Genomic DNA, 72,089 nt, shown 5'->3' on the forward strand with positions numbered 1-72,089 from the left:
ATGTGTAGGCATGGTTCCAAAGTGAATGTGCAGGCATGGATTCATAATTTATGAATGTCCGTGATTTCGGACGGGAATATGTAGGCATGGTTCCAAAGTGAATGTGCAGGCATAAATTCATAATTTATGAATGTCCGAAATTATGAATGTAATGAAAATTCATAATCTCATAACAGAAAATTCATAATCGCATAACAGAAAATTCATAATCTCATAACTGAAAATTCATAATCTCATAACTGAAAATTCATAATCTCATAACAGAAAATTCATAATCGCATAACAGAAAATTCATAATCTCATAACTGAAAATTCATAATCTCATAACTGAAAATTCATAATCTCATAACTGAAAATTCATAATCTCATGGTTCCAAAGTGAATGTGTAGGCATGGTTCCAAAGTGAATGTGCAGGCATGGATTCATAATTTATGAATGTCCGTGATTTCGGACGGGAATGTGTAGGCATGGTTCTAAAGTAAATGTGCAGGCATGAATTCATAATTTATGAATGTCCGAAATCTTTGTTCATCTCAAATTAAAGTGAAACCGCAAAATGTGAAATAAAGAAGAAAAGTCACGCAATTAATTAAGGAAAAAAAAAAAGATAACGATATACTAACACCGTTGGAACCGTGTTCACCATGAATGGTGAACACGGTTCCATGGCATAACGTCTGTTAACCAATAGGCTTGGCTGAGTAAACCTTGCCTTCTTCAAAAATGGGCCAGTTTTTCTGGACTTCTTCCTTTGAGATATTAGCATGGTATATATGTTCCCTATAGTCAATGAAACTAATTTTAGTTGAAAAAAGAGACGGTGTAAATCATAAAACATAGTGTAAACAAATTGAGAAGTGATTTTTACCTCTTCATTGTGAAATATACCTTCTTTACTTTTCATGATTTCTCCACCACATTCTTTAGTTTCCATAATTTCTCCTCCACATTCTTTACATTTCGTGATTTCTCCTCCATGCTCCTCCGGTACTTCATACGTCGTCTGTGGACTGATCGCCTTAACAAATACATATTGTGAAGGATTTTTTTTTCTTTGCAGAGTATTTCGTATTATAAAGTAGCTGAGGTTGAAATAGTTGATCTCAATCTACCTTTTTATATAGAGGTAGAATTTGATCAGGACTGATCCTACAGAAACGAAGAATCCTTCATTGGAACAATAAGAATAATTATTATGTTGTTTCAATTCAAAATCCTTTGTTTTAAATTTTATTTAGATCAAGTTTGAATTTGTAATAGATAATGCTAATTACACTGAACTCGTTCTCCAAGAGTTTTCGAATAAAGCGTGAGTGCAATCTTTATTGCTCGGTACTTTCAACCTCATTTAATAACAGAATCTTGAGCAATGCAATTATATCTTGGAAAGTGAAATTCCAAAAAGAACTTGTAAATCAGATTAAAAAAAAAAATTAATCTAAATGTTAAAGCTAAAGGATCAAAACGCCGTAGTTTTACATGGGCGGGAAATTGAAGACATTTGATTGCCTGAAATCTTATGACTTTAATATATAGTAAGAAGTAAGATAAGATAAGATAAGATTATTATTATTATTATTATTATTATTATTATTATTATTATTATTATTATTATTATTATTATTATTATTATTATTATTATTATTATTATTATTATTTTGTATAAGGGTATTCATGTCTTTAAAACCTATTCCATTTATATTCCTTTAACCAACCAAACACTGGAATACAATTACTAAAGTCTATTCCGTCGGCCAACCAAATAACAGAATACAATTCCTATTCTATTCCTTACCTATTCCATTCCCTGTGGAATAGCATTTCTATTCCTTCCAAATTCATTCCGTGAACCAAACATGTTGTAATTGTCTAATTACTCATTACTAATTTGATGTAAGATGTAAGAATGTAAATGTAGTTCCAGACTTCTAGTAAGAATGTAAGATGGATGTAGTTCCAGTAACTATTAACTAAGTAACAAACTAAACTAAGTAACAAACTAATTACTAAATGTAGTTCCTGTAATTATTTGACCAAGAATGTAAGATGCTTATGTAGTTCCAGTAACTAAGTAACTAACTAATTACTAAATGTAGTTCAAGTAATTAGTAGACTGTAAATGTAGACAGTAGAATATAAGGGTCCGTTTGGAAAGCATGAAAATGACTTCTGGAAAATGTTTTTTGAAAAATGAGTCATTTTTCGGAAAACGTTTTCCTTTCTCGTGTTTGGCTGCACAACAGAAAAATGTTTTTGTGTGTTTGGCTCATTTTATGGAAAATAATGTAGAATTGTATAATTAAACATTTTATATAATTAATTATTTTATTTAAAATATATTAAATTTACAATAACATTATAAATAATAATATTTATTTTTAACTCAAATAATATTATTTATTAAAAAATTAAAAAAAATACGGAAACCAGAGAGTAAAACTCTCTGGTTTCTGCCCAGTACTTACTCTCTGGTTTCCGGCCAGAAACCAGAGAGCCGAAAATCAAAGAAAAGCTCTCTGGTTTCTAGCCGGAAACCAGAGATGATTGCTATTTGGTGTCCGCCATAGTCCCGGCCGCGAGGCACAGCGCGTCAGGTGCGAACGCCGCCGACGTCGATCTGTTCACCGCCTTCACAATCACCATGGCTCACCGATCAATCCAACAACGAAGACGTCCTCCCTCGTGTGTAGAGATTGCGAAATGGATCTAGGGTTGGGTTTGAGAATTGGGGGAATTCACAGTGTTGTCTTTCGTTATTGACAAAAAGTTTACAGTAAACTTTTTGTTCTTTACACTGGTTCTTGCTTTCGAATTTGATAATGATTTATGAGACTACATATTTGTCGCTTTCTGGGCTAGTCAAACGTGTTTCTCCGGTCAACCTGAAAGCCGCTTCTCGACGAGACTTCTCCGATCAAAACGTCCGATGGTCGTGATTGGCAGTCTGCCATCCGGTGGTTTTTGGGGTGGTGTCTTTGATGGTTTGTGCTCCGGCGGTGCCCTTTTCCGACTGCTCAGATGTTGTTGTAGACAGAGACGAAGGTGGTTGTTGTTGTAGACAGACGAAGGCGGTTGACAGAGACGAAGGTGGTTGTTGTTGTAGACAGACGAAGGCGGTTGTTGTTGTACGCCAAAGAAGCCTTCCGGAAAATGACTTCCCCCCAAAAAAAAGGGGAAGTCATTTTCTGGAAAGTTGAGCTCATTTTCCACTGATCATGCCTCATTTTCCTTTGACTTCTCATTTTTCAGCCTAACCAAACACAAAAAACTCGAAAAATAATTTCCAGAAATCATTTTCCGGGTTTTCAAACACACCCTAAATGTAGTTCCACTGTTCCAGTAAGAATGTAAGATGCTTATGTTGATTTACTTATGTTATTTGTTGATAATTGATTACTTGATTAGTAATTAGTCCAATAAGATGCTTAGGTTGAAAACGATATTTTGAAAAAAGATATTTTTGATCAATTTTCAAATGAAGCAGTTCTACAACGATTTCAAAATATGAGAGAGCGTAGAAGAATATTATCCTGTAGTTCATCATAAATTTTGTAATGTAATTTATAATGTATTTTGTATTCTAACAATCTTATTTGTATTTGAACCTTGTATTTGAACATTTTTGAATATATTTTCCCTTTACTTCTTCGCCCCCACTAAAGAAAAATTCTGGCTCCACCAGTGCTTCTAATCCTTCAATCCGCAAAGAGATTTTCAGTGAAGATTTGGTAATGATTAAATATAAAATCATTATATGATTATTAGTAATTTTGCAAACCAAGTATATCTTTATTTATTAAAACCAACCTCTAAATGTCTCCATTTTGAGCAAATCAAACAAACCAAGAAAGAAAATTTTCTGAACAAATTGCACTTTTGGTCCTGTGAGTATTAGGATACTGACAATTTGAGTATGTGACTTTCAAAACTCCCAATTTAAACCTTTAACTATGCAAAAATTGGCAGATTTAGTCCTCCTGGCCAAATTGCCGGCCAATTTTGGCCGGAAAAACATAAATTGGTTCGAATTTATTTGTGTTGAGGGCAAAATCGTCATTTCACTCCCTTCTTCTTCATTCTCCCTTTCTTCTTCGTTCTTCTTCTTCTTTTTCTTCTTCGTTCTTCTTCTTCTTCTTCTTTCTTTCTTCTTCTTTGCTGCTTCTTTAATCTATTACTTGTAGCTTTTTTTTTATCATTAATAATTTATTTTGAATTTCTAAATTGTTAAAGAATATATTAATCATTTCGCAAAATTTTCTTAAATTTCCTTCATGAAATAATCTTCATATATAAATCACTATATCCACACGCTTATGAAGATGCCTTCCGAGCTTCTAAGAACGGACAGGGCGTCGCCGACAGTGGTGGAGACGGAGAGGGACCTCAGCGGCGGCTTGCCCAGGCAGAGCTCGGAAAGTTCATGAGCCAACAATATATGTTTATGTATTTATTGATTACATATATGTTTTTATGTACAACCGTATTATTTTTATGTATTTAGGAGAATGAAAAATAGGTGATTGTTGGATTTACCAAATTTGGTTTGAGAGAAATTTAGATGATATTTTTTATTATTAAATTAATTAATCATGGCTCATGCATTGTATTGGGTCGGTAAAAAAGCAGCAAAGAAGAAGAAAGAAAGAAGAAGAAGAACGAAGAAGAAATGGAGAATGAAGAAGAAGGGAGTGAAATGATGATTTTGCCCTCAACACAAATAAATTCGAACCAATTTATGTTTCTCCGGCCAAAATTGGCCGGCAATTTGGCCCGGAGGACCAAATCTGTCAATTTTTGCATAGTTAAAAGTTTAAATTGGGAATTTTGAAAGTCACGTACTTAAATTGTCAGTACCCTAATACTCACAGGACCAAAAGTGCAATTTGTTCAAATTTTCTTTATGCCAATTTTAGGGCTCATAATATTTCACCGATATTTATTTATTTTTTGCCCATGATTTCCGGCCAATATTTGGAGATTTGGAGCTCTAATCCTATAAGCCACTGCCAGTGGTCACAAACGTGTTCACACTGAAATGGCGGCCGCGGCTCTGTCGCCAGCCACCACTTCCCTCCGCCTAAAACCCTTCTCTGCCGTCCGCCTCCTCTCTCTCTACCACAAAACCACCAAAACCGCGGCAGTCCCTAATAGCTACCTCTACTTCTTGCCGAAGCCTCCAACACATTCCGTCTGCCTCCGCCGCAGCTTCTGCTCTGTAGTTTGCTCCGCTGTTTCGTCTGGCGAAGCTGTCCAAAGGCCTTTATCAGGGGACTTCGGGACAAAGGAAGTTGAAGAAAGCAGGAAAATCGGGGAATTCCGGAGAAGATTGAGAATCGCAGACATAAAAGGAGGGCCTGATGAGGGTTTGGATCGATTAGGTGAGACTTTAGTGGTTCGAGGTTGGGTTCGGACTTTGCGAGTACAGAGCAGCGTTACATTTATAGAGGTATTCATATATTATATTGATTTTGCAAATGTTGCTCTGATAGTTTTTAACTTCAATGCTTTTTTCCCCTCTGCCATTGGAAATTGAAGTTTGCGTTATTGCTTATTTGCTTTGTTCAGGTTAATGATGGGTCGTGTCTTTCGAATATGCAATGTGTTATGAGCCAGGATGCTGAGGGTTATGATCAGGTAGTAAGAATATGCAATATTTATATTTTCTTTGGTTCCTTGAGAATAAGGAGCTTTAAAGAGTTTTGGGTCTAAACCGGGGGAGATTAGATGAGATGAGACGAGACAAGACAATTGGATTTTGAAAGTGCAATTTTAGAGTAACATTATAGTTGTAGGTTCTTTGGTCTGTCAGTAGCAAATGAATAAATTATAGAGAAGGTAATATTTTTCTTTAATTATTTTCATAATTTAACTCCTGCCCTTCAAAACACTGTTTCTGAGTTTCATGAGTTAAAATGGGGAAAAGGCAAAAAAGAAATGCAGGAATTTGGCCTTCTTATCCTTTATTAAAGATTAAAGATATCATGTCCTTTTCCTGATTCAATTATGCCCTCTGCCTACAGGATTTAGTGTCTCTGGAAACTTTTGGTTTTCTGCGATTTTACAAAACTAAAGAATTTCCTGTAATGAATATAATTGCTAAAGCATGCCTCTTTCCCTTTGAATATTTCATGGAACATTTTCCCTAATTGGAAAATGATAAAAGGTACTGAGTTTTCAACTGCACTTTATTTCTTTAACTTTTTTTGTGGGTACTTTTTAGGGGGTTGGGGATTGAACATGCAACTTCCTACCTAGAGTCCCAGGCAGATGCTCTTAGGCCATGAGGTCTTTCACTTCAATTGCTCTTTATGTATGCTTATTTTCAAATTTTTACTGGATCTTCGTTTTCCTTTTGAAGGTAACTGATAGCTGAATTAAACATAAAGTTTGGAGCTTTAGAGATAGTGGAATGATCTTAGGATTATTTTGGATAAGAATTTTCTTTAGCACAGTTCATTTGCCTTGTAAATCAATGATATATATATATATATATATATATATATATATATATATATATATATATATATATATATATATATAATATGAAAGAGAAGTCTTAGATGAAAAATAAGGTTTAATCTCAACCATTGATTCAGTCCAGATCAACGTTCAAAATGAAGCAATTTAAAAAAAAAACGCGGTGGCATTATTATCATTAAAGAATATAAGAAAAGATATGGTGGATGCATGTGCATGGTAAAAGTAATGGAAAAGATAATGGAAGTTATAACAGTAAGGTTATTTTTGTCCAAAAAATTGTATAGTACAACTCTAAACGCACAATGTACAAAATAGTTAGCACTAAAAACATGGAAATAAATTAGGGATATAACTTTGATTGAGACTTATTATGTTTATATATATACATATATATATATATATATATATATATATATATATATATATATAATTTTAAACCAATTTCTTTTCCTTTACTATGTCAGAAGCTTGCAATTTTTGTTATTCAGTCACCCTAAGCATTGGTGTTGCTTAATAGGTGGAGAATGGTTTGATTATAACAGGGGCATCAGTATGGATACAAGGCACTATAGCGAGCAGCCAAGGATCAAAACAGAAAATAGAACTGAAAGTTGTGAAGCTCGTACTGGTAATCAACTCATTCTTGCTCTCCTTAAATGTAAAATTTATACAATAATTGTTAGAGAAATAGGGTATTCGTTGAGAGGATCTCTCTTAGCCTTAATTTTAGGTATTTGAAACCTATGGCTAGGATTAGTTCTTGTCTAATATAAATAGCTCTGTACTCCCTTGTACATTGACACACTGAACATACAGAAATATACAAGATAGTTTATTGTTTAACATGGTATCAGAGCCTTGAGGTGACGGGGTAGTGGGTGTTGGTAGGAAAGAGGAGGCGACGCCGGCGGGAGAGGCGGAGCGGCCACCGGAGTCCTCACACGCCGCCACGAGCCGGCGCAGTCCTAGGGTTCCGACGCCACGCGCCGGTGCGTGGGCAGTTCTCCGGCGTCTTCTCTGGTCGCTGCCAGTACCATTGGCTCCAAATGTTAGTTACTTTCATCTCAATTGACAATGCTAGTTCTGACCATATGTGTTGGTGTGCTATTTTTTAATTTTATTTTCAGACATGCTTTGTAGTGACTTTTAAATGATGTGAAGTACATTCCATAGTAGAAAAAGGAATACATGATCATTACATTTTATCTAAAAACCGAACACATACAAAGAGGAAGCATTATGTTACGAAAGTGAAGAGAGAGAGTTTCTAATGTGCTGTCATATATTATATCAAACTCTCATAGGAATAAAAAAATACAAAGCCCTATAAATAGGAGCTAGAAGACTACGAATAGGAAACAAGTTTCCATATACCCTACCTTCTTAAATCCCTAAGACTGCCTAATCTATAGGGATTCTATATATCAAATATATATTCTATATTCCATAACACTCCCCCTCAACTTGGAGCATATATTTTAATAATGCCCAACTTGTTACACAAATGAGTGATAACCCAAAATAACTAAATAACAAATAACTCAAGTCCATTTAGGACACTCCTTTGACCGAACAAGCTTGAGATTGGATACTCATACTCCCCCTCCAACGAAAGCTTCGAACGCCACGAATCCCACGAACAATGGGTGAACACAAAGTGACCGAACAAGCTTGAAATTGGATACTCCCCCTGAAATGAAAGCTGTGAACGCCACCAATACCTACGGACAGTTGGGTGAACTCAATGTGGTAGACCGAACAAGCTTGGGATTGGACCATCCCTGACCAGGAAGCTTGGACGCCACCAATACCCCAACTCCGGGTGAACAGAAAGTGGACCGAACAAGCTTGAACACACAAAGTAAAGAAGACAAACTCCAAACTGGAGGACACAAATTCTTTACTAGCAAAAAGGAAGTATCTTGACTAACAAAAGGGAAGTATGCTCCAAATGACGAGCATAAAAAAGGAGAGACAACACCAAAACGAAAGAGCACCAACACAAGATAGGACCAAAACAAGACAAACTGACCGTAGAACAAAAGTCAATGGTCCAAACTAAGTCCAGAACCATGACAAACAGACTTAGGCGACCCAGGAACAAGTTGACCAAAACGTTTTTCAATCGTTGGAGGAGCCTCACGCGCTGGCGGCACGTGAGGCTCACAAGCTAGTCAAAACGTGACGACAACGGAGCGGAAAAAAAATAAATTATCGTAAAGGCTCTGATACCATGTTACGAAAGTGAAGAGAGAGAGTTTCTAATGTGCTGTCATATATTATATCAAACTCTCATAGGAATAAAAAATACAAAGCCCTATAAATAGGAGCTAGAAGACTACGAATAGGAAACAAGTTTCCATATACCCTACCTTCCTAAATCCCTAAGACTGCCTAATCTATAGGGATTCTATATATCAAATATATATTCTATATTCCATAACGTGTTGAAATTGAGGGATTGATAGGTCTGGCGGGTGGAGAATAACCACCACCCGCCAGTTAGGCGGAAGCAAAATATGTGAGAACCAAAGAACAAGAGAATAAAGAGAATATATTATAATGAAAGATTACAATAGATTGTCTCTCTTAATGTCTGTTCTATACTTCAATGGACCTCTATATATACTAAACTAGATACTAAATTACTCCTAATAGGAATAGGAAACTACTAATAAGAATAGGAAACTAAGACAACTTTCCTAATATTCAACACTCCTCCTCAAGCTGGAACATCTGAAGTTCCAAGCTTGGATTAAAACAAGCACTCTACCTCACTCAAAATTACAAGTGAAAATTAAATGCAACTAGAGGATAACAATGCGAGATGGCTTCGGAGGGACATTGCAACCCTTGGGAATGAACACGCCAGGGGCAAAGCTTGTCACGAACATCCTTGGGAATGGAGGCACCAAGGGAAAACACGAACACCATCACAGCAACATAAGCACTCTAGGATGGATGACTTCAAAAGAAATTGCACTATGTCTGACCCTTGGGAATGAAGACGAAGGCACTAAGAACGGAGCTGAACACAATCCTTGGGAATAAAGACGAAGACACCAAGGACAAAGCTAAACACGATCTTGGGAATGAACACACCGAGGACGGAATTGAACACAAACCTCAGGAATGAAGATGAACACACCAAGGATAGAGTTAAACATGAACAACCTCCCGATAACACAAGATAGCGGTAGAGGTGAAAAGGGAGCAAATAATAGCAAAGGATGCAATAGAGCCCATAGTAATGAAGACAAAATAGCAAAGGATAACACACCGATTGTAGATAGTCACACTCCCCCTTACTTGAAACATGAGAAATAATCAAAGGTCTTTATAACAGTGCTGAAATTGAAGGTCATGGGATAAGGCATACCGGAGATAAGGAAACAAACACGGTTATACCAAAACACAAACACCATGGGGAGAAGTTCAGCAACAAATCCAAAAAAGAACCTTCAAATTTCACCAAAAAGTCCAAAAATGGCAAGAGATTCTCCCTCAAGGGATGTTTGACTGACGTTGACCATTGACCGGCGAAGTTGACTGGCCGTTGACCGGCCACAGACGGAAGATCGGGAAACACAGGTAGATGCGTCTCCTCGGGACGAATCCAATGGTGGCAACGAAGTCTCGAACGGAGATCGGAGCAGAGAGATCTGGCCGGAAAACGATAGCAGATCTCGGCGGCGGTGGTGGCGCGTGCGACGGCGAATGGCGACCGGATTTCTGCTGCAGGCTTGTGACGCCGTTCCGGTGATGCCTGGGGTGTCGGTTGAGAGAAAAACCTCCAGGAAGACGTCGGAATCTAAGAATCAGCTGCGGCGGCAGTTTTGGCTCCGGTGGCGGCAGCGGCTGTGACGGCGGCGGAAGGCTAAGGTTTATATTAGGGTTTTAATATTTGAAGAAAAATAGCCCTAGGAAAGTAGGCTCTGATACCATGTTGAAATTGAGGGATTGATAGGTCTGGCGGGTGGAGAATAACCACCACCCGCCAGTTAGGCGGAAGCAAAATATGTGAGAACCAAAGAACAAGAGAATAAAGAGAATATATTATAATGAAAGATTACAATAGATTGTCTCTCTTAATGTCTGTTCTATACTTCAATGGACCTCTATATATACTAAACTAGATACTAAATTACTCCTAATAGGAATAGGAAACTACTAATAAGAATAGGAAACTAAGACAACTTTCCTAATATTCAACACATTACAAAAGAGATAAGGTGCTCTACAAAGAACATTTTTCAATGACGTATGTTTAGTAAAATTGCTTGAACAGATTCCAAAACATGCAAAGAAGATGGGAGAACACAATCATGAACCGGGGCTTCCAATTATCTTTTGGTTTCTAAATTATCAATTGTCAAAATGATATCGTAGAAAATAAAGTAACCTGGTTCCAAGGTAACAGGCATCCTAGCATATTAACTCATGTCCTTTGGAGTACCAAATTTTATGTGGTGTAGCATTCTACTAAAAAAATACATATCAAGACAGTAGTTATGCAAAAACTAAAATCATATCTTAATGTCTTATCTGAAGAATTAAAGATTAAATCATTAAAGCTCAAAGATTTACCCATTATTCCATTCCATGCATATTTCTGAACAAAGTCCTAATGTACTTCAAGGATTCTTTTGAGTGATGAGATGGGGTAGGTAGTCATTTTTGCTGATAGAAGAATTTGAAGAAATTGTATGGAAGTATTGAACTAGGAAGTATGCTGCTTCATTTTTATTGGCCAATATGCAATGTTGGCTAATCTAGTAATCTGGTACTTTGTATTCTAGGGATCGAGTTGGTACCATGCTTTATATCCATCATTATCTTCTTCAATGCTCATATTTTTGTTGCCATTGGCTTTTTTTTTTTTAGTTCTTCATGACTTTGCTTTTCCTGATAAATTTTCAGGTTGGTAAAAGTGATCCTTCCTTCCCAATTCAGAAGAAGCGAGTCAGCAGAGAATTTTTGAGAACCAAAGCACATCTTCGTCCTAGAACAAATACTTTTAGTGCGGTATGACTTGATTCTTACATTGTACCTGTGTTTTATTTCAAGTTTTTTAGGCATCATGATTAAGGCTCCATAAATGATTCAATGCTTGCTTTAGCTAAAGGGCTCAAAATCTAGTGATACTAGTACTTAAAATTGTGCATGCCATATCTGCCTAAAGCTTACATGTTTATATTTGAATATTTGATATAGCCTTCAAGGTCTGGCAAACTTCACTTATATTCATATTCATGTATGCTTGCCTTTTTTAACCTTTAGGTTCACCAATTTGCAATCTTAATTTCTGAGTTGTTTCTTAGGTTGCAAGGGTGAGGAACGCTTTGGCCTTTGCTACACACAAGTTTTTCCAAGAAAATGGTTTTGTTTGGGTCTCAAGTCCTATTGTCACTGCCTCTGATTGTGAAGGTGCTGGCGAACAATTTTGTGTGACAACCTTGGTATGTGGTTTCTCAATTTTCTATATTTTCGCTCTGGAGGAAGATTTTATTTATCTGATGGTCATAAGTCATAACCCTACATAATTTCTCTCTTTTAAATCTTATTGGTTTTTTTCTTTTTTTGGTCTGCTGTGTTTGATCTTTTGATGATGTATGTATTAATGCTCATGTAAGGGCTTGTTTCCCTAACAGATTCCAAACTCTAAAGAACCTACAAATTCTCCAGTGAACGAAATCCCAAAAACTGAATCTGGTTCTGTTGACTGGTCTCAAGTAAGTATAAGAATTGCAAGTGAATTTTGATTCCTTCACCCCTTCCTCTATAAAGTTGAAAGGTCAGTTGGATGTTAGTAGTAGATTTTTATCATGAAATATGCTTTTAGTAAAATAGCTTTGCATCTTTATATTACAGGACTTTTTTGGGAAACCAGCCTTCTTAACAGTTTCTGGACAACTCAATGCTGAAACATATGCTACTGCCCTTAATGATGTATATTCTCTTATCTATTCTTTATTTATTTATGTTTTTGTTTTTTTGGATTTTTTTTTTTTTTTTTCTTGTGGTCTAATAGCTCTTTGAGTATCCGTATCTGTTTCAATCTGGATGCCATTTGTTTTACATTTAAAGTTTCATTGAATTATTTGGTTTGTGCACAGGTCTACACATTTGGTCCTACATTCAGAGCAGAAAATTCTAACACTTCCAGACACTTGGCAGAATTTTGGGTATATTTTGTTTTTCACTTTGGAGATTGTTTCTTCAAAAAGCTAACACCCCTAAATATTATTGTACAAGATGATTGAACCAGAACTTGCTTTTGCTGATTTAGAAGATGACATGTCCTGTGCAGCTGCCTATCTCCAGTATGTAGTATGTCACTATTCAGATCTTTTGTGTTTAGTTGTAATTTCCTGTGTATATATTAACATAAACATAAATTTCTCCTTTCTAAACTTTATTTCTATTAATATATTATTATTCTTATTCATGAAAGGTACAATATATTCTGGATAATTGCAAAGAAGACATGGAATTCTTCAATACTTGGATTGAGAAAGGAATCATCAAACGATTAAGTGTATGAGTTTTAGCCTTGTCAACCATTAGTATTAATTTGTCTAAACATTGTTTACAATTGAGCCCTGTATCCTTTTGCATTGTTTCAACATTTTCTCCGTAATGTTGCTTATATATTTAATATTTGCATACACCCCAAGTGATTTTTCTTTCAAGATCAATTCTGTGGCCAACAGGATGTTGTTGAGAAAAAAGTTGTGCAGTTGACTTATACTGATGCAATTGAACTACTGCTGAAAACAAAAAAGAAATTTGAATTCCCAGTAAGCATCTTCTTCACTTTGTCACTTTATTGTGTATCCCTTGCATATCTTTTGAATGGGAATTGATATTATAACCTCAGTCTATTTCTAATTTTGGGGTTCTTACTGGAAATCTCTCTGCATCATTAATGTAAAAATATGATCTAACAATTACCCTAAATATATGTTCGATGACTGATTATGAGTTGCTAAGGTTGTACAACTTTGTTTCCTAATCTATTACTAGTATGGTTATTGAGGGTGTTTTGGTGCGGATTTTGTAGGTTAACTGGGGATGTGATTTGCAAAGTGAGCATGAACGTTATATCACTGAGGAAGCTTTTGGTGGATGCCCTGTCATAATAAGAGATTATCCAAAGGCATTAATTTGAAGTGATATTACATTTACTATATATCTAAATTATGAAGTGGTGCCGGATAACATTCATTGAAGATCGATCTTCCCATGAAAAGTGCAGGATATCAAGGCATTTTACATGCGGGAGAATGATGATGGAAAGACTGTTGCAGCAATGGATATGTTGGTTCCTCGGGTATGCATGCTGTATATTATCCTTATCCATATTGTGTGTGCGCTTATTATTATAACTGTAAAATAGAATGTCTGTCTCCCTTTGACCTTTCTGTTCCAAATAAAATATATATTGCTAGGTAGAGGAGTTTATTTCTTTCTCATTTACCAATAACATATTATTATTATTATTATTATTATTATTATTATTATTATTATTGAAATAATAACAATTTGGATATGAAATCCTTTATTTGCGTGCTAAACATTGAGCACAACTATATGCCTGCTCACTCAACATTGTAAAATAAGATGGGTACTGTTTTAGATGTCCAAATTGGATTTTTACAATCTAATAGTAATATGCATGCATGCATGCATAAACACTCAACCTTCTTTTTTGGTTGTAACAATACTTTATTCTATTGCACGTACTGCTTCCTTTCAGGTGGGTGAACTTATCGGTGGAAGCCAGAGAGAGGAACGGCTTGAGTATCTGGAAAAACGCTTAGATGACTTAAATCTGAATAAAGAAAGCTACTGGTGGTATCTTGATCTACGGCGCTATGGCTCAGGTTTTTAACATTACCACTATCATACTAGCCAATACATACTTGTCTGTGCCATTTTGTTAATCTGCTGCTTCACGTGCCAGTTCCTCACGCTGGATTTGGACTAGGCTTTGAGAGGCTTGTGCAGTTTGCAACGGGAATAGATAATATTCGGGATGCAATACCTTTCCCTAGGACACCTGGCTCAGCTGAGTTTTGATCGAGATGCATCACTATAGTGTTCACAATATCATCTGATGTGCATGATTTTAAAGGACAGCCAAAAATTCATACATGGACCAGTTGGCTGAAGGGAGCAAAATACAGTTTCAATTTTGTTTGGTATCAATTCAATTATTGTATTCCACATGCTTCTGCAAACCAAATGTAATATTTTTGATGAAAAATGTATTACTTTTACATCAAAATGTAAAAGTATTACATTTTCTCATATAAGTAATAAATATTTTATTCATAATTTAGTATTACATTTATTAATGTAAGTATTAAATTTCATCTTTGATCTGAACCGTCTCACGGACAAGGATATATGAGGCGGTCTCACACAAGTTTTTGCTTTTATTTATATATATTTTGGCTTAGGGTGATTATGTTTCGGTATGAAATTCATCCGTTTTCATGGCTTATAAATGATTTATACTTAATTATACAATCTATACTATATATAAAAATAAAGTCATCCATTTTAAATTCATGGACAAATGAAAATCAAATGAAGGTGATCACTTCATGGACAAATGAAAATTCTGGGCGAAAGTTTTGGGTATGTATGTCCAAACAATGGAGCAAGTTTCAGACTTTAGTACCTGAATCTTCTTTGAATTCATATTTATTTTTCAATTTTTGTAATATTAATTGAGGTTCGTATTTGATTTGATTTGAATTGTAGAGTAGAGGATGTAGGTTCATAGAATGGTTTGACCCTCCTATGTGTAATAGGTCAAAGAAGATCATTCTAGGGCTGCTTAAAAGGTTGGGACTATTGAGATTGGTTTGACCCTCCTATGTGTAATAGGTCAAAGAAGATCATTCTAGGGCTGCTTAAAAGGTTGAATAAACAAGATGAAGAGTTGAAGGCAATGCATTTGAGGCTGAGATTGGTTGGGACTGTTGCTAGAACAATGGAGAAATCTTGGTTTAAGAGCAGAGTATTTAAAGTTCTAGTTTTGGTAATTATTGTTGTTGTTAGTGTTAGGTTCTTCAGCAGTAGTGGCATGAATGTAGCATCTAATTGTAAACCCAAAAATCTTGATGCAGTAGTGTAAGGTTGTGAAGTGTATGTTAATGTATGTACTGGGAGCTATTGTTAAATGCAATCCTTGGCTCTTTTTGTGTTCAGATTTAATGGCATTGCCTTATGTTTGTACTCAAAATTCATCAATAAGCATTACACAGATTGCTGAAAACCATCATGGTGTTTGTACTCAAAATGGCATACACAGACCAGTGCTGTTAATTTAAACCATAAACCAGACTATTTATAACCATAAACCATAAACTAGTGCTGCAAATTATAAACAAGACCATTTATAACCATAAATCATACACATAAACCATAAACCAGTGCTGCAAAAGACCATATTGTAATTATATTGGTTGCAAATTTTAACCATTAACATCTTAAACCAAGGCTGCATTGTTTGACAAAAAGAGGAAGCCTGATTTACCATTACATTCAGTCAGAGTTTAACAACAAAAAAACCATTACATAAACAGAGCAATAATTCACTCAATACTAATTGGATCCTTGTCAGTGTTGCCGAACTTCATTACTTTTGAAGACCTGGTAGAATACTTCCTTTTAACTGAAAGTTTAACTCTGAACTTCTTCTTTTTTGGGTGGATGTAGTCAGTTATAGGTCCCTTACCATGCTTAAGCCAAATTGCACAAACATCATGCTCACATGGAATACCAGTGAGGTCCCACTTTCTACATGAACAGGTTCTTCTTTGCAAATCCACCCTGTGTTGTGGATCATACATATCTTCAATCTCAAATAGAATGGTGTCACATTGATATCCTGTATACCCAGATGTTTTTTTCTCAATAACCTTCACCTTTTCCACAATCCCAGGACAAATACTATCAGTCCATGTACTCCTTTTTTCCCTACTGGTAAACAGCTTGGTAATGAGCTGTTTTCTGATCAATTCAAGGCATAAAATGATGGGTTGTTTTCTTGCATCAATAATCACATAATTATAACTTTCACATATGTTGTTCACCAACATATCACATTGAGAAATAGTTGTGAAGTGTGCTCTACTCCATTCTGTTGGACTTGTCAGAAAGCCAGGCATATGCATCCTCATCCAACTGTCTTAACTTTCTAAGGGCAGTTGTATACTTGGGCACAGTAGTTGCTCTTGCCACTCCCATAATGCATCCTTCAAAGCTTTTCCCCTCTCGCGCGCGGGGGTGCAAATCAAATCCCCAAACTGAGACTGAAAAGGCTTAATTCAAGCCTAAACTCGTGTATGTCGGCACCTGTGGGTACGAATGTCGTCCGAAAATTGGCAGGCCTTGCGGGCTATGTTATGCTGTCAACTCGTCCGAATTATTTTTCCAACGAGCTACTGGTCTAGTCTACAGACTTGTATCGCCGGTACACGTTTACCGTGTTGGGAGGATTAATTCAGCTGTTACGGAATTAATTCCATGTTAATTTCAATTTTGAATTCTAGAATTAATCTCTATATTCAATGGTTAGTTTTGAAGGATTTGAACATGAGTTTAAATGCCAAGAATGAATTCTATTTACATCACCTTCTCCTATATAAGAAGTAGTAGAGCTGTAGATTTTAAAAAAAACAAGAAAAATACACAACGAAATATATTTTTCAACTCTCAAAACTCTCTGCTTCTACTCATTTCTTAGCATACTGTGTTCTAAGCTTTGCTCTTGTTTGCCCTTGGGTGCTCAAACGTTGAACCGTACACGTTTTTATCCTAAGAAGCCTAGGCTACAACGCTCCTATCACTTGTGGAAGGTAGCAAATAAGGTTTTAAGGAAAGAGTGGTCGCTCGACTCGTGCTAAAAATCTACATCCGAAACACGAGCCATACTCATCCCTTCACCCTTTCTTTTCTGAAATTTCTATAAAATAATTAACCTTATTTTGTAGGATTATTATTGAGTTTTACGAACGTGAAATATCCAACAAATATAATATAGATTTTTAGTGGTCGAAATAATCTAGTTGATGGGGTCGTTAATTGATAAATAAAATATATTCCTAGCACTGTACATATAATTGATAAATTAAGACCACAAGAGTGTCATTTCACATGTTGAAATTAATAATAAAAATAATCCAGAAATTTCTACAACCATCTAGTTGTCTTTTCACAAGGTAATAATTGTCTACAAATTTTTTCGTGTTCATCGAGGAAGTTGACAAAATTGTTCAGATGATCAAGGTCCATGTGCCAATCTTTAAAATATAGATTTATAAACTCTGTTTGACAGAATTTATTTAGGGGCTTATAGTTTATTTTAAGTTATTAATAATTAAATTTTTATTATTTTAATATAAAAGAAAAATGATATATTTGTTGTAACCCATTAGCTCAAACGATCAAAGGAATTGTAGAAAGAAGAAGTATGAGATAAGTCAAGAGAGAAAGTAAGAGGCAAGACCATCTCATTCATCTGTATTCCATACAACCATAACACATCTATATATAATATACAAATGTAACGGAAGACATAATGAAGACATAAATACATGAACCATTACAATTGTTATATAATCTATAATAATGTCCACATAATGATTATATTTATAACACTCTCCCTTGGACATTATTTGTCCATGACCTTGCCTCGTTAAAAACTTGCTAGGAAAACCGTGTGGAAAAAACCTAGACAAGAAAAGAGTACAATAGAAAATATATTCATGCCTCATTAAAAACTTCACTAGGAAAACCACGTGGGAAAAACCTAGTTGAAGAAAAGAGTACATAATATATGTAAAACATATATTGTATTGGTCACCTCATTAAAAAACCTTAACATAAGAAAATCCTGTGGGAAAAACTTTTGTTAAGGGAAAAAGAGTACACCATAAGCCTTCAGGGCATAATCTGCATAATCTTCAGAATTTTGGAGTTTGTTCATTTATTAACCAATTATTTTGCAACTTTTTCTCATTGTCATTACTATATCATACTCATGCCTCGTTAAAAACCACACTAGAAAATCCATTGGGAAAAACCTAGTGAGAAAAGAGTACATGGTATGTATATGCTGCAAAAAGTATACCTATTAGTCTTTTTAAGACACATGATTGACTCGAGTGAATGTACTTCTCGTCTCCCCCTGAAGATAACAATCTTCAAGTTCTAAATAGCTTAAATATAATAATTTTTCTTTACCTACACATATCAATCTTATGGATATTTTGTAGGTATACATTTGCTAACTTGTCACTGGAGCAAACCTTCTGAACAAATATTTTATTACTCTTCTGGAGTTCATGTGGATCAAGGTATTTTATATCATGAAAAACTATATACGTTTTTATCTGTAACAAGTATGATGACTTCATGCCAAAAAGCATCAATACGAGTATTTGTACCTTGATTTACTATTCGTTATCTTATCTCATAACTTAACATCATCAAGCTCTTTACATATTTCATTGATGTGTACACCATAAATATTGACTGAGATAATAAATAAGTCCATTATCAACTCTTTATTGAGCACATAATGGTACATACTATTCCTTCTATATGAGGATAATAACTCCATTCGCAACTCTTTAAAGAGTAAATAATGACACTTAAATAAATTCTCATTTCGGGAATTATACATGCATTAGGGATTTTTCAAGATAAACTAGAGGATATATTTACGATATTTTCAAGAGGAAACAATATTTAAGTTTCCTAATCACATATAACATTACTAGGCATGTTTATGATAATATATTTTCATACTTTGTTATGGGGGAGAAAATACCTTTAGTCAATTTATTGACTATAAGAAAGATCATAGTTAGTAATTTACTAACTTTTATACTTCTTATTTTGTGATTTTCATTAATCACATTTTGAGAAAATCCATCAAGGATTTTAAATATAAGTAACAAGTTACCCATATAAATATGTGATAACTATAACTATTAACTACATATCTAATTTATTTACTGCTAGTTTTATTGAATAGCGGAATATAAAGCCATGACTAATATTGGGTCTCTGCGAAAATCCTCAACTCGCCTTTTATTAACGAGTTTTGATTTGTATGCCTTAATTGCTCTTTTCTATCAAAACAGTTAGCACGCTGCAGACGTTATGCTACTGTTTTCATTTCTGGATCCAGATTTAAGTATTTATGAGCAATAGGGGCAAAAAAAATGTTGTCGACAACTATAACAGCTTTGTAAATATCTTTTATACACATGGCAATTTTGTATCAACCAGATATATGGCATTTCCCAAGATTATTTGAATTTGGTTGTTCCGCTTCCCCAGTATTTTAGTTGTTTGGTGCACCTACAATTTTACTGGGAGTTTTCGCCTTCTAGACGAATATCTTCAGGATAAAATTTCTATATTTCTGGAGTGACGAAATCTCTATACTAGATCTAGTTTTGTAAATTTTTAAACCTATATATGCTTCTAGCATAATGGTAGAGATGTTTAGTCCTAGTTGGGGATTTCAACTCTTAAAATATTTTCTATGGACTTAGTCACTCAGGATTTCTAGCAGATAATTTGTTCAATGTCTGAACTTCTGGTTCTATAAGGCTAGTACATGAGTTTAAAGATTTTTATCAATTTCTCGGTATTTAATTAATTAAAAATTTTGAATCTCCCCCTAATGTCAAGAAAAGATCTCATAATGCAACCATCACTGTTGATTTCTCATGATGGGATATAGCTAGAAAGGTTGCATACTAAAAAAAATGAACGCAGATAGGGAAATGCATCCTGTACTAGCGTATGTGATATGTAGTGGATCAACATATTGGTTTTTCAATTTTGAAGGTCCCCAAAAAAATATTTCCTCCAAAAATGCTTAATTTACTTTCCAAAAAAAAATGTCATAAATAATATGAGCAAAAATATGACCTGCATGCATGGAGCTAACATCTCGTAGTATGTTGATGAAATTAGACACCAAACATTCAAAAAAATCTTGTCGAATTTTCACTTCTGGTGAAGCCACAACTCTCATAATATAATCCCGCTCCATATCATTGTTAAAATGTGAGCAAAGCTAAGAGCATTGTACAATGCCCGGGCAGTAGTAAGCCTAACAAATTTTATGCAAATAAATTTAACAAGTCATAGTAGCATTTAATCACATGCAATCTAAGGTTTAGCAACGACAGGTGCACCTTAACAGAACTATCTCACTGTTTTATGATTTAAAGCTCAATAATACTATGCCTTTAAAAATATTTGTCTTAAAAGTTTGCTTCACGTTGTAGCATTCATGGCCTATAGCAAATATTTGTTATCAACAAGAGAAAACAACAAATCCTCTTTGTTTTATGGTTCACATAGCTACAAAGCAAATTTGAACAAATAGAAGTTCTCAAATTCTGAGCACATTATGAACAAATGAAACTGTGTTGCCAACATCATAATTTGCTATCCCAAAAACCAATTAGGCATTCAAATACCAAGTCTGATGCAATGTGAGTATTGCTATCATCATGCAAATATATGTGTATATTCTCAAATAATCAACTTCTCAAGGTGCTCAAATAATTCAAGATACTGAAATTGATAGCAAATTTCAGGAACTTTGACCCAAATTGCAGAATTTTCTGGGGGGAAACGGTAACACATTTTGGCAAAAAATTTTTGAGATATGAAGTTCAACAAATCTAGAATGTACATAGAAATTTTCATGCCAATCAAAAGTCTGGAAGTATTTTTCCAAAAAATTTCCAACACTGCGCCAAGCAGAAAAATAACTGGCAAGACACTGCCAGAACTTTACAGAATTTTTCTGGAACAACCAAAGCATATTTTTTAGAAAATCTTTTTAAAGATATCAAATATCATAAGTGTAGGTTCTCCAGGAAAAAATTCATGCCAAAAGGAATTCAACAAGTATTTTTCACCAATTTAGTTTTCAAACTGCGTCTATCAGAATTTTCAGGCATGCCTCAAAAATTTATGCAAATAAATTTAACATTCAACAGGCATGGAAGCTATTGAAACTTGTCAACTTGAGCAGTACGACATATAATTAACTTTTGAATTAACATTATTCAATCTATCGCAACTGTGAAAAAAATTGATGAGCCAGACCTCCACTAAGCAAATCAGCATGCAACATTATTTAATGGAACAATGACTTACTTGGGAACTTGATGAGTACCTCTATTGGAATTGACAACTAAGTATACCAATAGTTGTCTCCACACGTGATAGATTAATTCCCATTTCAGTACTTTGATAATTTCTAAGAGGAAGATAGATCGACATTTTGACTAACCTTCTTCTTGACACATCACCTAGAGACCCAATGTGGTCATGAGTTCACTCGCACCTTTTACAAATAGCTGTAGCAACCCCAAGCCAAAAATAATATATTTCCAACAGGGAGGTATGTATTCCACATCCTCTCAAATAACCAATAAATCCAATAGGCTCAACCATAAAGAATATCGCAGTCTACTAAACCCAAATAAATACACAAACTACTATCTGAGGTTTGCATTTTGGGGGTTAGATTCAAGAGACAACCTATGACTATGGAGATAATATCAAACTTGAGCATCTCAGTTGGTTAGAGCATCGTGCTGATAACGTGTTGTAACCTATTAGCTCAAACGATCAAAGGAATTGTAGAAAGAAGAAGTATGAGATAAGTCAAGAGAGAAAGTAAGAGGCAAGACCATCTCATTCATCTGTATTCCATACAACCATAACACATCTATATATAATATACAAATGTAACGGAAGACATAATGAAGACATAAATACATGAACCATTACAACTGTTATATAATCTATAATAATGTCCACATAATGATTATATTTATAACAATATTTAATTAGTCCATAAATTATATACATATTAACAATTCAATCCTGACATTAGGTTTTCGTCTCAACTTGACAAAATAAAAAAAAAAAATCCCATATTATTGGAAGGACAAAATAAAAAATTCACATCTTATTCTCTTTATATTGAAATCACTTTTACAATATTATTTTTTACTTCCCAACCTCCTATTCCATGATTCTTCAACTCTAAAAACATTTCAATAACCTTAGTATAACTTGTTAGGTTCTTTATACGAGACTCAGGTTTCTAACAAATCATAGGACCAACTCAATGAATACAGTAATAATAGAGGGGCTGATTCAAAATTTGGATATACTCAATGACCAAAATGCAATTATCCTTATATAAATTCATGTCAGATCTCTCTTCCTTCTTAACTTTATTCTCTTTTCTTTTCATTTCCTTTAATATATATATATATATATATATATATATATATATATATATATATATATATATATATATATATATAGAATTAGGTTCTGGTGCGGTTAAGGTGCCCAGGTACGGTTGTGCGGTTTAGTTTGGGCCATTCATCTCGCTTAAATCAACATCCAGGATTTTCAAATGTTTTTTAAAACAAAACGCGGTGGTAATTTTGTAATTTTTGCATCTATGTAAAATTAAGGTAAGCGGATCTGTGATTAATGTGCATCAGTTTTGTATATAAGATGCGTGAGGTTTGTGCGTAAGGTGCGTGAGATTTGTGCGTAAGGTGCGTGAGTTTTGTGCTTAATGTGCGTGAGGTTGTGCTTAACGTGAGTAATTGTTAAAACTTAAAGTGTGGACTTTTGTGCTTAAGGTGCGTGAGATTTATTTTTAATGTGAGTGGAGTTTGTGCTTAATGTGCGTAGGGTTTGTGCTTAATGTATGTGAGGTTAGTGATTAATGTCAGTAGTTGTTGAAACTTAAGGTCTGTGAGTTAATACTTAAAGTGTGTGGGGTTTGTGCTTAATGTGCGTGGGTTTTGTACTTAATGTGCGTGAGTTTGTGCTTAATGTCAGTAGTTGTTGAAACTTAAAGTCTCTGAGTTAATATTTAAAGTGCGTGGGTTTTGTGCTTAATGTGCGTGAGGTTGTGCTTAATGTGTGTGGGTTTTGTACTTAATGTGCGTGAGTTTGTGCTTAAGATCTAACACTTAAGGTTCGTGTTTCTATCACTTAAGGTGCGCCATTTTTAGCTTATGCTTCTTTCTTCCAGACACGCGCGCGTTTTTTTTTTTTTTTTAAATTTTTATTGATTTGAGCCGTTGATCTAAATTTGATCAACGGCTCAGATCTAACTGCACAACCGCACGAGAAACTATACCCGCACCTAAACCATTCCCTATATATATATATATGTTTTCAAATTTTATAGATGAAAACAAATAAGGTCACTCACTACAATATATATCAACAATCTAGGTTTTACACTTTACAAGTTTAAATTCAAAATAAGATCCAAGTAACTAATACAAATCCTCTTTTAGAAATACCTTCAAATGTTCTCTCCTAATGGCAAATTGTTGAAGTGGGAAAGAAAAGAACCATATAAGTTTGGATTTCAATTCTTATGCAAATCAAAAGAAAGATCATTCCTGTAGTTTGTGATTAAAATTATCCCTACCCAACAAATACACTTCCATCACTGTCAATACAATTTTCACGAGTAATAACAACGAGCGTTCAACAGTTATCAACAGTGATTATCACACTGCAAAAAACGCCATCTTCGGCATAGCAGACAGAATTCCCTCACTGTATATATAATCTAACAATAACCCCTTTGGTTGAACACAGAAATTTTGCAAGAAAATAATATCTCAAACTTCCTCTGCTGGTTGAAATTGTCAACCCCGAGAGCAAAACTATACTTCTATTATCTTCATAGGCCATATATCAACTCTGGTATAGCAGGATAGTCAGTTCCACTTTCAACCGTGCATAAAATACATGAGAAACCTACAAGCAAAAGAAATAACTAGCACTCATCTTTACCACTTGAGCAAATGAAACTAAGAATACCTTGGTTATTCACTGTATATGATAACTCATTATCTTGGACACAATTATTAGAAAATTTGAAGAATCTACGTTGGAATGGAGCAACACTTGCTTTTCAGTTCTTAGAATGATAGATACACTTGCTTGCAGTCCTTTAGCTGTAAATTCTCAGTCCAATTGAAGCATCCCCGTTAAATTAGTAGAAGAAATCAATTCATGCATTTCTATTGTCCCCTAAGTTTGATTACTATAGAAATTTGCAGAAAACTAATATGGTTCTTTGGTTCCAAATCACCTAGTTAATGGATTAGAAATCCCTCAACTATTTCTTTCTGGATATGTTTGGATAAACAATTCCACCAGCTACTTCTGCATGCTATTTTTTGTCTAATATTTAGGGTTGGGCAAAGCCCCAATTTTCTAGTACCAAAACAAGGGAGTGACGGGGTTCATTAGTACAATCCCCCCCAATCCACGAACCAATCAAGACATCTTATAGTGGACACTGAAATAATAGAAATCTCTTAAACACACTGGATTTTAATTCCACGTTTTCAGTAATTCCACTGAGGGGAAATTTTGAGTAATACACAAATTGTAGATCAAAAAATAGATGCTTACCTAAAAATATAGTATATCAAAAAGAAGGAAAGCACAAACCATCCAGCAAGCTTGCATGTTTTCCGATTTGATTTCTTCTCAAACACCTAACAAAGTAAATTGATTATCAAAGTCCAATTTGGCAACCAAAATTTACACAAACTAGTACACACACAAACATATATAATTGATAAGTACACAAACTAGTACATATCTAATGAAACAAAAAAGAATAAGCTATTCTAGTTTCCATACCATCTTGAAGCGATCCATGGTCCTTGACATGACTCCTCTTGATGAATCCATCCCATTCCCCTAATTTATATTGATAGGTAAAGTCAATCAACAATAAGATATATTTTTCAATACAAAGCCCACACTTCTGCTGTCATCATACCATTTTGTCTAGCATTCGGTTATGACTTTCCACCTCCTCATGTATGTCTCCTGTTAGCTGTAAATAAATATGCAAGGACAAACTGCATTCAGAACTGTCATTAAATATATAGCATGGTGAATTTAAAGCACATATAATTAACCTTTAAGATGATAAATAAAAAATTCACAAGAAAAGATATGAATATTACTAATGAAGCACTCTGAACAGCACACAACTTTGTTTGTACAGAACTTCCATAATATGCATATGAACTTTATAAGGATAAAATAAAATACAAGAGAAGTGTATCAACTTTATTCATGAAGCTCTCTAAATGTCATGCATATTCGTAGTAATCTGTATATAGAAATTGCATGACGATGAAAATACTTGTTGTATCAATAGTTCATGGCTAAAAGCTCAGGGTTATGGTAAAAAAAATTAAAATTAAAAAATCACCAATTAGATAATGTGTTGTGATAGTAGGAGCCAAAATCACCTCATGCACCATTAGTCAGTGCTCCTAGTTTTACATATTCTTCTATCAGCCCTTAGAATAGCTTTTACAATATGACAACATGAGACAAGCATACAAAGTTAAGAGATTATTCTGGCTCAATGCTTGGAGTTTTACAATTCACTGTAGTACCTCACCCTGGAGTATCAACTTAGCAACTCCAGGAGGACATTGCCACTAGGACACCAGTAACAACTATACGCCTCTTAACATATTTGCATTTCAGTCATTGTTAAGTACAAGGGCACAGTCAGAACTATTTTCTTTCACTGTAATTATCTAAATTCAGAAAGAAACTATATCTTTAAGCCATCTGTCTGAAAAACTAGGACATCATATCTAAAGGGTCTACGTAGCATTTTGATCCTGATCCAGTAATTTGTCTAACTTCATAAGGATGAAATAAAATGCCTAAAAGTGGATGGCACAAGACCTTGAAAAATAAAAAATGGCACTGTTCACCCAACATGAACATCAAGGTAATTGAAACATTAATCAGTTAGCATATAGGAACTATTTCACCGCCAAAGAAATTCACGCCCATCCTTACCTCAAGGATATAACTTCAAACCCCTCTACTACAGATGTAGCAAAAAGTTAAGCAATGAACACATATTAAATCATGTTTAAAAAATTACAATATAGTAAATTAAAGTTTGCCTATCAAAAGTTTCAAACTAATGCTATATGCCTTTTAAGTTTTGATTTTTGGATTTATAAAGCTATACAGAGCAACTGCAACTGTAAAATAGAGTGTGAACCTTAAAAAGAATGCAAGCACCGAACAACAACACCCAAGTAAGAAATTTTGTTTGCATGTGTGGATTGGTGGGGGGAGTGATGGTTTGAAAAGAACCCTCACAACAGAAACTCACCTTCTTTAAAAAGGTGACTCTATCTTGCAAGTTGTCCACAGCTTTGTCATTATCATGTTCATCCATGTCATGGGAGTAAGAATGTGAAGCCGTGATGCCACCTTCCTCAATACTGTCATAGTTATCAAAGAGAGCTGATCTAGTGGCTCGATGATCCCTGCACATAAATAAGTCCAGCATGTAAAAATTTAAGAGGTGCTAGAAATTAGTAAAATTACTACATTGGAAATAGGCCCAACCATCATGATGATGAATAAAGAGATCTTCACACATCAAGATGCATGGAAGTACATGACAGATATTACAACGTATATGCTTTTAACACTTCCATAACTCAGCAATGCAAGAAGATGAAGAAATAGCTTAAGGTAATAATGTTTGAACTCAGACAATCTTACCTCAAGAACGTGTGTATTTGCATTTAAAGATATGAGAAAATAATGCAAAGAATCAGTAATGCAATAGCCAACAGATTGAGATCATAAAAGGTTCTATGCATCAAATAATTTAAATCAATAGCCATTAACATAATAATTAATAATGAAGGCAATTTCAGTTAATTGTTCTGTTTTCCTCCTTTGAACTTTAAGGGCCCCTTTTTTGGCTCCATTTGCAGTTAATGCTCAAACTATTCTGATGAGTATGGACTACCATCTAAATATCTAATAATCAACCAAAACATAGTTCAGAACTTCCTGGCCTAGTGAACCAATCTATTGAAACAGAAGAAAAAGCATTGGATCTTATTATACAAAACAGAGAAAATTTTCATTAATGATAATTTATAATTTCAAAATTTTCAGACACCATGAAATGACACAATACTAAACCTTGCAAAGAGATGTTAACCAATGAAGGTAGAAGCTCAGTTTAAGTAAGAAGTACTATGGTCTGAAATGCATAGTTTACACTTCATATTTTGCTCCTCCCCATCATCTAAGCAGAACATTCAAGAGTAGATAAGCTTTCCATTTCACTTATGTTTTGAGCTTTCATATAACCAACTTTGAGCAATACCTTTTCTAAGTAACTTCCATTCAAACATGGTTTTCTGAAGAAAAAGATCAGTCACAACTGCAAGCTCATTGCCTAATGAAAGAACAGTAGATATCAAGACATTTCCAGTCAATTCCCGAAGTCATAAAAACCATTCCACTGGAAAATTTCACAAACTTATGCCAAACTAATCTATAGTGTCACCGACATTGACTCAATAATTCATCATTTCGCATAATTCAGGCTCAAAATACACTTAGTAAATCACAAATACGCATCAAAATACATAGAGTGAGAGAAACGTATAATTAAATACATCGATACTTAAAATACACCCAAAAAAAAAAAAAAAAAAAAACTACAAACGCGTTACCCTAGAATGAAGAATGTAGAGACAAACCTTCGATAGCTCATCGAATTGTTTCAACAGTGTCCAGAGGAATATCAATGCAGAACAAAACGCGAAAATTATACAAAAATTCAAGAAGAAATTGAGGAAAATATGAGAATTAAAACAAGAAAAAGCGAATTAAGAAGCAACTGAAATGGGTTTCAGTCTTTCAGAAGAAAGCTTAGAGATTCGAAATTTTTTTCATTCATTCATTTTTTTTTTTTTTTTTTTTTTTCCTAAGGAGGGGGAAACCGGAAATGACGGTAGATTTATTTTTAAATTATATGCAACCTAAATTTGGTAAGTTTTTAATTAAATGACAGATTTAGACATTTAGGATCGAATTTTAATTTTTTTTTTTAAAATTAGTTTTGAAAAGGAAATTTTTTGTTTTTAATCCCCATGTATTTCTTGTTTTAGTCTCTCATGTTTTAAATAAATTGCAACTTTACTTCTCAAAGCATGAAAGCAACAAAACTAAAAAAAATGGTTCTCTCTCTATGTTCTCTAGAGAGTTTTTTTCCCTAGGACTTCTAGGATTCTTCCCTTTTTCGTCGTTCATCTGTCTCTGATTATGTGTTTGCTCTCATTTCCTTTGTCCTGAAGTTAGTTTCTATTCCTAATCTAGTTCTTGTTAGAATAATTATACAGTCATATGTAATTGTAATGATCTAACCTCATAGCGGAAGCATAGGAATCGAGCAAAAATTTCAGCCATAGTTGATTCCTTTGTGTATTGCGTTATGAATAATCGTAGTAGCAATTTCTGCAGAGTAACGATGTCTCCCACTCGGTCTTTGGACAATATAGATGGTGTATGTAACACCCCTAATTTTTAAAACTTTTAAAGCCTATGAATTAAAGGCAAATCAGAGCATAAACTAAACATAATAGTCGAGGTGCTATGCCACATCTGAGCTGGAGAACTCAGATGCACAGGCTAAACTATCCAAACATAAGAAATCCTCAAATCAATATTCGATACAACTTCAAGGCACGCGGGCCGATAATTGAACTAATCTATCTAAGTCCAGGCTCTGACTAGCGCGCTCCAAAGCTAAGGCTCATTACCTGAAAAACATTCGATATAACAACCGTCAGCGAATAATGCTGGTAACCCTCTCCAACGCGTTAAGTACAATATAGGTAGATATAAGAAACTCATTTTGAAACTGGAATACATATATACTTAAGAAACTCTAATTTAAATCCGAGAACAGACTCAGTCAAGCAACAATAGATACATTTAATACAATTAGACTCAACCATAAAGATTCTAGCATGCACCCTAGGGTCTCATGACTGCGCAATATCAATCATATCAATATCCACTTATCATTACAGTCAAATAATCAACAATAAGACACACATTGGTGTACACACATATGGTGGTGCCGCAGGACCATTCACATGACCCGAACCTTGAGTTCCATTGCCAAGGGGTCAGTGCATATAGCCCTGACATAGCCCTGCAGCACTTTAACTTGTACCGCAACACAAGGAGATTGATTGCAACCAATCAATGAACCGCAGCTCATTTATATCATAAACGTTTGATCGCAACCAAACGGTGGACCGCAGCCCTATTATCATGTATATCTGATCGCAACCAGATTATGGACCGCAACCATATATATATATAACATCCGATTGTTCTCAACCAATCCAACTGCCTGTATAGCCGACCGATCACAACCGGTCGGGTTAATACTTGGTGGTTCTCAACCCACCAGATAGTCATTATAGTCAATTGATCGCAACTAATTGGGGTATCATGCACAATCAACATAGAAGCCAAACAACCCACATTAACACATAACGAAGGGAAATCATCGGGGAACACTTGTCCTAATATAACTTATACGTAACAAATCATATTAAACCACTCATGACACTCCTATGGGATCATACACCTTCCTCCTAGGCCAACGGGGTACCAATTCAACTAGCATGCAATACACAAGACTCTTTTATCCTAAGAACGGCACCCGAAACATCAAACTACACTCACATACGACAAACGGGGTACAACGGGACACAACGGCACATGGGGAAACATCAAATGGGGGAAAACACCACGAACCACGCCGAAATTCCAGCGGGTAGGTGGCGGGTGGAGGACCACCCGCCGGCGGCGGGCAGTCCACCGCCCGCCGGCTGCCCGCTGGAACAGTAGCGGCGGGCAGCGGGTGGTCAGTCCCCCACCTACCCCCCACTGATACACAGGCAACTTTATGGACCCGGGATCTCTTGTGGAACCCGAAACCATGTCCAAACACGTTCAAACATATAATGACCATACCACGTATTTAATCAACGGATTTAAACCAAGAATCACACCAAGTACTTCCTAACATGATTCGTAAACATGCCAAGACTCAACACCCGATCATGCAAATTCCCACCCAAACATACCAGGAATAACATAATACGAAATCCATGATTATTACCCTAGGGCTCTAGACATGATCAAAACACAAGATCATTCATATAACTTAATTATCACAGTATCAAGAACATCAAGATTATCACATAAGCATCAAGATCAACACATAAACATCAAGATTATCATAAACACCATATAAACCTTAGGCAAAGATTTATCAAGACTCAAGCACAGAATCATATATCAAAGGAGCCAATGAAGAAGATATAGCGAGAAAAATAGGTTTTGTTGAGACATGGGTTACCTCTTAGCCTTAATTAGTATCCTTGGCTACTAAGGTTCTTTCTCTAAGATCTTCTTCTCGTGGGTTCTCCTACATTTGGTGATAGGGGAATTCCTGGGAATATCTTGTGTGGTAGAATAAATTGTGGTGGGGTTTCTAAGTGTTTCCTAAGTCCTTATATATATTTAGGTGTCCTAGCTAGGGTATGAATAGTAAGGATTCACTTATCATATTCCTTATAGGACTAAGGATTTGGTTTAAGGATAATGGTCCATGATCCATAGTGGGCCACCTTAATTAATTAAGGGAATCCTGGCCCAATCAAATCCTTTCTAATTATTATTAATGGTAATCAATTAAATAATTAGTTCGGGTTAGAGGTCGTAACACGAGGTGTTACAGTGTATTTCAGGTGTTTCGAAGCAGTGGCAGGACCTATACTTTTATAGCCTTATATGCCATCAATATAAACTTTGTAACTGAAAACGTTATTTCCGTTACAACATTAATGCTACAACTTAATAGTCATAAAGTGCTCAATTAAACTTGCACCACATTTAATGGGACTTAATGAAAATATTGTTTACAGCTCCATGGAAGTTAGCGACTTGGAGTCGCATTGTGCCACGCTAACTATCGCCGAGGAAGAAATTTGTGGTCTGGATGCTCCCGTTCTGGATGCAGCGAGTACAAGCACTCCTTGTTTTGAACTCATTGGCCTGCTGCTTACGGATCGACCGGTGAAGTTTGATCATATGCAATAGGTTCTTCCCTCAGTGTGGAAACCAGTTATGGGGGTTCGTATTGTGCCTATGGAAGAAAATTTATTTGTATTTCAGTTCCCAAACAAGTGTGATCTTCTACGAGTTATCGATGATGGGCCCTGGTTCTTTGAAAACCAAGCGCTTGTGTTCGCGATATTACCAGCGAATACTCGTCCGGCCTCTGTGTTGTTGGATAGTATGGATTTCTGGATACAAATACACGACTTACCGTCTACGCCAATATTGGTTTTGTGGAAGAAATAGGGAATTATGTGGGTAAGTTTCTTGCGACTGATCGGAATAATTCTGGGGGTACTTAGCGCAGTTATTTCCATATCAGGGTTACTCTGAATGTTAATGAACCGCTGAAACGTCGAATGAAATTGAGACTCCGGGATGGTACTCATCACTAGGTTAACATCAAGTATGAGCGCCTCAACACATTCTGTTTCTATTGTGGGTTGGTTAATTGGTCACTCTGAAAATTTATGCAGAAAGGCACATGAGGAGGATGTACAGCCGTGTGACTACCCCTATGGCTCTTGGTTACGTGCTAGTATCCGACGACAACCTAAACCTGTGGGTGCACAGTGGTTGTTGAGGGATCTGCCTGATAAGCCAACTTGTGTTACTTCAATCCTCGTAGTGCCTACTTCTAATGTTTTTTCCGTTGAAGCGGCGATTGTTGTCCAAGGTGATCTGAAACGTTGACGAGATGATTCTGGTTCTGGTAGCCATGTGGCGGAGGATGATGTGAGCATGTTAGAAATTCATCAACAAGTGTGTCCGGCGGGTTTAGATGGCCAAACCCGCCCATCATATGAGTACTATAAGCTGGAGCTGTCGAGGCTTGGGTGGCCCTCGTACAGTTCATGAATAACTGGTCTTTGTGTCCATTAAGCGACCCGACTTTGTCTTTCTGACGGAGACAAAGGCACGTTCTGCACAGGTGGAACAACTTCATGTTCGACTAGGATACATGCATGGGATGTTCAGTGTTGATAGAGTTTGTTTGGGTGGAGGACTGACACTTCTTTGGAGGGATCCGGCTATGGCTACTCTGCTGAGTTATTCTTCTAATCATATCGAGGTGATTGTATCTGTGACAGGGATGCCATCATGGCGGCTTACCTGTTATTATGGTTTTCCTGAGAGATCCAGACGTCATGAAGCATGGGATTTCTTACGTGCTCTTCACCACCGTTCGACTTTACCATGGGTAGTTATTGGCGACTTCAATGATTTAGCTATCGACTACTCATCCAGAATCGTTACTTTGGGGTTTCAATGATACTTTGTTGGATTGTGGTTTGTCGAACTTGGGTATGCAAAGTCATTCGTTTACCTGGGAAAGAGGTCGCTTGATAGGGCTGTGGTGACTATCGAATGTCATGAGCTTTATGAGAATGCAATTGTTTTTAATTTGCATGCTACAACGTCTGATTATAGTGCATTGTTTTTGGATTTTAAGGGCCATTCTGCTCGTCGTTCTCGTCAACCCTTTAGATTCGAATCTGCATGGCTATCTGATGTGAACTGCAAGACTGTTGTTGAGACTTCATGGTGGCAGTCGCATAGTTAGGTTTTCCAAAGCCGTCTACAGAGTTGTGGTCGGGTTCTTTATCGATGGGGCGAAGATCATTTTAAGAAGATTGGTAAACGTATTCAAACCATCAGAAGTCAGCTAGAAAGATTGCACAACAGTAGGGATACAGTTGATGTCGATGCATTTCATAACTTAAGTTCTGAATTACGTAATCTGTTAAGCCAAGAGGAGATTTATTGGCGTCAAAGATCTAAACAACTTTGGCTAAGAGAAGGTGACGTCAATTCGAAATATTTCCATAAATGCGCAACTCACAGGAAGAGGCTTAACACCTTATCTCGTATTCGGAATGGAGTGAACAACTGGGTTATTGAAGGTGGAGTTTGTGAATTGGAAAAAGCTTTGGGGGATGAAGGTGCCTCCCAAAATCAAGAACTTTATGTGACATTGTGTTCGAAATATTTTGTCGGTTTGTGCTACCCTGCGGTCTAAACATATTTGGATTGGAGGAGGATGTCCTCTGTGTACATCTGATGAGGAAACCATTACGCACCTACTCCCCAGTAGCTAGACAACTTTGGGGTGTACCTTATATCCTCCAAGGTATGACATGTGTTCAGTTTTTCAGTTCAGTACTTGACACGACTAATGATAAATTAATCATGCTCATGGCTGCACATTTTTGGTAGACTTGGCTGGCTAGAAATGATGTTGTCTTCAATAATAGATTACGGTCTGAAGCTATGTTGAAGGAGCATGTGCATGTTTGGATTGAACAATAGCGGGTTGTTTATCTGGCTCAGCCAGAAGAGATGCGAACTTCTATCATGCATGATACTGCTGCTTTAGCCAGTGAGTGGGTGCCGTCGCCAGTGAGTTATGTGAAGTGTAATGTCGACGCAGCATGTTCTTCGTATGGTGCTGGTGTAGGAGCTGTTCTACGTGGAAGGAATGGATTGTTCATATTAGCAATGGCTTCGCGTCTAGAGTGTGGTTTGGACCTGTATTTGGCGGAAACTTTAGCAGTTAAGGAGGCTCTGACTTGGTTAAAAGATTGTGGTTCAAATCATATTATTCTGGAGTCTAATTGCATGAACTTATGTTCTTCTTTTAATTCCACTTGTTCTGATTATTCATACGTTGGTGTGTTGATTAAGCAATGTAAATCTCTTGCTATGGACATTGAGGATGTTGTGATCCGCCATGTTCGAAGGTCAGCGAACCATGTTGCTCATGTGCTTGCACAGGCGACTGTTTCTATGTTTGTCCTTGGTCGTTTTGATTTTGTTCCCACAGTTGTATCTCGGGTTTGGTTTTAGTTTAATCTATTAATGTTTCTGTTGGTTTTCAAAAAAAAAAAAAAAAACTATTAAATTATATTAAAATTTTATTTTATACATAAATATTTAATATTTTTTTCTTTATAGCCTTTTCAAATTTAATATTTCATCTTGCAAAATATAGAGTTGACAACCCTATTAAAATTAAGTTTATTATTTTACAAATGAAATGCCAAAATTAAGAAAAAGATATAAGAAATTATTAAGTAAAATCTTAATAGAATTTAATAGTGTTGTTATTTTAGGAATTAAATATTGGAAAAATTAAGTAATATATTAGAACCAAGGAATTTGTGGTCCAATGGAACCAAATTACTCCTTCATATAGGAGATTCTGGGTTCAAGCATAAATAATTGAGGATTAATTTTTTTTTCTTTTAAATTATAAAAATAATTTTAATTCGGAGATAGGGATGTCAATTGTACTCGTACCCTATGCGCCCCTACGGGGAGGGGGATGAGGACAAAAATAGGGGATCGGGGCAATTTTAAATTCCCCACTGGGGATGGGGAGTACTGCTCCCCCCACCCCCCCCCCCAGCACCTGATATATATATATATATATATATATATATATATAGATTGACATTCATATAGGAACCAAACTTTAGGTAGGAACCTAGGAACTAATATTAGCCTTTTATCTTATTTAATCAATGGTCCATATTTAATCAATTTTTAATGTGAGATTTTACTCTAAATGGGTTTTATTTTTGGCGAAGAGGGGTATTTTAGGATTTTCAGGACATGTACATGGGGTGGGTGCTTAATAGTCGCCGATTACTCGTAGTCTGAAGTAGTTTTCGAAGGTTGGAGTTTATCCCAGTCTCACAGCGTCCGAATGTCCAGGGTGTAATTGATTTCTGCTCTCCCTCTTCGCTACTTCTGTTCTCCGTCTCAGATGGCCGGCGGAGTGAATATTTAATGATTGGCACCATAGAGGTGGTTGATTTTGTTCGAGTATTTGTTGGCTCTCTATTGACATTTTCCTTATTTTTGCACTCTTATGTTTAATGGCAGGATCTTTTTTATTTTATTGCACCATCACTTAAGGATTTCATTGAGAAGGAAGGTAGACGCTCAGAGCATTTGCAAAACAAGAGAGACATTGGCTTTACAATCTCTTTTCTTGTAAAACAAATTTTTGTCTCATCGGGCATTTAGATGAAATGGACAAAAGGCTTTACAATTGAAGACATGGTTATTTGGATGATTGTTTTGTTTTTGGGTATAACTGGCAGCAGACATTGTATTATATATTTAGTTGGGCATATTCAATATCAGTACGTATTTTTTGAAACGATATCTGTACGTATTTATGATTACAAAATTTATTATTGTTAATTTAAATACAGAATTTATTATTGTTAATTAATAAATTGGTTCTTCTAAGATGAATGATTTGTATTTTGCAGGTGAATATGTGTATATTTATGTAATTGTGGAAGGCGAAAGAGTGTTGATTGATGTAGATTTTCGGTCGGAATTTGAGATAGCAAGGTCAACGGGAAAATCTGATCGGTTGTAGCAGATTGTGTTGGTTGTAGGGCATTGAGGGTTGTGGGCGAATTCTGAGAAACCATATTGTAGTCAAATATTATTGCTTTCTCAATGTATTAATTCAAGTTTTGAATTATACTACTTATATGTCCATGGGTATTTGATGATTTTCTTGGATTTTTATATATTTGAATGAAAGGGTTCTTAGAATAGATTGATTTGAATGTGTATTGATTTTTGTTGTTTTTATATGATGGCCTAAAATGATACTTTCAGTGAGTATGCAAAATTAGTGTAGTTTATGATTCTATTGTTCGCCCTTTATCAGACCGTTTTCTTTTCTATTGTCCTCGTCGTCATGTATTCATACTGCTTGTATTGCACATTATGGCACACACAGTTCAACCCAAGTGCACACCAACTTCTTTTATATATTTTCATAGACACATTAATTGATTACATTATGGCACACACAGGTATTCGTGTAATGTATGGTGTATTATGTGTTAGACAATGTATATGTGCACATTGTGAAATATAGTGTGGCACATCGGAATTTCACGTTATTTCGTATTTCAGTTTTTACAGCATCATTGCACAGATGCGTTAACCCAAGTGCACACCCTAATCTATCACATCATCCTGGTTTTCGTGTTTTCATATAACAATATTATTGGGCAATATGACACACACAGTTCAACCCAAGTGCACACCAACTTATTTTTCGTGTTTTCATACGCACACTCATTATGCATATTGTGGCACACACAATTCAACCCAAGTGCACACCATAGTCTACAACATCAACCTGGTTTTCGTGAATTCAATCTATCAGTGTTTTTTGCACATTATAGCACACACATTTCAACCTAGCTAAGGCACACATAGTTCAACCCAAGTGCATACCAACTTCTTTTTATAAATTTTCATATACACATTAATTTATTACATTATGGCACACACAGTTAAACCTAAGTACACACCATAGTCTGTGCCATCAACCTAGTTTTCATGTAATGTATGACGTATTATGTGTTAGATGCTTTCGATGTGCACATTATGAAATACAGTGTGCCACATTTGAATTTCACATTATTATTTAGTATTTTAGTTTTACAGCATCATGGCACACACACATATTTGAATTTCACGTTATTATTTAGTATTTCAATTTTACAGCATCATGGCACACACGCATTAACCCGAGTGCACACCCTAATATATCACGTCACATTGGTTTTTGTGTTTTCATACTAACAGTATTATTGCACAATATGACACACACAGTTCAACCCAAGTACACACCAACTTATTTTACGTGTTTTCATACACACTCATTTTGCATATTGTGGCACAAACAATTTAACCCAAGTGCACACCATCATCAACCTGGTTTTCGTGAATTCAATCTGTCAATGTTTTGCACATTATGACAAACACAGTTCAACCTAAGTGCACACATAGTTGTTTTACGTTTTTTCGTACACACTAATTCTGTACATTGTGGCACACACAGTTTAGCCCATGTGCACACCATTGTATAGACTCAATCAAACAAATACTGATAAAAATTGAATTCATAATTATTGAAATACTAGAATCATGTTATACTCACTTAGTAACCTGAAATTCATAATAATTTTTTGTTTAGTTGAGTCCATGATTATATATTGACTTACGAGTCATGATTTACATTATATTCATGTTTTAAAATTAAAAATAAATTACATAACATAAATATGGCGTAGACTTCTCATCATGTAAACCACTCATAAGGGAGATTTTATATTGAGTACAGTCCACTTCCCATAGATTTACAACCCTAAAAGAATCCTTCCTTATTTTGTCTTCCTAAAATCATGGAAAGAATTTAAATATAATATTTATATTTAACTAGTTATTTATTGAAATTACACTAATATCCTTTAGAATTAATTATGATTTAGATGCACATTAAATTGATAGATTATCTTGACTATTGATCATTAAAATTTAATGGATTAGATTAGTTCTTAGGTTCCTACCTAAGGAGTGGTTTTTACATGAAGCCCACCCTATATATATATATATATATATATATATATATATATATATATATATATATATATATATATATATATATATATATATATATAAGGTCGCGTTCAGGTGCGAATATGCGAATGAATCAGCGCACGGCACGTGTCCTATTAACATTCACATGCAAGTAAAAAGTGCAAGTAAAATCACTTAAGAGTGCACCTACTTTCACCTACAAATGCATTTAATTTTGCCTTGTTAACATTCATTGATTTGAGTTCGTTCTTGCAGAGGAGTTCAACGGGTAGTTAGTACCCGTGAAAAACACCCGCAAACATTCATGCGGGTAGTTAGTATCCGTGAAAATCACCCGTAAACATTCATGCACCTAGTTACAACTAGTTATAACTATAGGTGCAACTACTTATAACTATAGGTGCATTTAGTATTGATGCTTAGTGTAAATTTTACTTGCACCTATAATACATTCGTAATACATTTTACTTGCAAATTTTGCCTTGTTAACATTCATTGATCTGAGTTTGTTCTGTTTGGCATCGCTTTTGTTCTTGCGAGGAGTTCAGCAGGTAGTTAGTACCCGTGAAAACCACCAGCAAACATTCATGCACCTAGGTGCAACTACTTATAACTGTAGGTGCACCTAGTTATAATGTCAGGTGCACTTAGTATTGATGCTCGGTGTAAATTTTACTTCCATATATATATATATATATATATATATATATATATATATATATATATATATATATATATATGTGTGTGTGTGTGTGTGTGTGTATGTATGTATGTATATATGTATGTATGTATGTATGTATGTATGTACGTATGTATGTATGTATGTATAGCCACACAACACACATATGTATTACTTTATATATAATATATATAATTTTAGAAGCATTATTGTCATTGTATGTCATGCTTCTAAAATGCATATTTAAATAATATGTTTAACTGTAAAATATTGAATACTACTTTAGGTTGGAGATGAATATATGTGCGTTATTTATTTAAATATTTTTTAATATTTAATTTTTAATTTTTTGTATAACTTATAAATGGGGTGAGGATTCCTCGTCGGGGATGGGAGCGGAGATAGGGGATGAGGAATGAGAAGAAAGTTGGGGACAAATATGGGGGTATGTCCCCCATCCCCACCTCGCCCCGTTTGACATCTATATTCATAGAATTGAATTTCTTAGATATTTCTAAAAATGAGGATTTCAATTTTCACGTTCAAGGGTACATATCAAAACATGCACTGCTACATATCAACACATGCACCGCTGTTCCCAAGTTGACAATTTGTCGGTGCAAAATGCTTTAAGGAATTCACACAATATCAGATGAAAATGGAGATCCGAATCTGATTGATCGTATTTTAATTTTTTTCATAAGATTTCTTAATTTATCCTTAATTATATGGTTATTTGTTAACTTTTCTGTTAAATATTATCTTCTCCGTTAATTTCGATTAGTTCACCGTTAACTTACTCATTGATTTCAATAAGAAAGGTCTTAGGTTCAAACCACATCCCAATCAAAGTTCACATAATTAGTACTCTATTTTACTCTTATTAAATTACTAGTTTTTTACGCGCTTTGCGCGAATAGGATAATGCCCAATGATTATTTTTAAATAAGTATTTCAAAGTATATCAACGCAATATTATATCGGAGATGTTCATGCATATGTAAATAAATATTGAATTTGTTTATTTAAATCGGTAATTCAAAATATATAAATGCAAGATAATATTTATTGAATTTTCTAATCTATATTTGGTAGTTGTAGTTTTCCCCTACATGTTTCATGCATTGTGAGATGTGTGTCGTAGGTTATCATGTGAAAGTATTGAACAAAATATTAATATTTATTATATTTGTATAAAATACTTGGTAAATAAATATATATAATGTATTTTGTATTATAACTTTGATATTTAATTACAAGATAATGTAAAAAGAAGACAATGGACAATGTAGTGAATATAATAAATTAATAAATTTGAAGGTAATGAATCTTTGAATTGTAGAAAATAAAGATAATATAACTAATGAAATTATATCTATTTTTAAATTTTTCATAATGAATAATTTTTTTTTTAAAATAAAGGCATTATAGACATCTAATTCTAAATTAATTAAATGCATATGTATTATTTTTTGTTGTATCTACTACTTTATTTAGTTTAAGAGCAATAAAGTGGGCAAATTATGCTATGGAACCGTGTACACCTTGCAAGGTGGACATGCATATCAGAGATGTTCATGCATATGTAAATAAATATTGAATTTTTTTTATTTAAATCGGTAATTCAAAATATATAAATACAAGATAATATTTATTGAATTTTTTAATTGATATTTGGTAGTGGTAGTTTTTCCCTACATGTTTCATGCATTGTGAGATGTGTGTCGTAGGTTATCATGTGAAAGTATTGAACAAAATATTAATATTTATTATATTTGTATAAAATACTTCGTAAATAAATATATATAATGTATTTTGTATTATAACTTTGATATTTAATTACAAGATAATGTAGAAAGAAGACAATGGACAATGCAGTGAATATAATAAATTGATAAATTTGAAGGTAATGAATCTTTGAATTGTAGAAAATAAAGATAATATAACTAATGAAATTATATATCTATTTTAAAATTTTTTTATAATGAATATTTTTTTTTTAAATAAAGGCATTATAGACATCTAATTCTAAATTAATTAAATGCATATGTATTATTTTTTGTTGTAGCTACTACTTTATTTTAGTTTAATAAGAGTAATAAAGTGGCGTATATACTTTTCATCAACAATAATGCAATCATTGGTTTTTTTAAAAAAATAAATACATACAAAAATATTAATGCAAAAGTATAATTGAAATATTAAGTTTTTTTTCTGATCTAAATAATCAAAAGAATATTAAGTTTTTTTTTCTGATCAAATGATTTTTAAAGTTCTTGATTTATAATCTTTGATGCTTAACTTTGAATGTTATGTATTTAGTCAGAGTAATTATTTGAACAAAGTTTATGTTAAATTTTATATTATATATATTTTAAATATATTTTAACATATTCGTAGTATATGTTTAACAATTATGCCAACTCTAATTGGGATGTGGTTCGAAACTAAGACTTTTCTTATAGAAATTAATGTGTAAGTTAAAATAATAAATACTTAACGGAATATTCCGTTACTAAAGTTTATGCTAACGGAATTTAGGTTATTTAAGTGAAGAAAATAATATAATAGAGGGTAAATAAGGAAAATCAATATAAAATACTAAAATAAAAATAATATGAACCATTCATTTTAAGAAACAATAGTATAATATGAACCATTCATTTTAAGAAACAATAGGACCGACATTTTTTTTTTCCAGTTAAGGACCTAACATTATTGGCTCTTATTAGAATTGTAGATTGTAGATAGAAATTAGTTTTTTTTAAGGGAGATAATGCCCAATGATTATTTTTAAATAAGTATTCTAAAGTATATCAATGCAATAGTATAAAGGAGATGTTCATGCATAGGTAAATAAATGTTGAATTTGTTTATTTAAATTGGTAATTTAAAATATATAAATAATGCAAGATAATATATGAGAGATTGATTATAATTGTCACTAAAATAAATCTTTGCAACTTTGTAATAACGCTAGTCTAAATACTTAGTCTAAAAGCGATAGTCTAAATAAATATTATTTTTGGTTTAAATTTATCTAATTTTTCTTAGTTCTATTTTGAGTAGCATTTTCATTGTCTTCATCTTCAGTACATGTCCTCTATTTTTTTTTTATTGGTAGTGTGTTATGTGCAATTGGGTTACTGGTGGTAGCATAGATGGATTAATCGTACAATGAGATTATGGTGTAAGAAGCTTTAGATTTGTCTTGCTGTGTATATGTCTGTGATCTTAGTTGTACTATGAACTCTTTATCTTACAAGCACCTATTGATATTTGGTAGTGGTAGTTTTTCAATTCCCCTAATGTGTTGTGAGATGTGTGTCGTAGGTTATCATGTGAAAGTATTGAACAAAATATTAATATTTATTATACTTGTATAAAATACTTTGTAAATAAATATATATAACATATTTTGTATTATAACTTTGATATTTAATTACAAGATATTGTAAAAAGAAGACAATGGATAATGTAGTGAACATAATAAATTAATAAATTTGAGGGTAAGGAATATTTGAATTGTAGAAAATAAAGATAATATAACTAATGAAATGATATCTCTTTTTAAATTTTTTATAATGATTTTTTTTAAAATAATGACATGACATCTAATTCTAAATTAATTAAATGCATATGTATTATTTTTTGTTGTAGCTACTAATTTATTTCTACAATTATCTACCATTGTAATAAGAGCCAATAATGTTAGGCCCTTAACTTGAATAAAAAAAAATGTCGGTACTACTTGTTTCTTAAAATGAATGGTTCATAGTATTTTGATTTTAGTATTTTTAATGATTTTCCTTATTTACCCTTTATTATATTATTTTCTTTCCTTAAATAACCTTAAATTCCGTTAGTATAAACTTTATTAACAGAATATTCCGTTAACTATTTATTATTCTTAACTTACTCATTAATTTCTATAAGAAAGGTCTTAGGTTCGAACCTCATTCCAATTAGAGTTAGCATAATTGTTAAACATATACTACGAATATGTTAAAATGTATTAAAAAATAAAATATAAAATTTAACATAAACTTTGGTCAAATAATTAGCCCGACTAAATACATAGCATTCAATGATTATAAATCAGGAACTTTGATAATCATTTGATTTTCTTTCATTAAAAAATAATAAATTTAAATTCAGTTTTTTTTTTCGTTTAATTAATCTTCTTTTCATTATTGAGAACAAAACTTAATATTTCAATTATGCTTTTATCAAATGCATGAAAACTTATAAAGAAAATTGTAAGTTAATTTTTACTATATTATTATTATAACAATATCTATTGTAACCTTATATTTTGAATTATTTATTATCATCATCTATTGACAGCAATTGTCATTGACAAGCTCTCAAAACAATTTTGTGTCAACAACGAATGGAAATTAAAAAAAAAAGAATCAATGATTTCATTATTGTGAATGAAAAGTATGTACGCCACTTTATTCAATCGTTATGCCGTGAAACTGTGTCCACCTTGCAATGTGGACACAGTTCTATGTTCATAATTACTGAACTATATGTTCATAATTATAAAGCTATATATTCATAATTTTTTAACTTCATATTCATAATTATTGAACTCTATATTCACAATTACAGTACTCTATGTTCATAACTATTGAACTATATGTTCATAATTATAAAGCTATATATTCATAATTTTTTAACTTCATATTCACAATTATTGAATCTCTATATTCATAATTACAGAACTATATGTTTATAATTATGTTCACAACTTTATGTTCATAATTTTTGAACTATATATTCATAATTATGAACAATTTTGGAACCGTGTCCACCTTTGTCCACCTTGCAAGGTGGACACGGTTCCACATCATAATTTTCTCACTTTATTGCTCTTATTACTTAAATTAAAAAATAAACTGGTAGCTACAACAAAAAATAATATATATGCATTTAATTAATTTAGAATTAGATGTCTCACAACACATGAAACATGTAGGGAAAATTACCACTACCAAATATCAACATGTGCTTGTAAGATAAAGAGTTCATAGCACAACTAAGATCTCAGTCATATACACGACAAGACAAATCTAAAACTTCATACACCATAATCTCATTGCATGATGAATCCCTCTATGATACTACCAATAAACCAATTGCACATGACACACTATCAATAAAAATAAAAAATAAAAAATAATAAAATAATAAAAAAAAAAAAAAAAAAAAAGAAGAAGAAGAAGACATGTACTGAAAATGAAAACAATAACAATGCTACCTAAAAGAGAATTAGAACCATTTAAACCAAAAATAGTATTTATTTAGACTATCGCTTTTAGACTTAAGGGGGTGTATTCAATCATGAATTTTGTAGAGTTTTAAAGACTTTTAAAATGATATATTTTAATAAACTTTGATTAACTTTCATAGAGTCGTTCAAAACTTTTTAAAACTTTATATATAAGACTCTATAAAAGTCTATATAAAAAATATTCATAGATTTTTATCAACTTTTTATTTTAAAAAGTCTATAAAAGTCATTGAAATTCTAAATTGAATACATCCTTACAAACTTTCAATGATTTTGATTCTTATTATTTATATAATTTTCTTACAAAATATTTATAATATATCATAAAATTTTCTTATTATGTAGTTCTTCACCCACATCAACATTCTCAACATTATTATTTTTATCCATAGTATGTTGAGACTTATATGCTAATTACTTTTATATATATATATATATATATATATATATATATATATATATATATATATATATATATATATATCATTAATAAACATAAAAAAAATATTTCATTAGAAATTCATAACAATATTGAATAATAAAATTTATAATAAAAGAATTTGATCAAATAAAATATTTAAAAATATAATTACAAGTTGCATAAAATAAAAAAATAAAAATCTAATATTTATAATATATATATAAAAAATTATACTTGATATATTGCTAGGCATCACGCAAAGAACTATTATTTGCAATAGCAATTTGAGACTGCGAACAACAACAAAGTGTTACTGTTTGCAACCCCAAATTGTTGTTGCGAACAGTTGTTCGCTATTCGTAGTAACTTGTTGTTAAAAAAAATGAAAAATATATATTACGAATATAAACATAAAAAGAATAAAAATCAAAATATATAAATATTTATATGAATATTGTGAAACATATAATATAAAATTTGATGATGAAAATTTTGCTTTGTTCATGTATTTAGGGAGAATTAGAGAAAGTTAGGGATAAAAAATTCATAAAAAAAATAAAAATCAATATAAACAAGCAATAATGAAGTATTCGAATTTTTAGAGGAAATTGTAAAGTTTAGGAGAGAGAGAAAAAATGGTAGAGTTTAGGTATGAGGAAAATATAAGATAATGAAGAAAAAAATAATTTTATTAAATTTAGATAGGCTTATAAAGTTTAAATTGGGAGAAAAGATAGAGTTTAAATAGAGAGAGAAAACATTTAAAGTTGTTAGAAAGAAAATTTTGAAATCTGGGGATTGATGGTTGGATTTCAACTATTTATATTTGAGAAGAAAAAATCTATAAAAGTCTTAAAATTAAAAAGTCTACAAAAGTTCATAACTTTTTGAATACCACACGACTTTTAAAGACTCTTTAAAAATCTTGATTGAATACCGCATGACTTTTAAAGACTCTCTAAAAGTTTGATTTGAATATCTCCAAACTATTAAAGTTCATAAAAGTCTTTAAAACTTTATGAAAATCATGATTGAATACACCCCCTTTAGTACTTAGATTAACGTTATTACAAAGTTGCAAACATTTATTTTTGTGACAGTTATATATAATCAATCTCTCATATATTATCTTGCATTTATATACTTTAAATTACCGATTTAAATAAACAAATTCAACATTTATTTACCTTTGCATGAACATCTTCTATATAATATTACATTGATATACTTTGAAATACTTATTTAAAAGTAAGTATTAGGCATGCATTATCCTATTCGCGCAAAGCGCGTAGAAAAACTAGTAATTTAATAAGAGTAATAAAGTGTTGTACATACTTTTCATCAACAATAATTAAATCATTGATTTTTTTTTTAATTTACATTCATTGTTGAGACAAATTGTTTTGACAGTTTGTCAATGGCAATTGCTACAATTCTTGTCAATCGAGGATGATAATAAATAATTCAAAATATATGGTTACAAAATATTGTTATAATGATATAGTAAAAATTAACTTACAAATTTCTTTAGAAGTTTTCATGCATTGATACAATTCGGATGTGTAAACTTGTTCAATTGTAGCCAGTGGGATGTCAACATAGCCAATTTTTTGGAAACTGGTCCTACCGTTTAAGAGTCCAGGTGTAATTATATTTATGATCAACAACTTTGTAGTTAGGTCGCGCAGGTATGACAATGATGTAAAAACAATTTTGTTCGATAAAAAAATAATACTCCGTAATATAATATTTGTAATGTAAATTGTACCATTATAAAAATACATACAAAAAATATTAATACCATAATGACCTAAATCATGCCAATAATGCAAAAGTATAATTGAAATATTAAGTTTTGTTCTAAATAATCAAAAGAAGATTAATTAAACGGAAAAAAAAAAAAAACTTAACTTAAATTTGTTTTTTTTTTTTTTTTAAATGCAAGGAAATCAAATGATTTTTAAAGTTCCTGGTTTATAATCTTTGATGCTCAACTTTGAATGCTATGTATTTAGTCGTGCTAATTACTTGATCAAAGTTTATATTAAATTATATATATATATATATATATATATATATATATATATATATATATATATATATATATATATATATATACATTTTAACATATTCGTAGTATATGTTTAACAATTATGCCAATTCTAATTGTGATGTGGTTCAAACCTAAAACCTTTCTTATAAAAATTAATGAGTAAGTTAAAAATAATAAATAGTTAAAACAGAACAAATCATTTCTTCAGAGTTATTTGGTAATATTTTTAAATTATATCATAATTTCATCTTTTAACGTATGTTGTCACATTTACTCATTCACAATTCTGTATTTGTTAAAATAGATTTGATTGGTTTTATTTTATCTATACAATCACCTTGCACTATATTAGTTAATGACCGAGAGAAAAGATTCATGAAAATTGTTATTCAAGATCATCAGTAAGTCATATTTAATTCTACTTTTCTTATATATATATATATATATATATATATATATATATATATATATATATATAGTTGTATTACTTTTCTATTTTATTACTTTTAAAACAACTATGCTTTATTTTATTTTATACAGGGATAAATCTTTAAGGTATACTTTTTGGGACCAATATGTTGAATTATTGTTACCACTTGTGAACCACCTAAACCTTGAACATGTTGTTTTGATAATATAAATGTGTCGTGCAAAGATGTATAATGTAATTGAAGATAATATTGAAATGGAATTTAAGAATTCATATAAATATAAAATGAAAATATATTTTATTAAAATAGAATAAAAAATTCAAATTCAAAATAGATATGTCGAATTTCTTCTAATTAGATAGAATTGAAATCTTCTATTTAATTTAATATTATAGATATTTTTTATTTAATTTTTTTATTTATTTTGAATTTCAATTCAAAAAATTGATAGCAGCAAAATATTGATTGAAAATATTGATTTGTGATAGTAATAGTAACAAAACAACTTCAACAACAAACATTGTATACAAGAAAGTTTTTCAAAATTTGTAACCATTTTAAATCATTATAATATCATTTTTTTAATATTATAGTTGTTATTAAATTTAGGGAAAAGAGTCAAATAAGCCCTCAAACTTTTGCTAAAAAGTTAATTAGCCCCTCTAAATTTTTAAAGATGCAATTACACCCATGAACAATGCATTTTGATGCAATGAAGCTCAAATACAGGTAAATGACATGCTATCATAGGTCATTGAAGATTCGGCGGTGGTGGCCTTCTCGACCGGATAAGGTGACCCCTATGGTCGCCTTCTCCCCGGAGAAGGCGACCTAGTGGTTGCCTTCTCCGTGACCGGCGACCGTTCGCCGATGGCCGATCACTTTTTTGCTTGAAAACACGCCGGAAAGTCGCCGGATCTTCAATGACCTATGATAGCAGGTCATTTACCTGTATTTGGGCTTCATTGTATCAAAATGCATTGTTCATGGGTGTAATTGCACCTTTAAAAAGTTGGAGGGACTAATTGACTTTTTAGTAAAAGTTTGAGGGCGTATTTGACTCTTTTTCCTTAAATTTATTATCTTCTATACATATTTATTAATACTTTTGAACTTATTTTATAAAGAGAAAATTTCAATTTTGATCCACTGACTATTGGAGTTGGGTTAATTGTAACACTTGACTATAAAAAATGTTAATTTAGTACCTTGACTATGCAATTTCTATCAATTTTGGTCACGCCGGCCAAATTACCGGCGAATTGTGACTGAAAAAACTTAAGTCAACATATGTACTGATTGGAAAGGGTAAAATAGTCTTTTATTGTTCCTTCTGATTTGGGAAAACAAATTGAATCTGTACTGAGAAAGGTATAGTACAGTAGCGTTATCAGAATCTGAGATGTAGAGATCAGAGTGGATAGATTTGTGGTGAAGGCCGGAATTCAAGGGAAGGCTATGACAAATAGGTGGTGGACTGGGACTCTAGCTATGAACCAAATGGAGATGAAAAGTCATCTTGGGTTGAGGAGGGAGCCGGAGTTTATTGGCGGCGGCGATATCGCCACCAGCCGAACAATAGTGGGAGTCAAAGTCAAAACCCTAGTGAGGGTGGGAACTATGGGCAAGAAGAGGAGGTGAGCCTGAGCCGCGGGGAGAATAATGAGCAAGAAGGGGAGGAGCAGAACGGAGGTGGGTCTGGTCGGCGGCCGAGGAGGAGGCCACCGGGGTCGAAGAACAAGCCGAAGCCGCCGATTGTGGTTGTCGCCGGCATGAATTACAAGCTTGTGATCATCGCGGAGGACGGCGGCGCCGGGAATAAGTACGAGGCCGTCGTTTATGATAGACCTTGGGACAAATTCAGAGAGCTCACATCCTTCAAACAACTATGAGTGTTCATCGCAACTCTTATCAATAATGGAACATTTAAATAAGAATAAGTTCCCTTTCTGAAATGTGAATGTTTTTGTCCGGTATCGTCTCCGATTGATAAGGGCAAAAATATTGTATGTTTCTGAAAGAAATATAGATCTAAGTTTCAGTTTCTTTGGCTGCCTTTCAATTTTTACCATGTCTGATCTGCAATCTAATAATAAATCACTGAAACATTCCTTCGCCTGTGGAACTCCGGAAAATTGCGATGAATATAGTATCAAAATGAAGACGCATAACTGCATAAGCAACCACTGTTTGTATTGATGGCCTAGGTTTACATCTATGTAATCTTTGCTCATTACGAACAAACCCCGATTAGACGCATAATTCTTTGCTCATTTTCCCAAATCAGAAGGAACAAGAAAAGACCGGTACATATGTTGACTTAAGTTTTTTCGGTCACAACTCGCCGGTAATTTGGCCGGCGTGACCAAAATTGATAGAAATTGCATAGTCAAGATACTAAATTAACATTTTTGATAATAAGTGTTGTAATTAACACAACTCTAATAGTCAGTAGACCAAAATTGAAATTTTCCCTTTTATAAACCAAAAAAATTGTACACTTCTAATTATTATAATTATTTGGATCTTGACCTTTAACTTTATTATTTAAATATATATTAAAAAAATAATATCTGTTCTCCACCCAGACTAACACCAAGCTCGCTCATTCGCTCGTTTCTTCCGCTCTGCTTCCTCTGCGATTCTGGAAGTCGCCACCGCATACCGCCCAGGCACCCACTACGGCAGCACTCCTGCCGGTCTATCGCCTCCCACTGCCTCGCCACCTCCTCTGCCTTGCGCCCTCCCCCCAACCTCGCCAGTCGCCTCGACACCAGCCACCAGGTTTGGTCTTCTTCAGTTCTTCGACTATTACTACTGAACATCAACTTCTCACAATCTCAAGAACTATAAATGTTAATTTCAATCATTTATTCTTTGCCTAATTTTCCTAATTTTTTGCCTAATTTCCTCCTAATTGGCTAATTCAATTGATACTAGTTGCTGCCGTAGTTTTTGACCTAATTGCACTAATTTTGTGTTTTTTATTTTTTTAATTTTGATATGATTCACTGATGCAATTTCACTGATTCCTGAATTTTGCCCAATTAATTCTGTCTAATTAGGTCAAAGTAGTCTTCAATCCCTAATTTTGTCTAATTAATTCATTATATTATTTTATAACTGTGGATTAATGGATTATGCTTATGTGAATTACTAATCTGTTAATTACTAGTTAATTACTAAATACTAACTGTGGATTATCCCTAGTTAATCATTAATTACATAATCTGGTAATTTGGATTAGTAATGACTAATTAGTAATTAGTTAATCTGTTAATGTAGTTCCAGTAAGATGCTTATGTTACTTGTTATTTGTTGATTACTTGATTAGTAATTAGTCCAGGAAGATGCTTATGTTGGTTTACTTGATTATGTTGGTTTACTTGATTATGTTGGTTTAGTTATGGAAAATTTCTTTAAAAGAAAATCAACTTTTGAGGATTCATCTAGTCAAGGTAGTTGCAAAGTGTAAAGTATATGGCCTCGTATTGAAGTTAACATAGATGAACTTGAAGTTGATCCGGCTAAAAGGAAAAGCATTTATGAATATCTTATTTGTATTTGAACCTTATTGAATTTATTTTTCCTTTGCTTCTTCGCCTTCACTGAAGAAAAATCCTGGCTCCGCCCTCCTTGTTTCCTATAACAATCAATCTCGTATTTGGCTCCCCTTCAGGGAGGATGGGGGATGGTTGTAGTGTTGCCTTGACATCAAATGTAGATATAAGTAGGATAGAGATAAGAAAGAGTTTATCAGCGTGTATTTGGATTTTTACTCTTCTAGCTTAACTACTTTTGTTTCTAAACGAATGTGATTGTTAAGATGAATAACAAAACCTTTTTTTTTTTTTTTTTTTTTTTTAAACTCATGCATTAGATTCAGATGTCGAATGATGTGGAAAATCCTAAAGGCAAGAGTACTGCACAGTCTCTTCATGCTACTCCTCCACCTCCTTCGCATGATGTCCAGTCAACCTGGTACAACGACTTACTTCAACGAGCATCGGTTTATGGCGTAGCTGCCGGGTACTGTATTTCAGCATCTTTGTTGTCTATCATAAACAAGTGGGCCATAATGAAATTCCCTTACCCAGGTGCACTGACTGCCCTGCAGTATTTCACGAGTGCAGCTGGGGTTCTCATTTGTGGGTGTCTCAAGTTATTAGAACACGATAAGCTTGAGCTTTTGACATTGTGGCGGTTTCTACCTGCAGCGATTATATTCTACCTCTCTCTTTTTACAAACAGTGAACTTCTCCTCCATGCCAATGTTGATACGTTTATTGTCTTCAGATCAGCAGTCCCCATCTTTGTTGCAATAGGAGAGACCCTCTTTCTCCACCAGCCTTGGCCAACAATTAAGACATGGTTGTCACTTGGTACCATCTTTGCTGGTAGCGTGCTTTATGTCATGACAGATTACCAGTTCACTCTCGCTGCTTATAGCTGGGCATTGGCCTACTTAGTGAGCATGTCCATTGACTTTGTTTACATCAAGCACGTTGTTATGACAATTGGGTTGAACACATGGGGTCTTGTGCTGTACAACAACCTCGAGGCACTGCTACTTTTTCCAATTGAGCTACTTATAATGGGGGAATTGAAGAAAATTAAGCATGATAAGGAGGAATCAGATTGGTATAGTTTTCAAGTGGTCCTGCCCGTAGGGCTCTCATGCTTGTTTGGTTTATCCATTTCTTTCTTCGGATTCTCCTGTCGCAAGGCCATCTCTGCCACTGGATTTACTGTTCTCGGCATAGTTAACAAGCTATTGACAGTTGTTATAAATCTTGTTGTTTGGGACAAACATTCTACTCTTATTGGAACAGTGGGGCTCTTGATATGCATGTCTGGTGGCATCATGTACCAACAATCAACAAGCAATAAACCAAAGGGTGTGAAAGAGAGTCCACAAACAGGGGAGGAGGAGGAACAAGAGAAACTGCTTGAAATGCAGAGCGGCAACGATAGCAATAACAATGAGAAACAAGTTACAGAATCTGAAGGAGGAAAGCAATAGCCAATTAATTGTTTGGATACGAATTTATGTCATTCTTTAGGCTGTCAGATGGTTTCTCAGTGCTTCACTTCTAGGTTTAAGAAACCTATCAGGGAGGGGTAAATAGCCCAAAGTGCAGAGCGGAGAGATCATTTCCAACTAGTTATCAGTGATACAAGACTCGGAACTTATTATTCTGCAACTTTCTTTTATTCGTTCACTATAGGCCGGGTCGCGGTTTTAAAACATGTTAGAATGATTCATTTGTCAACTGCAATTGTATCAAACACAGCTCTAAACCTCTCTTTAAATGTTCATCTTTTCCAAAGTGATTGTACCACTAAATCTGCTGATTTTCTTGTCTACAAAACAACAACAAATTCATAATATCCAGCTTGTGCTTATGCCTGTCAAAATTTACAGCATAGGAATGTACCAACAAGCAAAAACAAAAAAAAAAAAAAAACAATATTGTTTTTACTTCAATGAAATAGTATATACTGTTGAGAATTTGATATAATGTAGGTTTCAAGAATAAGTGAAATTCAATCAGAAAGGGAGTTGAGGAATTAAATCCTTTGTCCCTTATCCTAAAAAAATTTATTGAGAGGAAATGGTGTATTGTCAGTTTGAAACAAACTAACATATCTCAACGAACAAGTCACTGCATCTCGCGTTGATTGGAACTGCAAAACCGATTATGGCACAATTCTATCAACCACGGTTCTTGAGCTAGTGTCCATTCGCATAATTCTCCTTCTTTGAACCACAGAGCTGCAAAAGGGAAAGTTACAGAACAAGAAACACGGGTTTTTTGTTATCAAGATTGGCTAAAGCAAACGGGAAATTCTTGATAACTTCTCCTGAGAGGTTGAATATATATATATATATATATATATATATATATATATATATATATATGTTTGAGTTAATACAGTCAAGGTCCCTCAAGTATAGTGCTTTCGCCCCCTATGGTCCTAAACTTCCAAATCAACCCTTCGTGATCCTCCAAGTTTCGAAATTGACCTGTCATAGTTCTTCCGTTAGTAATCTCCGTTTCAGCCGTGAAATGTAAGGGCATAAACGACTTTTCACTTTTTACTCCACCAAAACAAATTAGAAATTAAAATTACCCAACCCTGATAACCCTAATCTCTCCCCCGCGAAAACCTCACCTATTATACTGGTATTGGCTAGCTCAACGGCGCCACCTTCGGGGGTGCTAAGAGCATCCCCATTAGGGGATCTTGGACCAGATTTTGAGGAATGTTGAGTGAGGTGGATTGGAGAGGATGAAGTGAGAGAAAAAAATGAGTTGCTTGCAGTAAAATGGAGATTTTGTCGGAAATGTGGTCCCATCCTTTTTTTTTTTTTTTTTTTTTTTTTTTTGTTACGCAACTGTGCGCGTTGCGCAGAAATAGCATGCCCAGCAGGCGTGTTAAGCTTTAATTTTTTATTTTTATTTTTATTTTCTAATTTCTGATTTTATTTTTTTCTTATTTTGTTTTGTTTTTTTTTTTTTATTTTTTTTCTCCCATTTTCTCTTTCCTAATCAAACCCACTCAAAATCTTCACATTATTGAGGATGTCCTAAGGGGTTTTATGTGGGAGCCAAAGCCTCTGAGCCCGGGTCTCAACGGTCGCAAATTTGGTAACCGGACGAGTGTCATAGGGTTGCTTTTATGTTGGGATGGAGAGTGGCATGGTGGTAGTTAGAGACACGAATGTTGTCATCAACAGCGTGCTGGCGGGGCTAGGGACTGGCGCGCTTTACAGGGCGGCTATGGCTGGAGTTATCGGCAGCGTGGTTGTTGGCTTGGGAGTTACCGCCAAACTGGCTATGAAACGATATGTTCCGATCTGAATTTCTTTTTTGGTTTTGCATTTTTGAGTTTGCGATCTTCATCATCTTGTATTTCTGTAATTTTGATGATATGCATACATGGTTGCAGTAGGCGCTAGGTGCTAGTCGGGCGCCCGGACAGTGCCTAGTGCCTAGGCGGAGTCTAGGCGGGCGCCAAAAAAATAGTGATAGACTTGCCGTTTGACAATTTTAATGAGGTTGCTTTCAACATTTAATCAAATATGAAATACTCAAATACTTCAATCATCCAAAGATTCAAAGTATCAAACTAGTCTACGAGTGTATATATGTCATATTATATATATGTATGCGCGCGCACATACACACACACACAAATATATATATATATATATATATATATATATATATATAATAATAATAATAATAATAATAATAATAATAATAAAATAGGCCGAGCCGATCAGGTTAACTCGACTGAAATGGACGAGTTAACTCGACTAATTTAGACGCTAGGCAGCCAAATCGACCGAGTTAGGCGCTAGGCGGGCGCCTAGAGGGGAAATCGCCACTGTCTAGAGGCGCCTAGCGCCTAGGCGGGCGCCTAGACCGATTTTTACAACCATGTATGCATATGCTTGAGAAATTGATTCTCATATTATTCATTTTTTTTTAGGTGTGCCACAAAAAAGGTGCAAACCTTATCTACATTTTTTTGGTTAATATATTCAAAATTATTTTTTTGGCTAAGATCCTCTGTATTCTTCAATTATCCCTACTCTTTATATATTGTGATTCCAGCCAACTATGTAGACTCCAAAGAGATGGCAAGCTTGAGATGTGTCATGAGCGGCTAAATTGTGTTTTCTCTATCTTTTGGGTTTGATTTTTATTCCTTTGTGTACTGTCGATTTTTATTCCCCTGTGTACCGGCAGGGGGGCCATCCTCGGCGGCGATAGGTTTAGCTTCAAGTCCAGCTTCGGCCCTCCATTCCCGTACCTCTAGTTCATGATAGCTAAAGAACAACAAAATCAGTGGCCACAAGTGAAGAGGGCGAGGGAGGCACGGAATTGAAATTGAGAAAGATTTGGTAATAACCTGAAAATGCTGAATTTGCAGCAAAGCGGGGCGGCGGTCACGGCAGAGCTCCACCAGATGAGGGATGGAGAGAGATTAAGGTTAGGTTGGGGTAGTTTTAATTTCAGATCGCGAAATGAATTGTTTTGGGTGAGCAGCACGTGAAAAGTCGTTTATGCCTTTTCATTTGACGGTTGAGACGGAGATTACTAACGGAAGGACTATGGCAGGTCAATTTTGAAACTTGGAGGATCACAAAGGGTTGATTTGGAAGTTTAGGACCATAGGTGGCGGGACCACTATACTCGAGAACCTTGCTCAGTAGTAACTCATATATATGTTTATATATTTATTCTTGGAGATACATGGAAAAGAATATGAGATATAAGATCTTAGAGTGGTCTGAGAGCAATCTGAGGGGGGGGGGGGGGGGGGGGGGAGATCTTAGAAAAGTCAGACAAGTACTCTAAGAGAGGTCTGAGATGAAAAGTTTTACACTGATAAAAGTTTGAGAGATGAAAAGTTTATTTCATCACTGCTGCCATTTTTTCCTGTATTATCTGCAGTACACACTTGAGAATATATCTTTAGATAAAGTTCTTAGTTACACAACTTAACAGTGAAATTCTTGGCAGAGCAGCCCGTGATTTCTGTATATCTTCTTGAATCTCATAAGTTTTAATCGAATATCCCTGTTGCTTATCAAAGCGAGATTAAAGACTTATAAAAAATTGAGTACACGTCTGAAGATGTCAAATGATCTAGTTTATGTTCCCGGCCTTATTCTTCTGTATTTTTTGTTGTATCTCAAAATATTATAGAATACAAGCAATTTTTCCAACATCAATTACTTTTTGTTTTTGTCCTTTGCATATTGTGTTTTTCTACTCTTAATTATAAGTTCAAAATCAGTCAAATTCGATTGAATGAGCAAGTAAATGTAAGGTCCCAATCCAAACACGACCTCACTCCCATATTCAGTGTATACTGTATGTACGTGGTTTCTCATCTCACATTATGAGAAAGGATTATTACAAAGAAAATTTCCTTCAAACCAATCTAGAAGCATGCAAGCATATGATATATACTTGATGGAGAAAATGGACCTAGGTATACAGGTTTGGTCTATGCTATTTATTAGTTATATTGAGACGCAATGTAAATGTACGAGGTGGTAATGATTTGTTAGTTGTTACTACTTTGAATACTTAGTACGAGAAACTGAGAGGCTAAGGGTCTAACCATAAGATCAAGAAGTTCCCATTAATACAATATAAGTTGTAAGTGTTGGAAAAATTAGCTTAAAATGGCATAAAATGGCATATTAAGTGGCTATTTTGTGGTACAATTATCAGTGGGGTCCACTTCTGATTTGGGTCAGGACAAAGTGGATTCGGATTCTTCGTAGTAAGACGAAGAGATTGATATATTGTACGCTCAAAACGGATAATGGGTGAATGAGATATTGATTCTCAAAGTAGACCCATTTAAGTTGGGAAATGAAGGGAAAATGTAGGACTTTGTCCCACATTGGTTTGGAAACAAGATTTGCCCCCCTTATATACATGAGCTCTTTTCAAGCTTGTAGAATTGTATAGCATAGAGGTTCTCTCGCGCGGGGGGGGGGGGGGGGGGGGGGGTGCAAATCAAAATCCAATTAGAGGACATCAAAAAGGCTTGAAATCAAGCCCGAGCTCGCGTGCGCTGGCACCTGCGGGCACGAATGTCGACCGAAAATGGGCTGGCCTTGCGGGCTAAGTTATGCCTAACTTCGGTATCATTTTCCATCTGGTATAGTCACTTGGTTCGGCCAGAACCGAACCGAGAGCACCTACTCTCGTGTGTAGCACGAGAGGTTGTGGTGCACCGAGAGCACAACTCTCGTGCATCTGTGACCACGAGAGTAGTGCACTCTCGGGTTGCACCACAGTGCACACGAGAGATGTACTCTCGTGTTGCCTGGTTCGTGTGCTCTCGTGTCAACCTGCACCCCAACGGTCTGAAACCCGAAAGTTCAGCCTGTTGTACAGATTAAACTCATCTGTTACGGAATTAATACTGTTTTAATTCCAATTTTAAATTCTGAGTTTATTCCTATTTAGTGGGTGACCGTTACAGGTGTTATACAATTGGTTTAATACCAATTAAAGGCCATGTTGAATGCTATCACTCCAACATCCCTATATAAAGAGAGGTAGAAGCAGTAGCATTTTACACAGTACACGAAACTAAGGAAATCCAGTAGTTTTCAGCTTCAAAACTTCTGCTTCTACTCTCTTCTTTTGCCAACAGTGTTCATACTGTGCTTTGTTTGCTGGGTTCCTTGTTTAGGTGCTTAAACAAGGAATCGTAGCACGTTTTATCCTGGGAAACCTAGGCTACAACGCTCCTAGAACTTGTGGGAGGTAGCAAATAAGATTTTAAGGAAAAGAACTTCGTGTTCGAACTCGTGCTAAATCCTTTACCCAAACACTCAACCTTTTCCTTCCCTGTTTTTCTGTTTTCCCACATAATATTAATCTTTCCGTAGGATTATTATTATTTTGGGATTTTACAACCATATTTCCCAACAATCTTAAAACCTTATAAACGTTTCCCGTTGGTTGTTCATCTCTAATTTCCTAGAAGAAATGGAGAATCCAGTTTTGCCCGCTCTCGGGGAGGAGAATGTTGTTGAGAACAACAGTGGTGGGAATGGCAATAATGTTGCTAATTCTTAGGCTACACCAGTGAACGTTGGTTCACAAGACGGTGGGAGCACCGAGGGATATATTCCCATGACTCGGGTACCTACGGTACCGAGTGGTTCGGCCGAAAGACCGGAGAAATTCACCGGTATTGGATTGAATTTCAAAAGGTGGCAACAAAAGATGTTGTTCTACCTAGCAACTCTCGGCTTGGCGAGATTTTTGACTGAGAAGGTTCCCGAACTAAGGGAACAGGATGCCCAATCCGTAATGGCAGTTGGCTATTGGAAGGATTCGGACTTCCTATGCCGAAACTACATCCTAAATGGATTATGTGATGCGTTATACGATGTATATCGCAAGATTGGCACAGCGAAAGCGCTGTGGGAAGCTTTGGATCATAAATACCGAAGTGAGGATGCCGGCGCAAAGAAATTTGTGGTTGGCCGATTCCTTGACTTCAAAATGGTTGATTCCAAAACCGTGCTAAGTCAGGTTGAAGATTTACAACTAATCTTTGATGAAATCCGTGACGAAGGCATGACGTTGAGTGAAGCCTTCCTAGTGGGATCTGTTATCCACCTGCTGCCTCCAGGGTGGAAGGACTTCAAGAACTACCTTAAGCATAAACGAAAGGAAATGAACCTGGAGGACCTGATCCAGCGACTCCGAATTGAGGAGGGGAACAGGACGAATGATGGCAGAAATTCTGTCACTGTTGGCGCTAAAGCCAATGTTGTGGAACATGCTAAGAACTCCAAGAAGAACAAGAAGGACAAGCAAAAGCTAGGTCCGAAAGGAGGCATTACCAAGAAGAAATTTCATGGAAAATGTTTCAATTGTGGCAAGACTGGCCACAAGTCCTCTGAGTGCAAAGTTCCAAAGAAGAAGAACAAGAGTTCTGAAGCCAACATGGTTGAGGAAAGCAATCAGAAGGAGGTCGAGATTAGCCTTTCGGCTATGGTGACCGAGGTGAACCTCGTGGACTCTAACCCACGAGAGTGGTTCATCGACACTGGTGCAACAAGGCACTTGTGTTGCAACCGAGAAATGTTCAACACCTTTGAGATCGTTGAGGGCGAGAAGGTTTGGATGGGAAACTCTGCTCAGTCTGCTGTGGAAGGCGTGGGCAAGGTGGTTCTGAAGATGACTTCCGGGAAGGAACTGACGTTGAACAACGTGCTGTATGTTCCAGAGCTGAGGAAGAATCTGGTGTCTGGCTCACTGTTGAACAAGCATGGCTTTCGCATGGTGTTCGAGTTAGACAAGGTTGTTTTGTCTAAGTTAGGAATGTTTGTAGGCAAAGGTTATGTAACTGATGGGCTTTTTAAGCTCAATGTAATGCCTATTATCATGAATAAGAGCAAAGTTAATTCCGTTTACTTGCTTGAGTCTTCCAATTTGTGGTATGGTAGACTAGGTCACGTTAATTATAATTCTATACGTAGATTAATTAACATGGACCATATTCCTAATTTTCAAATTAACACAAATAACAAATGTGAAATTTGTGTTGAGGCAAAATTAACGAAAGTACCTTTCAAATCGGTTGAAAGGGAAACTGAACCACTTGAATTAATCCATAGTGATTTGTGCGATTTTAGATCGATACAAACGAGATGTGGTAATAAATATTTTATCACGTTTATCGATGATAGCACACGTTATTGCTATGTGTATTTGCTTAAAAGCAAAGACGAAGCCTTGGAAAAATTCATTCTTTATAAGAATGAAGTTGAAAACCAACTTAATCGTAAGATTAAGAAAGTTAGAAGCGATCGAGGTGGTGAGTACGAAGCACCTATTGGTGACTTCTGTGCGAGTGTAGGTATAATACACGAGCGTACTGCACCTTACTCACCTCAATCGAACGGTGTTGCCGAACGAAAGAATCGTACATTGAAAGATATGATGAATGCGATGCTTATAAGTTCGGGCCTACCTCAAGACGCGTGGGGTGAGGCTATTTTGACAAGTAATTACCTTTTAAATAAGGTACCCCACAAGAAGCTTGATAAGACTCCTTATGAGCTGTGGAACGGTAGGAAACCTTCCTACCAGTACCTGAAAGTGTGGGGGTGTCTTGCCAAAGTTTTGGTGCCAACACCTAAGAAAGTAAAGATAGGTCCTAAGACAGTGGACTGTATCTTTATTGGCTATGCACATAATAGTAGTGCTTATCGGTTCTTAGTACACGAGTCCCATAATCCGGACGTACACGAGAACACGATAATAGAATCAAGGAATGCATCTTTCTTTGAAAATGTATTTCCCTGTAGGTCCAATGAGGGACCGAGTTCGTCAAAACGAACGTTTGACGAAGCTATGGATAATGATAGTAGGGAATCCGAGAGAGAACCCGAGCTCGAGCCAAGACGCAGTAAGCGGGCGAGAGTTGGAAAATCATTTGGTCCAGATTTTTTAACTTACTTATTGGAGTACGATTCGAGTACTCTAACTTGTTTATTAGAAAATGAACCCGATTTTCTATCTTGTTTGATAGAAAACGAGCCTCGAATGTACGGAGAAGCCGTGACTTCTACAGAAGGACCAATGTGGAAAGAGGCTATTAAAAGTGAAGTGGATTCTATTTTACAGAATCACACTTGGGAACTTGTTGATCTTCCTCCGGGTAGTAAACTCTTAGGATCCAAGTGGGTCTTTAAAAGGAAGATGAAAGCCGATGGTTCCATCGAGAAGTATAAGGCTAGGCTTGTAATCAAGGGTTACAGGCAACGCGAGGGCCTTGATTACTTCGACACGTATTCTCCCGTGACGAGAATAAATTCCATTAGAATGATACTTGCTATAGCCGCGCTGCGGAATTTGGAAGTTCATCAAATGGACGTTAAAACCGCTTTCCTAAATGGCGAGTTAGATGAGGAAATCTATATGGAACAACCCGAAGGGTTCGTGGTTCCGGGCCAAGAAAGGAAAGTGTGTAAGTTGGTTAAATCGCTATATGGTTTAAAACAAGCGCCTAAGCAATGGCACGAGAAGTTTGACCATGCGATGTTAACTAATGGGTTTAAAATAAACGAAAGTGACAAATGTGTCTACGTTAAGGAAACGATAGACGGTTATGTCATTCTTTGTTTATACGTAGATGACATGCTCATCGTTGGTAGTAACGATCGAATGATTAAGTCTACAAAAAACATGTTAAATACGAGATTTGACATGAAGGATATGGGTTTGGCTGATTTAATCCTCGGGATTAGAATCATTAGAAGACCTGATGGTCTGGTGTTAAGCCAATCACATTATATTGATAAAATCCTTGAAAAATTTAACAAGGATAATCATCAAGGGACTAGGACGCCATTAGATCGAAGCGTTCATCTAACCAAGAACCACGGAGAGTGTATTTCTCAAGTAGAATATGCTCGGGTTATTGGTAGTTTGATGTATCTAATGAGCTGTACTAGGCCGGATATTGCCTTTGCGGTTAGTAAACTCAGTAGATATACGAGTAACCCCGGTGCCATGCACTGGACGGCAATAGTGAAGGTTCTGAGATACTTAAGGTATACTCGAGACCTTGGACTGCACTATGGGAGATATCCTGCTGTACTTGAAGGGTATAGCGACGCTAGCTGGATATCCGATATTAAGGACTCCAAGTCCACGAGTGGCTACGTGTTTACACTAGCCGGTGCAGCCGTTGCATGGAAATCCTCTAAACATACCGTGATAGCTAGATCCACGATGGAATCTGAGCTGATAGCCTTGGACAAATGTTGCGAAGAGGCTGAATGGCTACGCCATTTTTTAGAGGATATTCCTAATTGGGAAAGACCTGTACCTCCAATGTGTGTGCATTGCGATAGTCAAGATGCAATTGGACGAGTACAGAATCATATGTATAATGGTAAGTCTAGACATGTGCGTCGTAGACATAATACCATTAGACAACTTCTCACAACTGGTGTTGTCTCGATTGACTACGTAAAGTCAGAAGACAATATAGCGGATCCGCTAACCAAAGGGTTATGTAGAGTAGCTGTGGAGAAGTTGAGACGAGGAATGGGTCTAAAGCCCTTGGTATAAAGTTCTATAGTGGACACCCAACCTAGCTGGCACCTAGGTTCAATGGGACAACTAAATTATGGAACGGAGCGTGTCACTGTGGGGGTCTCGGATTCCCTACCACTCCTCGTTAGAAACAGTGGCTCCCGTACAAGGTTAGCATGTTAAATGCTTTAGTGATTCGAATGTCGGTTGACATATGTGAGTATGCGGGATACTCGGGAAAGAATCACCTATGTGAGAGAGAAGTGAGGGTCGCTTCAAAGGAGAATTAACGGGCATAATTCTTCACAAACTCTTGCAGAACCAAGAATGGTGACCCACGACCAAAAAGGGCACAATCATGAGAACAAAGCATGGTTGGGAGGTTCCTGTGTGAGATATGTCATCGTCTACACAAACGGCAGTCGGTTCAAAGACATCGCGTTCTACCGTACAGTCAGTAGAGTAAATGTATCTTCACGAGGGAAGGTTCAAAGGGTGTGACCCTACCTATCCTATGCAGGGATCGACCGTTGAACATAGTTGTTTCCGTTTTAAAACTACCCCGAAAATCAATTTTCATTCATGTGGGGGATTGTTGGAAAAATTAGCTTAAAATGGCATAAAATGGCATATTAAGTGGCTATTTTGTGGTACAATTATCAGTGGGGTCCACTTCCGATTTGGGTCGGGACAAAGTGGATTCGGATTCTTCGTAGTAAGACGAAGAGATTGATATATTGTACGCTCAAAACGGATAATGGGTGAATGAGATATTGATTCTCAAAGTAGACCCATTTAAGTTGGGAAATGAAGGGAAAATGTAGGACTTTGTCCCACATTGGTTTGGAAACAAGATTTGCCCCCCTTATATACATGAGCTCTTTTCAATCTTGTAGAATTGTATAGCATAGAGGCTCTCTCGCGGGGGGGGGGGGGGGGGGGGGTGCAAATCAAAATCCAACTAGAGGACATCAAAAAGGCTTAAAATCAAGCCCGAGCTCGCGTGCGCCGGCACCTGCGGGCACGAATGTCGACCGAAAATGGGCTGGCCTTGCGGGCTAAGTTATGCCTAACTTCGGTATCATTTTCCATCTGGTATAGTCACTTGGTTCGGCCAGAACCGAACCGAGAGCACCTACTCTCGTGTGTAGCACGAGAGGTTGTGGTGCACCGAGAGCACAACTCTCGTGCATCTGTGACCACGAGAGTAGTGCACTCTCGGGTTGCACCACAGTGCACACGAGAGATGTACTCTCGTGTTGCCTGGTTCGTGTGCTCTCGTGTCAACCTGCACCCCAACGGTCTGAAACCCGAAAGTTCAGCCTGTTGTACAGATTAAACTCATCTGTTACGGAATTAATACTGTTTTAATTCCAATTTTAAATTCTGAGTTTAATCCTACTTAGTGGGTGACCGTTACAGGTGTTATACAATTGGTTTAATACCAATTAAAGGCCATGTTGAATGCTATCACTCCAACATCCCTATATAAAGAGAGGTAGAAGCAGTAGCATTTTACACAGTACACGAAACTAAGGAAATCCAGTAGTTTTCAGCTTCAAAACTTCTGCTTCTACTCTCTTCTTTTGCCAACAGTGTTCATACTGTGCTTTGTTTGCTGGGTTCCTTGTTTAGGTGCTTAAACAAGGAATCGTAGCACGTTTTATCCTGGGAAACCTAGGCTACAACGCTCCTAGCACTTGTGGGAGGTAGCAAATAAGGTTTTAAGGAAAAGAACTTCGTGTTCGAACTCGTGCTAAATCCTTTACCCAAACACTCAACCTTTTCCTTCCCTGTTTTTCTGTTTTCCCACATAATATTAATCTTTCCGTAGGATTATTATTATTTTGGGATTTTACAACCATATTACCCAACAGTAAGGAATCAATCTCTTTATACCAGGAGAAAAAAATGCTTTTGATTCCTTACAACTTATATTGTATTAATGGGAACTTCTCGATCTTATGGTCAGACCCTTAGCCTCTCAGTTTCTCGTACTAAGTATTCAAAGTAGTAACAACTAACAAGTCATTACTACCTCATACATTTACATTGCGTCTCAAAATAACACATGTAAGTTGTTGATGTGGTAGCGGATTAAATGATGGTGAAGTTGACTTGTCTAGTAGCGATGATCAAAAAGTTTGCTAATATCAAGATCAAGAAGTCTTCTCATATCAAGACTGGAAAGTCCATTGATATCGAGACCGTCAAACTGAAAACCCATTGATATTGGAGCCTAGACATTTGTTGATATGAATACCAAGAGCCTATTGACAATGGGACTAAAAAATCTACTAATATGGGGATCAAGGGTGGATCCTCAGTGGGGCAATGCAGGTAGCTACCCCCCACCCCCATCCCCTTTATATACATTATATATAGGTCCCTTATGTATATACATAGTAAACATGTATACCTACTAATTATGCCTAAATTTTAACAAATGTTGAGCTAGCTTAAATGGTAAGTTATATTGTTTTCATCTTAAATAAATGTGAAGATTCAAATCCAAAAAAAAAAAACACGGATTTTCTAAATTTGATATTCTAATTAGATTTTTTATTTGTAACATTGTTTTTTTTTTTTTTTAAATTTTTAAATATTAATAGTGAGACGAGTAATTTATAATGTGTTTTTCATTCGAACTATTTTATCTAATTAATTATGTTTCATATTTTGTTTTGAATATTTTCTTTATTGCATTTTGATATATTTTGGTTTTTCATGCATAGTCAATAATATTTATGGCTCAGCCCAAGTGTATCATTTTTATTTTCAAAATATATCATTAGTTTCAATCTTTCGTCACCACGGGAAAAGATTTCTGGATCCTCCCTGATAGAAACGGAGAAGAAACCACAAACAACTGTGGTTGCATATAACTCCATCAATACTAATTATAGTAAGAAGCACAATTATGTGTGTACAATGACGGACCCATAAAATCTTCTGAGTGGGGGGTGAATATTAAATGGCGTTAAAAATGTCAATGACAATATCAAACAACCATAATAAAGTTAAAATACAAAATACATTATAAATTACAATATATTTATGAGAAAATATGAAACATAACCAATTAGATAAAAGAATTTGAATAACAATATATTCATATATACTTTTAAATTTTAATTTCTTTTAGTTAGATCGATTTTTCTAAATTAATTCGAATACAATAAAGTATACTATAAACTTGTATACTATATTAATTAAATGATTTATAAAAACTAGACTAAAAGAGCATTTAATTTGTTAATTAAATGATTCATAAAAAGTAGACTAAAAATATTTAATTTATCTTGTGAAGAAATGAAAGAGAGAAAATAATTAAAAGTATTGCTAATGAGATAAATCTTTTATAATATAAAATTTAGAGTTCAACCAACTAAGCTACTTAAACTATTGATATTATCAATATATATATATATATATATATATATATATATATATATATAGGGGTGGGGTGGGGGAGTGGGGGCAGCTGTCCCCACACTAGGTTCGCTTATGATTTGAACCATATTATAAGTGTTTGATATTTTGTCATTTAATAATTCTAAAATTATTTTAAGTATGCTCTCATTTACATAATTTTCTGAATCCGCCAAGGATGTTGAACACACCGTAATGTACCATTTTTAGCTACTCGAAAATTCCCTTGAGATGATGTGATGGTGATGAATCCATAAGTTGTGTCATTTTGCGATTGAAGTCTAGCGTCTACCATTCGAAGACCTGCTGTGAAGCCTGTGGAGCAGCAGCTGTAGAACTGCTACGTGGGGCGGTGGGGCCCTTTGGATAACATGCAGGTGTGGATAATACCCAACCTGCAACTCTAATTATTAATATTATATTTAACTCTAAAATTTAATAAGAGCTAAAATAAAATTAGTCATTAATTGGAACTAAAATTATGTTGATAGTATAAATTGTATTAAGTGTTTACTCATGTTATTTGTGTTATTGCCGCGTTGCAATTCATTATGCATTTTTAATTATAAAATATATATAAACTTATATAATAAATGAATACTAATAACAATATATATAAGTGCGGGTGCGTGTATGGGGATGAGATACCTCTCCACACCCGCTCCCATACCCGCACGAGTATACAAAATTCCCACATACCGAGACTCATTACTCAAATTGTGTGGGTATTTTAAAACCCATAAAGGTGAAGATATAGAAAATTCATTGGGTGCGGGTAGAATTGTCATCCCTAGTTTTAAAATCTATATCTCTATCCATTCTTTTTGTTTTTTAATAGACAATCCAAGTTGGTTTTTTTTTTCTTTTTCTTTTTTTTAAACAAAATCTACCATTCTTTTTTTGTTTTTTGTTTTTTTTTTTGTTTTTTTTTTTGAAACTAAAATCTACCATTCTTAGGTGATTGATTTTCCTTCTATTACATACCACCTCCCTATATGCTTAATTAATTAATAAAGTTGATCTTCTTGTTTTATAAAGATAGCAAAAGAGAATACCACGGTTTAACAACTACGAGAAGGTTAAAATTCAATTTTTATATTGAAAATTTATTATTGCCTTTAATCAAAGTTATATAAATCAAATATGGTACAAAAATTAAAAAAAAATTGAAGATTAAAAGTCACATTTCTTTAAAAATTAAATACGTAGTATCAAATTTCATAAATTAATTAAGTTATAAAGGTGAGTAAAACTGTAATTAACTAATACAGAAATAGCTAAATAACAATGTTAAACACTACTGCGTGCTGGTGCAATCTATGCTTGAATAACAAGGAATGGTCTAGGGCTCAACTTGAGGAGTGAGTTCACCAAACTTTGGGCTGAGATGGATTCGGCAGCGGTGGTGACGATCATGGGGGAGCAGGAAGATGGAGGAGTGTCAAGCTCATCAATGACTATAAGTATTTGGCTAAGCGCTTTAATAATGTTCAGTTCTCCCATATTGCGGGGGAAGGGAACAAGTGTGCAGATCACCTTGCTAGCATGGCTTAAGAGATAGACTGAGGCATCACGTCTATTGGTTATTTTCCAGATTGCGTCAAAGACCTCCTTTTAGTTGATGCTAATGGAGCCTGGACGTCTAGGACAGATAGGACGTTGTATGCGTCTTCAGTAGCACCAAATAATAATAATAATAATAATAATAATAATAATAACAATAATAATGGAACACCTCTCAAAGTGAGGGGTTCCTTGTACGCAGTGAATACAGGTCTAGCCTCTGTGGTTCATATTCAGTTGAGTTACCATGATTTACATCTTTCCAAATGCTCTGTCGGGTCGAGGTGTGGGGGGCCCTTGTTAGATATATTAAATATAATATATATATTAAATATAATATAATATATCTATAATATATATTAAATATAATATCTATATATTATATTTATATATTGAGAAGAGAGAGAGAGGAATATATAACTTGATTGATGATTAATGAATGAACAATAGTAACCTATTTATACTAAAAGATAACCACTAATAAAGCTAAAGATTAGGAGTAATGCTCCATGTAAAGCTACAATTAAGGCCACAATCTATGTAGTGATACCATGCATAACCCACCTACTGCATCCATGCATTATTCATAACAAACTAATTTAATACTTGGTTTAACCATTACTAATAATAATAATATTATTATTATTATTATTATTATAACATTGCCTCCTTTAAACCAAGTTGGATATATTGGTCATCCCAATATCTCCTTCTTCAATTTAAGAAATGTCTCCGTCTTCAAGTTGGATATACTGACTTGTATTTCGTTCTGTAAAGCCACTTGACTCCAATTGACTTCTTTTCAGGAGGTAATTCTGTTAATTTCCGGGTACCATTCTTTTCAATGACACGTATCTCTTCATCCATCGCCTTAAGCCAATGAGTTTCTGTAGCAGCCTCCTCAAAAGTTAAAGGATCACAATCTGCAAAGAGAGCAAATTGAATAATCTCTTCATCAGACAGGTTATTATCATGACCCAAAACATAATCTTGCAAGCGAGCTGGTAAGTGGCGCTCGCGCTGAGATCGCCGCACTGACGGTTCTGGCTGTGAAGGAGACTGGACATTATCTGGAATCGGTTGCTCATCAACAATATTTTCAACAACAGGAATAACAACTGAACTTTCATCTTTAGCTAACCAATCCCAGACACCATATTCATCAAAAGTGACATCACGACTTATAACAACCTTCTTAGTTTCAGGATTGTATAGTTTATAAGTCTTTGAAGCGTCACTATAACCAATGAATATGCATTTCTCACCTTTATCATCCAACTTCTTTCTCAATGGATCTGGCACATGTGCATACGCCAAACATCCAAAAACCTTGAGATATTTGATAGAGGGTTTTCTCCCACTCCAAGCTTCTTCGGGCGTCTTATCATGGACACTCTTAGTTGGACACCTATTCAACACATAGACAGCACAAGCAACAGCTTCTGCCCAAAAAGGTTTAGGCAGATCCTTGAATTTCAACATGCACCTTACCATATCCATGATAGACCTATTCTTCCTCTCAGCCACTCCGTTTTGTTGTGGAGTGTATCTAGCTGTCATCTGATGTTGAATACCCTTCTTTTTCAGAAAATCATCACAGGCAATATATTCTGTACCTCTATCAGTTCTCAAGATTTTAATCTCATAACCACTCTGCTTTTCAACAAAAGCCTTAAATTGTTTGAAAATATCACATGCTTCAGACTTTTGCTTCAGAAAGTAAACCCATGTTTTTCTACTGAAATCATCAATGAAAGTAATAAAGTACTTACAACCTCCATGTGAGGGAACCTCCAACGAACACAGGTCTGAGTGAACAATCTCCAACTGTTTTGTAGCTCTCCTTGACTTGCCCACGGGAAAGGGATCTCTATGCTTTTTCCCAATCACACAAATCTCACAGATACGATCAGGGACATTCACAACAGGTAAATCAGAAACAAGTTCCTTTCTCGCAAGATAGTTTAATCCAGAGAAATGAAAATGCCCAAACCGCATATGCCATAACCAATTATACTCACAAACTTCAGAATTAAAGAAATCAAGGAGAGTATGCTTAATTTTCAAAGGAAATAGTCGATTTTGGGACATATTTACCTTTGCAATCAAAACTCCTTTAGCATCTTCAATGGTACAACACCCTTGAGCAATATGTATCTTATATCCTTTTTCTGACAACTGACCCAAACTCAACAAATTTTGGTGTAGTTCAGGAACATAGAACACATCGGATATAAAATTGTGAGTTCCTTCAACTGAATAGAGATTTTACCTTTTCCCAAAATTGACACCTTTGACTTATTGCCAAACGTTACTTCAGACCGGACTGATTCATCTAGTTCGAAAAACAATTCTTTCTTCCCACACATATGGTTACTACACCCAGTATCCAAGAACCATATGTTTTTATCTGCAGAAAAACTATCACTGGCCAAAAGTAAGGTTTCAGAATTCTCACCAGACTTTTCAGCAGTATTTTCAGCAATGTTTGCTTGATTTTCACGATTGTTGTCCTCATTATACCAACAATCTGCAATCTTGTGTCCATACTTGCCACAATTGTAGCAATGAAATGGAAATTTACCTTGTTTGGTATTACCTCCACCTCTTCCTTGGTTGGAGTTACCACGACCTCTTCCACTAGAACCTCCTCTTCCTCTTCCACGACCTCTACCAGATCCTCCACCTCTTTGATTAGTGCCAGTCACATTAAGGGTGACTTGGCTCTTCAAAGCTTCTTCTGCTAGTGGTTCTTCCGATTTTGACGCAATCCTGTCAATATGACTTTCTACCATACCTTTCAGCTCTGCAATTGATAAGAGCTCGGTTTTGTGTGACTCTGTTATTGAAGCCACCACATGGTCATACTTCATCGGCATAGTTGATAGACACATTTTACACTCATATTTTAGGTACATCTTTATAATAATTTTGCATTGGTTATTTAATATTATCTAATAATTAGTTCTTTTTATATATAATATAATATATAATATATAATATATATAATATATAGTATATATAATACATACTAATATATATATATATATATATATATATATATATATATATATATATATATTACGCACAAACTAAACATATATATAATATATATATATATATATATATATATATATATATATATATATATATATATATATATGTTTAGTTTGTGCGTAATATATATATATATATATATATATATATATATATATATATATATATATATATTATAAAGATATAAAAGGTCCACTTTATATATATAATATAATATATATATAACATTATGTACTAATATATCCTCCCCTCAATTTGTTTTGTACAGGTTGAGCAAAATTATAGCGGAAGTGGAAGATGTCTTCAGAACGTGAGGCAAGAAATTAGGAATTGGGTGGTGGAAATCCATTTGACCTATTTTTAGAATGCTATAAATAGCAGGAGTTTCCTATTGTAAAATGTTCATTCTTCCCCTCTCGAATATTCTTTAAGGTTGTTATCAATGCCCATTCGCAGCTAATTTCTTGTTTGGTTTAGTGAATTGAAGCCCCGGAGTTCACAACGCTGTAAGGTTATTTATTTATTTTTATTATAAATTTTTTATGCATTTGAGTATTAAATATTCTTCTAAGTTATTTGAAATAATTGTGTCATTTAATTACTAGGGAGGCCTACTAGTTATTTATTTGATATAATTATTTGCTATATTAGATAATGTTGTGCTACAAATTATTCTAATATTCAGTAGCGACTGGGTTAATTATTGACGGCTTAGTGATAATTGGACTCGGGAAGAATATTTTCCTAAATTAAATGCAACCGCTTGTGCTTGTGTTATTTAGTTTGTCGGTTTTCCTAGTTCCTATTGCTGCTATTAAATTAAATCTATAGCGCTTGTCTTAGGTTATTTAGTAGTTAGGGGTAATTAAACCGCTTGTGCTTTATTTACCTACAACTAAGGGAAAACAGAAATGAAATAATTTAACGACAAATATTCAATTGCATATTAATTACTTTATTAATCAATGATCAGTGTTGAATTCCGGTGGTGGATCTTTACTAACCAAGGTCTCCTATTATAAGTGTTTTCGATATATTATTTTCATTGCTCTATTCGTTCAATTAAATTTCTTGTTTATTTAAATTCTCTTTTATTTTATCTTTATTCTCGATATATTCCAAACCCCCCTATCTTTAATTTGAGCACAAAAGTTAAACTAGTTACTCCTCGTGGGATCGATCCTTACTCCCGCTACTACGTTTGTAAGGTTTTAATTTGGGAGCCTACGACAGCTCACCAAATTTTGGCGCCGTTGCCGGGGAGATTTTCTAGCTTATTTTGTGTTTGTTTATTTATTTAATTATTTATTTTGTTATTTGTTTATTTGTTTTTCAATTTGTCCCAAACGAAAATAAAAAATAAAAATTTCTTTTCTTTCATTACTTTTACATAATTGCAAATCAAAATATATTTTCTTTTTGTTTATGCCTATAACTCGATCTGCTAATCAAGAACTCTTGCCGTACTATCCGGAAATTGAAAGAACTATACGCAGGTGGAAGAAACAAGCTTTGAGAAAATTGGAGTTTAGTGATCTGGCTACCGATTCTACCGATTCTACCAATTCTGATTTAGAAGAGGAACCCATGGCTCAAAATCGGACATTAAAAGAGCTTGGAGCTCCAAATTTGGATCAGCAACCTTTATGCATTACTTTTCCCGCTCTGGATGCTAATATACAATTTGAACTAAAATCTGGATTAATTCATCTTTTGCCTTCTTTTCATGGACTTGCAGGTGAAGATCCGCACAAACACTTAAAGGAATTCCATGTGGTGTGTTCGAGTATGAAACCCACAGGGGTTACTGAAGAACAAATTAAGTTGAGAGCCTTTCCCTTTTCGTTGAAAGATTCAGCGAAGGATTGGCTATACTATCTACCTTCTGGGAGCATCACCACATGGAATAACTTAAAGACACTATTCCTTGAAAAATATTTCCCAGCTTCAAGGGCGGCCAACATTAGAAAGGAAATTTGTGGTATAAGGCAAAACAATGGAGAGTCATTGTATGAATATTGGGAGCGTTTCAAGAAACTATGTGCAAGCTGCCCACACCATCAAATTAGTGATCAATTACTCATTCAGTATTTTTATGAAGGACTTTTTCCTATGGATAGAAGCATGATTGATGCCGCAAGCGGTGGTGCTTTAGTTGACAAGACACCGGACGCTGCGAGAACTCTAATTGCAAACATGGCTGCAAATTCTCAACAGTTTGGCAATAGACTTGTCCAACCGTCTAAACAAGTGAATGAGGTAAATATTTCTGCACTTGAACAACAAATTTCTGGTTTAACTACTCTTGTTCGTCAATTAGCAGTAGGCAATATGCAAACTGTAAAAGCATGTGGAATTTGCTCGGTAGTTGGGCACCAAACTGATGCCTGCCCAACTCTTCAAGAAGTTGAACAAGTCCACATGGCTGGGGGTTTTCCTGGACAACCTCAAGGTAAGTATGATCCATTTTCTAATAAATATAATCCTGGATGGAGGGATCACCCGAACCTTAGCTATGGGAACTCACAAGG

At 34.7% G+C, this 72,089-nt stretch overlaps 3 protein-coding genes and 1 long non-coding RNA gene across 5 annotated transcripts; 2 read left to right on the plus strand and 2 right to left on the minus strand.

Annotated features, from left to right (window-relative positions):
- The first annotated feature begins 4,992 nt into the window (after positions 1-4,992).
- LOC109181883 (asparagine--tRNA ligase, chloroplastic/mitochondrial-like) lies at positions 4,993-14,796 on the plus strand. The gene is made up of 15 exons (XM_019331837.1): positions 4,993-5,447; positions 5,567-5,635; positions 6,999-7,109; positions 11,402-11,506; positions 11,803-11,940; positions 12,133-12,213; positions 12,353-12,430; positions 12,598-12,666; positions 12,737-12,811; positions 12,936-13,019; positions 13,195-13,281; positions 13,545-13,640; positions 13,740-13,814; positions 14,241-14,367; positions 14,448-14,796. Exons 1-15 carry the CDS (start codon positions 5,037-5,039, stop codon positions 14,561-14,563), a joined length of 1,722 nt encoding a protein of 573 aa, XP_019187382.1. The 5' UTR covers positions 4,993-5,036; the 3' UTR covers positions 14,564-14,796.
- A 9,168-nt stretch (positions 14,797-23,964) lies between these two features.
- LOC109181884 (bet1-like SNARE 1-2) lies at positions 23,965-28,384 on the minus strand. 2 transcript variants are annotated; one of them, XM_019331840.1, is made up of 6 exons: positions 28,156-28,384; positions 26,760-26,916; positions 25,386-25,442; positions 25,244-25,303; positions 25,049-25,095; positions 23,965-24,346 (listed from the first exon to the last, which is right to left on the minus strand). In XM_019331840.1, the coding sequence occupies exons 1-6, from the start codon at positions 28,167-28,169 to the stop codon at positions 24,319-24,321; spliced, it is 363 nt and encodes a 120-aa protein (XP_019187385.1). In that variant the 5' UTR covers positions 28,170-28,384; the 3' UTR covers positions 23,965-24,318. The 2 variants fall into 2 exon arrangements, with proteins under 2 accessions (XP_019187385.1, XP_019187383.1); XM_019331838.1 differs by having other exon boundaries at positions 25,010-25,095.
- A 21,096-nt stretch (positions 28,385-49,480) lies between these two features.
- Positions 49,481-52,294, plus strand: LOC109182385 (GDP-mannose transporter GONST3). Its single transcript, XM_019332559.1, has 2 exons — positions 49,481-49,687; positions 50,784-52,294. The coding sequence occupies exon 2, from the start codon at positions 50,790-50,792 to the stop codon at positions 51,924-51,926; it is 1,137 nt and encodes a 378-aa protein (XP_019188104.1). The 5' UTR covers positions 49,481-49,687; positions 50,784-50,789; the 3' UTR covers positions 51,927-52,294.
- LOC109182386 lies at positions 49,901-63,588 on the minus strand. The gene is made up of 3 exons (XR_002054369.1): positions 63,578-63,588; positions 54,206-54,222; positions 49,901-49,979 (listed from the first exon to the last, which is right to left on the minus strand). It is a non-coding gene; the product is annotated as an uncharacterized LOC109182386 (long non-coding RNA).
- Between the last annotated feature and the right edge of the window lie 8,501 nt (positions 63,589-72,089).

Source organism: Ipomoea nil, unplaced genomic scaffold (genome assembly GCF_001879475.1).
Source record: "Ipomoea nil cultivar Tokyo-kokei standard unplaced genomic scaffold, Asagao_1.1 scaffold1043, whole genome shotgun sequence".
NCBI classification, from domain to species: Eukaryota; Viridiplantae; Streptophyta; class Magnoliopsida; order Solanales; family Convolvulaceae; genus Ipomoea; species Ipomoea nil.

What these genes read in the sequence shown, in the direction of transcription:
- LOC109181883 (XM_019331837.1), top strand. Translation starts at nt 5,037, where the DNA reads ATGGCGGCCGCGGCTCTGTCGCCAGCCACCACTTCCCTCCGCCTAAAA. An exon ending in ATGCTGAGGGTTATGATCAG is followed by an intron (nt 5,636 to 6,998) that starts GTAGTAAGAATA and finishes GTTGCTTAATAG; the next exon opens with GTGGAGAATGGTTTGATTAT. An exon ending in GACACTTGGCAGAATTTTGG is followed by an intron (nt 12,667 to 12,736) that starts GTATATTTTGTT and finishes TTATTGTACAAG; the next exon opens with ATGATTGAACCAGAACTTGC.
- LOC109181884 (XM_019331838.1), bottom strand. An exon ending in ACCGAATGCTAGACAAAATG is followed by an intron (nt 25,304 to 25,385) that starts GTATGATGACAG and finishes AATATAAATTAG; the next exon opens with GGGAATGGGATGGATTCATC. An exon ending in TTGATATACTATATTTTTAG is followed by an intron (nt 24,347 to 25,009) that starts GTAAGCATCTAT and finishes TTTTGCTTGTAG; the next exon opens with GTTTCTCATGTATTTTATGC.
- LOC109182385 (XM_019332559.1), top strand. Translation starts at nt 50,790, where the DNA reads ATGTCGAATGATGTGGAAAATCCTAAAGGCAAGAGTACTGCACAGTCT.